Source organism: Arachis ipaensis, chromosome B3 (genome assembly GCF_059453495.1).
Source record: "Arachis ipaensis isolate K30076 ecotype BB chromosome B3, ASM5945349v1, whole genome shotgun sequence".
NCBI lineage: Eukaryota > Viridiplantae > Streptophyta > Magnoliopsida > Fabales > Fabaceae > Arachis > Arachis ipaensis.
In genome coordinates, this window is record NC_142438.1 from 33,239,643 (window position 1) to 33,311,731 (window position 72,089).

The 72,089-nt window shown below is 34.4% G+C and overlaps 3 protein-coding genes and 1 non-coding gene across 5 annotated transcripts; 2 read left to right on the forward strand and 2 right to left on the reverse strand.

Moving 5' to 3' along the window:
- Window positions 1-5,776: 5,776 nt before the first annotated feature.
- LOC107630217 (protein SAWADEE HOMEODOMAIN HOMOLOG 2) lies at window positions 5,777-18,172 on the reverse strand. The gene is made up of 10 exons (XM_021118647.2): window positions 17,924-18,172; window positions 12,998-13,083; window positions 12,853-12,898; window positions 12,623-12,782; window positions 8,609-8,684; window positions 7,950-8,001; window positions 7,064-7,207; window positions 6,809-6,928; window positions 5,975-6,334; window positions 5,777-5,829 (listed from the first exon to the last, which is right to left on the reverse strand). Exons 1-10 carry the CDS (start codon window positions 17,975-17,977, stop codon window positions 5,788-5,790), a joined length of 1,140 nt encoding a protein of 379 aa, XP_020974306.1. The 5' UTR covers window positions 17,978-18,172; the 3' UTR covers window positions 5,777-5,787.
- A 4,096-nt stretch (window positions 18,173-22,268) lies between these two features.
- On the forward strand, window positions 22,269-24,768 carry LOC107634357 (putative E3 ubiquitin-protein ligase ZFP1). 2 transcript variants are annotated; one of them, XM_088510021.1, is made up of 5 exons: window positions 22,269-22,396; window positions 23,995-24,094; window positions 24,210-24,275; window positions 24,376-24,522; window positions 24,631-24,768. In XM_088510021.1, exons 2-5 carry the CDS (start codon window positions 24,029-24,031, stop codon window positions 24,766-24,768), a joined length of 417 nt encoding a protein of 138 aa, XP_088366147.1. In that variant the 5' UTR covers window positions 22,269-22,396; window positions 23,995-24,028. The 2 variants fall into 2 exon arrangements, with proteins under 2 accessions (XP_088366147.1, XP_016193363.2); XM_016337877.3 differs by lacking the exon at window positions 22,269-22,396 and having other exon boundaries at window positions 23,766-24,094.
- Window positions 24,769-38,707: 13,939 nt separating this feature from the next.
- On the reverse strand, window positions 38,708-38,815 carry LOC148570251 (small nucleolar RNA R71). Its single transcript, XR_015909039.1, has one exon. It is a non-coding gene; the product is annotated as a small nucleolar RNA R71 (small nucleolar RNA).
- A 22,030-nt stretch (window positions 38,816-60,845) lies between these two features.
- On the forward strand, window positions 60,846-61,848 carry LOC148570252 (putative E3 ubiquitin-protein ligase ZFP1). Its single transcript, XM_088510156.1, has 4 exons — window positions 60,846-61,174; window positions 61,290-61,355; window positions 61,456-61,602; window positions 61,711-61,848. The coding sequence occupies exons 1-4, from the start codon at window positions 60,983-60,985 to the stop codon at window positions 61,846-61,848; spliced, it is 543 nt and encodes a 180-aa protein (XP_088366282.1). The 5' UTR covers window positions 60,846-60,982.
- Window positions 61,849-72,089: the final 10,241 nt, after the last annotated feature.

Here is a 72,089-nt window from a genome sequence, read left to right on the forward strand (position 1 = left end):
TGCATATTTTTATTTTTATTTTATTATTTTATTCGGAGAAATTCATAAGAATCAGGGATAATTTAGAAAATGTGTTATTAATTAAAAGATGACTATATATACTCTCAAGTATATTGCTCGAAGAAGAAAGGGTTATTCATTTCGATGTTTTGAGAAAAATTGATGTACACACAAAATAGCTGACAAACATGATAAAAGTTTATAAGGATAAAGTATCTTTTATTATATTAAAGTTTTCAAAAATTTTAATATCTTTAACGTTTAGTTTAATTTAATTTAATTTTCACATTTTAAACAAGTTTTAATTTTACTTCTACCATCTAAATTCATTTTTCTTTTCTATTTTTACTCTCAATCTTTTAAAATACAGCATAGTAAAATATAAGATATATTTATTGAATATTAACTCCGCCTATGTTACACTTGCGGTATATAGTCGGTCCCAAACCCGGATAAAGGAGGAGGGTTGTGTTAGGTCCTCGGCAACCAACATAAAAATATAGTCGAACTCCCATGACATGAATCAAAGACATTATTGCGCTAAAGCTAGGTTGTTGCCCGGAAGCAACGCGCCGTATGACTCGAGTACGGTGTCAAAGCAAGAGCCGCTGCATCGGTGCCCGGATGTAGTGTTAAATGAGCAAGGGTTCTCGCGTTTTCGTGAACGGACGAGGGTAAATAAGCTAGTTCACAAAGTAAAAGGTAAAGGTCGAAGTGACAGAAAGTTGAGATTTGGGACATAGAACATAGGCACTCTAACAGGAAAGTCCATGGAGGTAGTGGACACCATGACAAGGAGGAATATTAACATTATGTGCCTACAAGAAACGAAATGGGTTGGTGCAAAGGCTAGGGAGTTGGATACTTCTGGTTTCAAACTTTGGTATACAGGAAAGGTGAAGAATAGGAATGTGGTTGGAATAATTGTGGATAAGCAGTGGAAGAAGGACGTAGTGGATGTCAAGAGGATGGGAGATCGGATCATCTCTATCAAACTTGTGATGGAGGGAGGTGTTTTCCATGTGATTAGCGCCTATGCACCGCAAGTGGGTTCGGACGAACAACACAAGATAAGGTTTTGGAAGGATCTAGAGAGTTTGGTTCAAGGCATACCTTTGGGAGATAAGATTTTCTTAGGAGGAGATTTAAATGGCCATGTTGGGAGAGAAGTGACTGGATATGGGAGTATTCACGGAGGCCATGGTTTCGGGGTGATCAATATCGAGGGTAAAACTATTTTGGACTTTTTTTCAACCTTTGATCTTCTCATCGCAAATACATGTTTTAAAAAGAGAGACAAACATCTTATAACCTATAAGAGTGGCATGACAAGCTCTCAAATCGACTTCTTCTTGTTGAGGAGAGTCGACCGGAAATTTTGCATTAACTGTAAAATTATCCCGGGAGAGAGTTTGACAACACAACATAGGGTGCTCGTCATGGATTTTCGCGTTGAGCAAAAGTTGAGAAAAAGACATCATACGAAGAACCCAAGGACGAGGTGGTGGCGGATGAAAGGTGAGGAACAAAGAAGTTTCCTAAGACGGATAGGAGAAGAGGCAAAGTGGGATGAGAATGGAAGCGCGGAAGAGATGTGGAGGGAGATGGCAGAAGTTATTAGAAGAACAGCAAAAGAAAGTTTTGGTGAATCTAAAGGAATAGGACCAATAGACAAGGAGTCCTGGTGGTGGAATGCGAGTATACAAGAAAAGATAAAGATAAAAAGGGAATGCTTTAAAGAGTGGTCTTTATGCCGCAATGTAGATAATTGGGAAAAATATAAGGCGGCTAAGAAAGAGACAAAAGTGGCTGTAAGTGAAGCAAGAACAAGAGCATATGAGGGTCTCTACCAGTCTTTGGGCACGAAAGAAGGAGAAAAAGGTATATATAGAATCGCAAAGAGTTGGGAAAAAAGAACGAGAGATTTGGATCAGGTTAAGTGTATAAAGGATAAGGATGGAGAGGTATTGGCCCAAGAGGAGAAGATTAATGAAAGGTGGAAGAGCTACTTCTACGAGTTATATAATGAGAGACAGAAGACTCTTCCGAGCCTTGGTCGATTATGCACAAGGGAAGAAGATCAAAACTTTGACTACTATCGAAGGATTCGAGACTTCAAGGTAAAAGAGGTTCTAAAGCAGATGAAAAATGGCAGGGCAGTAGGACCTGATAATATCCCGATTGAGGTTTGGAAGGGTCTTGGAGAAAAAGGCATAAACTGGTTAACCATGCTTTTTAATGAGATTTTAAGGTCAAAGAAGATGCCTGATGAGTGGAGAAAGAGCACCTTGGTACCTATCTACAAGAATAAGGGGGATATACAAAGTTGCGAAAACTATAGAGAGATTAAGCTTATGAGTCATATTATGAAGTTATGGGAAAGAGTGATAGAACGGAGGTTGAGAAAAGAGACACAAGTAGCAGAGAACCAATTTGGATTTATGCCAGGCAGATCTACCACTGAAGCGATATACCTATTAAGAAGGATGATGGAGAGGTACCGTAGTAATAAAAGGGATCTACATATGGTGTTTATTGATTTGGAAAAAAGCGTATGATAGGGTACCAAGAGAGGTCTTATGGAAGGTTTTAGAAAAGAGGAGAGTAAGGATCGCATATATTCGGGCAATTAAAGACATGTATGATGGGGCCACAACTAGTGTGAAGACTCAAGGTGGTGTGACAGAGGAATTTTCTATTGGTATAGGATTACACCAGGGATAATCCTTAAGTCCATACCTTTTCACATTAGTCTTGGAAGTACTCATAGAGCACATCTAAGAGCCTGTGCCATGGTGCATGCTTTTTGCTGATGATATCGTCCTTATGGGAGAGTCAAGGGAAGACCTAAATAAGAAGTTGGAGTTATGGAGAGAAGCTCTAGAAGTGTATGGTCTGCGGATAAGCCGTAGCAAGACGAATATATGGAATGTGAGTTCAGTCTGAGAAGGGAAAACCCAAATATAGAGGTGAAGATTGGAGAAAACATCCTATGAAAAGTTAAAAGTTTTAAGTATCTTGGGTGCATCATACAGGATAATGGAGAGATTGAACAGGATGTAAATCATAGGATCCAAGCAGGTCGGTCAAAATGGCGGAGTGCATCTGGTTTTATATGCGACAAAAAAGTGCCTTTAAAACTTAAAGGTAAATTCTATCGCACCGCTATAAGACCGGCTATGCTGTATGGTACGGAGTGTTGGGCGGCTAAAGGGGAACACGAACATAAGTTGATTGTGGCAGAGATGAAGATGTTGAGATGGATGAGTGGTCATACGCGATTGGATAAAATAAGGAATGAAGATATAAGGGAGAGAGTTGGAGTAGCACCCATTGTGGAAAAGATGGTTGAATCGCGTCTCAGGTGGTTTGGACATGTGAGAAGAAGACCGATAGAACATCCAGTCAGGAGGGTGGATGAGATGGAAGATGAACAAAGGGCAAAAGGCAAAGGAAGACCTAAGAAGACCATCCATGAGGTGGTCAAACGAGATCTACATGTAAACGATCTCTCTGTAGACATGATACATGACAGAGCACAATGACGTTGTTTGATTCATGTAGCCGACCCCACTTAGTGGGACAAGGCTTTGTTGTTGTTGTTTGTATATTTATTGAATATTATTACAATATTTTTTAGCATTTTACTTTTTTAAATATTAACTGTAATATTATCTCATATTTTTAACAACTTATAATATTCATTAGATTACATGCACAATAATTAAATAACAATGATTTTGTTTCATGTTTGTTTACCCAGAGTTACTACATATCCAAGTATTTTTTTCATTCAAGTTCATTTAAGTTGGTCCAACACCAACAAAAATCACTCTCAATAAAAAAGTGTGATTATACGCACATCTTCTTCTTCTTCTCACGCTCATTTACACATGGAGCTTCTTCTTCATCTTCTTCTTTTTCACACTCGTTTACGCACGGAGCGTCTTCTTCTTCTTCTTCGCGTTCCTCTTCCTCCTCTTCATTCTTTTTCGCGTTCCTTCCTCATTCTTTTGTTGTTGTTGCTGATGTATTTTTTTTCTTCTTTTCCTCCTTCTCTCCCTGGTGAAGAAGCAGTAGAAGGTGAGGAGGAAGAATTTTGAATTGTACAGAATAGAAATGAACAGAAATTATATTCATAATGAACCGAAATTATATTCAAAATGAACCGAAAATTAAATTCAAAATGTAAATTCGTTTCAAATCAAGCATAGACTAAATGCACCTTATTTAAATCCAGAATGAATCAAAATTACTTATTGGTTGCGACACACAAACTTAATTCGAAAACAAACACAAACAAAATTGAATCATGAACAAAAACACATCCAAATTCATCAAGTGATTTTGCAGCATTATGTGTTTCTTTTTCTTTATTTTATTAGATGAACAAAACAAGAAAAGAAGAACATGATGAGAAGTTCTGAGAAATTTTTTCTTCTTCTTTTTTCTTTTTTGTTTAATTTTTTTTCTCTTTTTTTTGGTTTTATTCCTCTTAAGATAGTGAAACAAGAAGAATCGTAACAAAATAATTCACTCAGAAATGAACCAAAATTATATTTAGAATGAACCGAAATCATATTCAGAATAAACCTAAAATTAAATTCATAATATAAACTCATTTCAAAACAAGTACAAACCAAATGCACCTTATTTAAATCCAGAATTAACCAAAATTACTTAATGATTGCGACTCACAAACTTAATTCCAAAACAAACACAAACAAAATTGAATTATGAACAAAAACACATCCAAATCCATCAAGTAATTTTGCAACATTATGTATTTCTTCTTCTTTGTTTGATTAGATGAACAAAACAAGAAAAAGAAGAATATGATGAGAAGTTGAGAAATTTTTTCTTCTTATTTCTTTTTTCGTTTGATTTTTCTTCTTTTTTTCTTGGTTTTATTCTTCTCAAGATAGTGAAATAAGAAGAACTATAACAAAATAATTCACTCAAAAATGAACTGAAATTATATTCAGAAATGAACCGAAAATTAATTCACAATGTAAACTCGTTTCAAAATAAGCACAGACCAAGTACACCTTATTTAAATTCAGGATGAACCGAAATTATTTAATGATTGTGATACACAAACTCAATTCAAAAACAAACACACAAACAAAAATTGAATCATGAACAAAAAATGAAAGAAGAAAGTGGAGGAGGAGGAGGTGGTGGTTGTGGGACGATGACGGTAACGAAAGTGAAAAATAATAAAAAAGAAAAAAAAAAGAAGACATAGCATCATAGATGAGTGTACGCGTGAATTTAAAAGAAAACGAAAAAAAAAATGCATAACTTTAAATTACTTGGATGCTAATATTGCTTGAATGTGGAGAATAATTTTTGTTTATTTTCGTATAATATTTAGTGATGTCATATGAAAAAATAAATGAGAAAAACTACAAAATGTAATTAAGCCGATAAGCATTACACATTTAATTAAGAAAGAGTGTTTTAGGAAATGAAAATAGAATTATATAAGAATGGTGTGACGATAACCTATCCTTAAAATATACTTTTGTAACTTTAATCTATAAATACTACTCTGAAACCTCTCCATGCCAGATTGAGATCATCCATCATGAAGCATATCATCCTTTTATTTATTATTTGTATCCCGTGTTACCATTCCCTTCATTATTTCCTTTTTACACAATCCACTCAATTTGTCATATTTACTCTTAATTCATTTTTTTTCCTTTTTTGTTCTCTTTCTGCACAGAAATTTCACAGCTGTGCGCTTGAAAAGGTGTATTCTCATCTCATGTCATCTCATCCTTAATTTCCAGAGATCAGATAAAAGCCAAGGTACAAACAGTCCTGTACAAGCATTGCGTTCATAAGTTAATTGCCGAGCGAATTACAAGTTGTTAATAAAGGTATGTACTACAATCTCATTAACAATTTAGAAAAAATGAAATCACAAAAATAGTTATTTTCCTTCAGAAATGTTTTGACTAGGTACCTCAGGAACACTGCTTATAGCAATGCTGCTAGTAAGCGCAACACTACCTGGGGCAATAATCGAATTTCCTGCCTGAACATTAATAATCGTTTCAGTTTTCTTTGGATCAACAACTAGATTTTGGGGCGCTACCGAAACTGTCATTTGCAAAACATGTGGTGGTGCCATAGAGATGTTTGCATTCTGCTGCCGTGGCACCGTTTCAGAAGAACTAGTAACCCTGATACCATGCGCATTTACTGGTTTTGTGGCAATCTTTTGCTGATCTGTAGCTCCTCCGGCTTCATTTGCAGCATGAAGTTGCTGTAATCTGTAATCGGTTTCAGGTCTGCGACAGACCTTTCTGAGCGGGACAATTTCCTAGAAAGAACAGGCAGGAGAACAAAATGCATCAAATCAAACGCATGAACTCTAAGTTTCAAATAGCGTAGTTGTCATCATTAAAATTCGATACACAATGATTCTGCATCATTTCAAAAGGCATCATCAGCATTAAGACTGAACAAGCATAGTAGACATGTCACTGTTTTGCATCTATTCTGCATTTCTTGATTCTATCAAATAATAGTAACCAGTAACCATTTGAATCAAAGATCCAATGGAAAATAAGGTATGGAAACTTAATTCAGAGAGAGAAAAATGGCACTATTTTATATCTGATCAGGACACCATTACAGCAATGAATATTTAGACACAAGTTAAAATAAAATAGATTGATATCTGCACATTTAAGAACCGGAGCAGAAGTGAGTTTTTTGTAAATGACAAAATAACAAGGCAACCAAAATATAAAAGAAAAGATCATGCAAGACAAAATCAGGTGATTATTATTACCTCTGACTGATCATGATCATATCGAACCAAAAATCTACATCGACAGCCTCTTACATCATGCCTCCGTCTTTGAGCATCAAGCACATGGGCATCAAAGTAAAGGGCTTGCTCTTTACCTTCCTGTAGTGTCCAAAATCATAGCTCATGAATAATAGGAAAAAAAAAGATGTTCCATAAAAGCAAAATACAAAGAGTTAACATGATCAATATAATCAGTCAAACTTTTCAACTGAAACCTTCCATAGATATTCCTACCTGAAAACAAAGAATGAGATCCCCCGGGAGGACTGCAACACATTCTGATGATTCACATGGCAAGGAACGTGGCCTGACATTTCTTTGGATATTAATCCACTCATCTTCCTCGGATCCAAAACCAGAAAACCGTACCAGCACTTCCTAAAACATGGAGAAAGTTGTAACCATTACACCATCGATAAGTATTAAAACCCCGAAACAATAAGTAGAAATGCACAACAAAACTTTATTCCATATTACTCAAAAATATTTGACAATTAAAGATGAGTTTAATATTGATGCACTGATCGTGCAATCATATCCGTTCTTTTGGATGACCATTCACGCAATCAATGTAAAAAACAGTTATTTCTATTGATGTGGCGTTATGTCATTAGGTACACGTATAAAATTACTTTACACTGACAGTGCATCAAAATTAAATTCATAAAAGATTACAGTACAATTAATGGGTTACTTGAAATTGAGACCCAAACTATTTATTGGTAAGATCCTTCATGAACTTTTCAAATATTGCTTTGAAACAAAGCTAGAAGGAAAAATGTACCACTAACACCACATTCTTTAGCTATCTTAAGATAAGCAGTTGGACTGACTTAGTGACAGTGAAATGTTACATACAAATCATTCATTCTCCCTGGAAAACAATTAAATCAGTTTTAATCATTCATAGCAAAAAAACAAGCAGGTCATTATGGTTCAAACACTATGAACATCTTAAAACAAGCATCACAAATAGGCATGTTAGGTAAGCTATGTGATCACAGAACTACGAAGTAACATCACATTTAAAAATAATAAATAAATACATAAAAATATTAAAAAGAAATGCATTAATTTCTTCACAAGATTTAGAATCAAAATCATCTCAGCCTAAAATTACCGGATCACTTGTATCCAGATATCTGTGTGATAGAAAGCTAGCCACATCATACCTAAGGGAAGAGTGGAAAAGGATTATGTCAATTTCTTACACATTATATATATATACACACACACATTAAGTGAGAAATGGAAAATTACACAACACGATTAAATGGTGTGTTTGGAACAAAATATTGATGGAATTGATTTGACATGAATTGAATTGGAAATGAATTGTGTTTGGAATTAATTATGTAAACTATAAATTGATTTGATTTAAAAATTGATATAATAATTTGATTTTACATTTTTATCCTTTATTTACCATATAATTTTTCCACACCACCAATAACCACTGTCGTACAGCTGCCAAACAACCTTCAATCGCTGCCACCAGATCACTGCCAGCTGCCATCAGACCTCTACAGCCTGTTACTTTTTTCCAAACCCTTTTCTTTTATATTAATACCTAAAGGATAAAAATGACATTTTACATTTTTATTATACCAAATCATTTCAATTCCAACAAAATTCTATAAAAAAAATGAAGGAATTTGAACTGCAGTTATAATCAATTCAAGTCCTATTTTTTATCTATTCCAAACAAATAATTTAATTTTGAAATCAAATCAATTCCAATTCCATAGTGGTCCAAACACACCCAAAGAAAACGCTAACCATGCTCCATCTCTTCCAGATTTAGCTTCAAATTCCATAACTGAATTTTCTGGAGTTACCTTTCCTGGTGTTGGAACTGAAAACAAATGAAGCCAAAGTATATTCTATAAGTAAACAAGATGACCAAAGAATAAAAATAAAAATAGCACTCTTTAGTCTATAGTTAAGACACCCTATGCATTTATATTTATTTCAATTGATATCCCTACTTGTTAAAGCATTGGCATAGTGACCAAATAATATAATTAAGATGGCATCACAGGAAATAGCAAATACCACTGTTTTCAAGATTTATACATTTTCAAATATTCATAAATGTCAAATTACCAATATTTATATCTCTACACTCGTCCCAAAATTCAAGGAAAATTCTTGAAATGTGTCATTTTCATCAATAATGGATCCTGCTAGGTTCATGTGAAAATATCATTTTTATCTAAATTTTGTTGACACTATACCAGTTGTGTTTGAAGTATTTTTGAACAAATACGGGAAAAAATGATCAGGTATGGATGTAGATATGGTGTGTATCTTACAGATTACTAAGCTGGACACAAAATTAACTGAGTCCAGTTTGTCTCTATTCAGTTGTGCCTTCATATACTTCCATCTTAATGAGAAACATCATGCCAAGTACATTAAAAGATAAAAGCAACATAATATGCACCCAGAGACATAAAATTTGGAGATTTTATATTTTAAACACGGCTTGAACCTAAAATGTATCTGTAATCAAGTTTTAACAAGCTTGAAATAAACAATGATTGCGATGAAAATAATAGTTACAATTTCCAAAATCAATAGTATATCTGTTAAAACTTAAAACTTAAAACTTAAAAACCAGGAAAATTACTATTATTAAATTTTAAAATGCTCAATTGAAACTGCAGTGTTAAATGAAAATGAGATGCATAACATGATTTGTCATTCTTCAACAACCTAGCAATCTTGAGAGGGAAAACAGGCAAAATCCTCTTAATATTACCCAAAGCTCAAAGTACATGAATAACAATGATATTATGATGCTGAAACTGATCATATGTTTGATTTTGTGTTGCACATTTATAAACAATCAAGTTAAACTAATCAGCACTATGCACTGTCAATTACATAATAATGAATCATTTTCAAAATTGCACAACAATCATCATTTACATATTATGAAAGTTTTGAATCAATTAATGGTTAATATATTAAGGCACCACGCACGTCATTAAACCACTTCGTCAAAAAGCAAAATCATATCTGGAGTTTGAAATGCAGAAGCTACGAACACCCAACAGGAGGGGTTGAGATCATGAGCTTGATGCAGGGAAGGAGGAAGACAGAAAACAAAGAATGAATAATTAGGTAATATACCAGACAATGAGATGTAGTGTACTTGATGGGGGAAAAAGAAATGATCTCATGTAATAATAGAGGGCTCTTTATCCCAATTAAATATGGATAAAATCATGAGAAAAGGAAGTAAGTAAAACAAATCCTATTAAATCATATAGGATACTCTATAATATACTGTAAGATATAATTAGGATCTCATGAGATATTTTCTTTATCTCGAAGACCTACTCCTAAATTAAAGCTTACCATAATATCGTTGATGTGCCTCTACTTGACACTGAAGATAAATGCGTTGTATTATTGAATTGGGAATTCAAGACTATGCGCCAAGAAGCCTAAAAATGATACAAGTGTGTGCTCTCTTTGTGAGTCCTCATTATCACCAACAAATCACATTGAATGACTAGATGCCTTCCCCTTATCCTTTTGTTTATATTAATCGAATTGTAATAACTGTGATTATAAAAAGGTGTCTTAACAATTACAAATCCCCATCCCCACTCCAAACAAAAACCCCTTATGTCTAGACAGTCATGATTAACTTCACGGTCAAAGATCTTCTCTATTGTTTGGACCTATTTCTTTATCTTGTATGTCCATTTAAACCAGCTGCATCCAATGCCCCTTCTTTAGATGATATCCCTCTTCTATTCCTAAATGGAATTCATGATTTAGGTCCACTCCTTGCCACATAAACTGCATTGGACCCAACATGTCTTCCTACCGGATGAATCGGGTTCCCACCAAGAAAGAGAAACAATCCTAGATTTTGGAATCGTGCAAACTTTTCCATCTCTTCCACCTAAGTTGGGCTTGGCCTGCCTATATCCCTTTAGGGAGAAAGATCCCCTTTGTTGAATAAAGAATCAATTTCGCCAAAGCCTCCTTTCCTAAACTGTGGATTAGAAACTGCTGTGCTGTCAGTATAGGAGAGACCCCATTTTGGCTGCTGTATGTAGATCAACCATGATGGCCATCCACCCCTGTGCTAGTCACATTCATTTGGTGATGGTGATGACAGTGATCAAGCAATGCACCATTAGTTTTACCCAAATTTAAGATTGCCCATGATGTTCTCTTCGATTGGCTCAGCTTTCATCCTTATGACCCTTCTTGCTGTTGTATCACCATCTCTCTCACTAAACCATTGATACCTTGCCTCCGTCACTAGCAACCCAATGAGGACTCACCATTAGGGTTCCCCCCCTATTGTTCTCTTGTAATTCCACCAAAGCTTCCCACCATAAATCTTGAATGGCCGATTCTAGTGGTGGTCGCAAGTTATTGTCATCATTCTTTTCTCATGACTCCTATCAACCACCCTCCTTTTGGACACAACTAGAGATGATACCAAAACCATGTTTGATGCCATCTATGACAGTGTGGTTTATGGTTTTGGCACGTTCTTATCACCTTCAAAACCTATGCCTTCCCCCTTTGTTCACCTTCTTTTATATCTTTCCTTTTCAACTTATACAGGGCACAAACCCTAATCAAATTATCATTAACTATATGAAACTAACTATAGAATCTAAACATGTGGCATCAAAGCCTCTATGAGTAAGTGTTCTCGAGTGTAAACCTTATTTGTCCTTATTTTAGCATAAGGTAGGATGAACAGTAAGGCAATAACATTGTCCACACTTCAAGTCCAAATGGCTCTAGCACGACACAATTGTTATCACATGATACCATATATTTGCCTTTGTCCAACAGTTTATGCGGTTGGGAGAGAGTTCATAACATTGACCAAGATTTAACCTTCAGTTTATTTGGTTCATAGCATTGACTGTTAACAATAATAAAATATAAACTGGACTCCTTAAAACACTATGGACAAAGAACTCAGTGAATCTATAGAAGTTGGACTGAAACGATTGCTAAACAAGATGGTCAATATTATCATCAGCCTGAAAAGCTGGTTGGAATGCTTCATGATAAAGGAAGAAGAGAGCTTGTTGGAATGATCATCAATGGAAAAATACTTGCAAGCAATGTTAGGCAATGAAGCAGCACCTTGAAGCATGGAAAAATAACCTGGGTTGCCAAAAACACAATGATATGATTTTACTATCTGTCTTAAGGCTATGATCCCATTACAAGTATAAACTCAGTTTGGTTAAATTAACCTAAGATTGTCAAGCTTGATAGTAGAAAACTTGAAATGATAGCATCGAGCAACTAGTTGAAGTTCTAACACAAACACAATCCCCTTGTGCTGAGTCAGTCACCAGTTTCTGTGGTAAGAAAAACAAAGCCCACCAAGCCAAAACGTCATACTCCCTCCATTCCACAATGTTGATTTTTTTTTTTTTTTTAATTTTAACATAATTCAAATTGATTGTCATTTTAGAACTTCAATATGAAACATAATACCATTTTTACCTTACACTATTCTTGGGATACATCATACATGAAAGTCGTAGGTAATAAATTATGATGGTGGAATAAAAGGAAGGGTATTTTAGCTATTTACTTGGGTTTCTTTGAAACCTCTATAACATTCTATCATTTCCTTAATCGGTGCACAACCTTAAAAGACCAGCATCATGAAACTAAGGGAGTAATTTTTTGCAGTTTCCCCTCCCTCATGCACACTGCTTTTCTGCCCAGTATGGCTATGTAGTCATGCAAAATTTAAAATTTATGTACCATAAAGGAACAACATTCTACCTGAACCTGATGTAGTAGGAATTGGACCAGCTGTCAGTTGAGGTATATTCCTTACTGTGGTTGATTCATCCCGAGGCATAGGAGTGATATTTAACTTTCCAGGTGTCTTGCTTGATTTTGCCCTAATAGCATAGCGCTTATTTTGAAACCAATTCCAGACCTATAATAAAGGAAGAACGTAAGAAAATCAAGCATGAATGATAATCACAGCAAAAATAGAGTTTTCATACCTGTTTCATCTGCACTGTAATCTTGCCTTTCCGTTCTAGTGATTCACTGCACAAAAAGCATTTCATAACTTCCGTCCAGCTTTTAAGGGGTATACTATTCATATTGCATAAAATAATTAAAAATAGAATGGCGAATATGCCATACCTGAACTTCTCTGCAAGAGCTGTAAGTACATCGCGTGCTGGCATTGCATAGTTGTGATTTTGCAGAATAGTTTCCATTTCTGTCACCTGTACAGATAAATAAACTATAATTTATGCCAGTACCTTGATGGGAAAACTTCCATAAAAGAACTCGTCCCTTTTAGCATGATAGCCTTTCCCTGTTCTGTCATAAGTTGAGTGCTAATTTTCTTGTCCATAATAAAGTAGATGGCAGATCATAAATCTATCTGATTAGGACCTAATTACAGATAATTAATCCATATGTTCTCAAAGTAAGAGTCCCACTTAACCTCAAAAGAATCAGGAATAACAGTAAAATGGTCCAAAACATGGAGTGGGTATGGTTTTCTACACCACCAGATTCGAAAGCATGTCTTCCAAATACTTGGGAAATGAGAAACTAAACGTATCCATCCTGGATGTAACAACCTACTGCATCATCGCATACTAGGACATATAACAGTTATTCCTGAACTATATTACCCCAAATAAAAGTATCAACTATGAAGCCCCATTATTCTGTCCATTTTAAAAAAGCAAAGAAGTAAGAATATGTCAGAAAAGCAGTTCAAAATAACTACCTGTGGGATTGGAGAGAAGGTTAGTTCAAAATGTTGTGAAAGCTTACAATATATTAGGCTTGAAAGCTAACAGAGGATATATGGGAGATTACATTAATACACGACTAAGTATCCTGCATCAGTCTCATTAAGCAAAGAGGTGGACAAACCAATTAAGATAATTTACACAAAAATAGGAACGATGATCAATATCAGTTCCATCACACTTGTAATCCTTTTCTTTTCATTCTATCTCATTTATCCAAACAAACAAGTATTTTGCTGGAGTAATGAAGCTTCGTGTTTGTGTTTGCTTAACTTCAATCAGCTATCACACAACACTGGTAGATGACTCTTTGATTATCTATCTTCTTCAGTTCCAATATGGTTCAATTTATAGTTGGCAAGGTGAGCTTGACACAAGAAGTTAAAAAGGAAACTCCTTGATTAGCTTTTGTATCTAACTAAGTGGAACATTTGGAATGGGTCATCTTCTCTAGTGTGAAGATTCCCCAAGTAACAATAAAATATGGCACTTGACCAAAAATAACATGGAAAATGGGTAGCCTTAAACTATCTAAAGTACAAAATTGTTAAATAAACACAAGAAAGTAGATGGTATTCTTTTAATAATAATAATAAAGGCATTTTAGACACCAGTAATTAGGGCCAGTGTATTTCATACACAAACAGGTGAGAGCACAACCAGAAATCTAAAGAGAAGTCATGAAATTTAACTAAGTTTACACTATAGAAAGATGCCTATATAAACAAGATTTGCCTCAATTAGGCTTTTGGCAGCGCAGAGGGTAGTTAGGGGATTCCTCTATAAAGAATTCAGGAGAAGATCTACAACCTAGCACACTGGTCGCCTTCGTACTAGTTCCAAGTCCCCTCAAACTGCCATCTTCCAACCTGGTGGTCTCACTTCTCAGACTAGTACAAGTCCAAACCAAAGTCAAAGCTCCAAAAGTTTAAGGATAAGTTCCTTATCTACGAAAGAAAGAGTGCTATTATTTCAAAAGCTTGAAATTCCTTTTGGTAACTGCAATAAGATAAATATAAAGACTAGTGGCTAGCCAACTACTGCATATTCTGGATAAGTGTTACCATTCTTCTTTGCGCTTACAATTTACGTTTGTAAGCAGCTCATTTTTCAACCCCAGGAAGTGATATGTGATGATCTATTCTATCTTAACTTTTCAGTGCAAATAGTAGATTCACTATGTTCAGAACATTATAGAGACACAGAGCATACACAACCCTAATCACAATAAATTCAAATCCTCACTTTAACAGAGATTGTGTACATACTTAGTGAAAAGAATCACATGCATTTTGGTTCTATCTCTATGACAGAAACAAAAAGACGTAGATACAATTGGATATTTTTTGCCTCCAGTTTTAGGAAGGAAAGAAAATACAAGAATTAAAATTTTTTGCGTCTCTGTCTCTGTCCCTGTCTCCACAACTATGATTTTGTCTCAGAGACATTATCCAAAGGCCGCCTTGAATGCTTGAGAGAACCAGGATTTCCTAGTCAAGTCACTCCATACAGCAAATACTTTGAAATTTTACAAGGCAAGGATTCTAATGCAAAAATATTACCTTTACAAAAATAAACTGGTAATTTTTTCTCCCCTTTTATACTTACGCGGGTAATATTTGTTTAAGGTATATGACAGTAAAGGCACAAAACAGATAATTACCAGACAAGGAAATTCAGTTGTAATAGTTAGAATAGTGATTACCAAAATTAAGTAAGGATTAGATTTGTGATAAGGATAACATAATCAGTTATTGGCTTTCCATATAAATGACACTTATGTACACCTTGCCTAACACACAAGAATATGTTACAAAGAATAAAATTATGTTTCTCTCGTATCCTCTCTTCTCTAATCTCCTTCATCATCATTCTTACTCAATCACTCTGCAATCAATATACCTCAGATAATTGGATATGTGATATCTATGAAAACATGTTTCCATATAATACTAGTTTTACTAGTACTGAGTCTACATTGACAGCATCTACTCTACTTCTAACCATGTCTCTGAGCCGTCTTTCTTCTCTGTACCTGCACCTCAAAGACATCGACCATGATCCCCATCTCCTTCACCTCCCATTGCACTACCAACACCCTCCCCTCCTCCCTCTCCAATAACTACAGATATTCCCCCATCCACATATACACCTCCTCTTAAGACAGAATACATCTCTTACTCTCCTACTTCCTCACCTATGCTACCTATCATTGTCCTAGAAATACAGCTTCCAAGAATTTCTATAACTCCCTCACATACCACCAAAAGACACCATATGATAACTAGATCCATAACTGGTTGTCAAAAACAAGGCATTCACCACCACTACACCACCCATTGATCTCACCTTGCAATTGCCAAAACAGTAGCTCAAGCTCTTGCCACCACACAATGGAAACAAGAAACTGACAATGAATAATAGAGCTCTTACGAAATGTAATTCTTGGGAACAGATTGAACCTCGCCCACTGCAACGATCATTCATTGCAAATGGGTTTTTGCTCTCAAAAAGGATCCACAAGAGAGAATCCTGAGGTACAAAGCAAGATTGGCTGCTAAAGGGTTTCATCAGAGGGAGGGGTTGATTTTGATCAAACCTTCACCCCAGTTTTGAAACCACAAACAATTCGAGTTGTCCTCGCCATAGCTCTCTCCAAAGTATGGAATTTAAGACAAATTTGACTTTGTCAACGCATTTCTCAATGGAGATTTTTATGAAAAAGTCTATATGCAACAACCATTGGGGTTCATACACCATAATACTTCTCTAGTTTGTAAATTAAGGAAGGCAATTTATAACCCTCAAAAGATTTTTGATTCTGTAGTACTAAGTCTGATCCTTCTTTATTCATAAGAAATACAACTGACTCTATTACTTGCCTACTTGCCTATCTCGATGATAACTTAGTAACAGGGTACAATGTAGCTAACATAGAACTTCTAATCAAGCAGCTGAACTCCATATCCTAAAAGACCTGCACAAATTCAATTCTTTTTCTTTTTTGGATTAGAAGCTTTTTATCCAGCCACTGATCAATTGCACCTGACACAACAAAAATATGCTACTGATTCCTCCATACAACAAAAATGCTTGATGTCAATCCTATGCAAACTCCAATGGCCTCCACCAACCAAATTACTTGCTAATGACTCAAAGCCATTTGAGGATCCTAAGCAGTATCGATCATTGTTGGTGCTCTTCAATATCTAACACTAACTATACCTGATCTTACCTATTCGGTCAACAAAGTTTGTCAATTTATGCACTCACCAACTCTAAATCATTGCGAAGCCATTAAGAGGATACTGTGCTATCTTTGATTACTTTAGACCATGGATTGCTATTTACCAAAAGCAACGACTGGCTATTGTCTTTACTTGGGTAATAATCTAGTGGCATGAAAATGCAGTAAACAACAAACAGTCAGCAACTCTAATACAGAGGTAGAATTTTGAGCATTGGCAGCAGCTCAGGCAGAGATTAGTTGGACCAGAAACCTTCTCAGAGAACTTCACATTCCAATTTTTGTCCATCTATTGTGACAACCAAAGTGCTTGTCTCCTTGCTGCCAACCTAATTATACATAGCAGATCCAAGCACTTTAGTTGAATCTCCATTTTGTTAAGGACAAACTAACACGTCACCCACATACCAGCCCAGCACCAGATTGTAGACATCTTCACCAAATCCCTCTCCATAACTCTCTTATGACAGGTTTAAATCCAAATTAAGAGTGACACAAAACCCACTTTTAGTTTGAGGGGACATGTTAAGGTATATGACAGTAAAGGCACAAAAGCAATAGATGAACTTGGTCAAAACAGAAAGTACCAGATAAGAAAATTCAGTTCTGACGGTTAGAGTATTTGATTACCAATGCAGTTTGGCACTCGATTTGTGAAAGGCTAACAGAATCTGTTGTCAGCTTTCCATATTAATGACACTTATGTACACAAGAAAACGTTACAAAGAATAAAATTCAGTTTCTCTTATATCCTCTCCTCTCTAATCTCCTTCATCTTCATCCTTCTTACTCAATCACTGCAATCAATATACCTCAGATAACTAGATTCTTTACAATATTAACCATCCTCCTCCTCTTGTTTTGTTTTAATTTCTTTACATTTATTTATTTCCATAAAGAGACTGACCTAAGATGTAACATTAAAAAAAAATTAAGGGCAATATTATTTGAATATTTGCACATACATTACTTTGACACCAACTCCAATAACAGGCACCTATTATTCGAGGGCGCGAGAAAGAAGAAAATGAATGGGATTGAATAGATGCGTACCTCGGTGGGAGTGAAGCGGAAGGCGGGGACTCCATTACTGGGTGGGCGACCCATCTCCGAAGCGGAAAGGGGAATCCCGGGCAGGGAGAGAGTGTGAGAATGCGAGAAAGTTAGGTGTTTGGATTCCGAGAAAGTTGAGAACTTTCTACGTACTGCGATTTGCGAATAGTGGAAGGCCGGGGTCGTCGTTGATCGATAATCCCCGGCGTTATGAATTACAGAAACCAATTACACGATTTTTTTTGGTGACTAAAGTACTAAACCAATTACACGATTATTAAAGTATAAATTCTTCTTTAAATATTTTCAACGGTTTTTTTAATTATTTAAAGTTTGAATTTAATTTTAATCCACTATTACTTTAGAGTAACTTTATACGTATATCTAATTACTTAATAACACATCAATAAAAGAACATAAAATATTTTATACTATCAATAAATTTTAATATATTAATAGTATAAAACATTTTATACATAGCTATCAAATTTAGATTAGACCAGTCGAACAATATAAAATATTTTATATGTTTATATATAATTATTGAACCAGTCCGTTTAACTAAAAAACCAATAAATCAATTTTCAACCAATTCAAATTAAATGTTTAATTATTTTTGTTATTAACCCATAAAAATCTAATCTAAATTATATTAAACCGGTCAATTTTAGATTGACCCGAATCTATTAGTCCGACCGGGTCAATGTAATTCACGTGCCTCCACACTGCACCAGTGGTGTACGAGATCTATGTAAGAGTCTAGGAGATGGCATTTTTGTATTAATTTAAAGGTGAAAATTTAGGTACAATTGACTTTACGTGAAGTTGATATCTGAAAATTATTAGATAATTTAACTGATTTGACTAAATTTTTATCTAATAATTCTTAGATATCAACTTCAAAAAAAGTCGACTTCACTTAAATTTTCATCTAATCTAAACATTTATTATTTTAAAAGAACTAATAATTATATATATCATATTAAAGCAATTATATATTTTATATTAAAGCAATGAAACTTAAATAGTGTAAAACATTATTTTTATTCTTTAATAATAATATTATATTTATTTATTTTATAATTTAATTTTGATACATTAACATTATAAAATATTTTATATAATTATCTCATTATATCCGTTAAATAACTATTCATACGATTAATATATAAGATAATTATTTTTACTGACGTAGTGTTATTAATATACTTGTGAAGATATACATTTTAAATTTTAACTTTTGATTTTTATTATTTTTATAATTTTATATTTTTATTTAATTATGACCGATCAACCGGGTAAATCAGTGACCCACTGGTTGAACCAATGACCTAATAACCCGGGCATATGATTGAATCAATTATCGATTGAACCAATGACCTAATAACCGATTTTATATAGTCATACAATCACATTCATTCTTTTGGATGACTATTTACACAGTCAATGTAAAAGATACTTATTTTTACTAATATAGCATTACATAATGGAAGCCACTCAGATAAAGACGCTTAAAACGTCTTTTTCTAAAGATGTTTTTTAGTAATTAAAATTTAATACATATAATCGATTAAATTATGTTATTTTTTTCAAAATTAGATCAGATAAATTGATTTGGTCGAAAAATTGGTAAATCAAATTTTGAACTGGTCTAAATTAATATTTTTTTAATAAAAAATTACTACAATAACCTTATTATAAAAAATAATTAAAATATTTCTATTATATATATATATATATATATATATATATATATATATATATATATATATATTAAATTTTGAGAACTCTAAATCCTAACTCTAGGACGACACAGAGAGAAGAGAAGGGTTAGGATTTAGGGTTCTCAATATATATATATATATATATATATATATATATATATATTTTAGTCAATTTTTATAATAGAGATATTATAGTTATTTTTATAAAAAATATTAATTTAGATCAGTTCAAAGAGTAGTTCATTGATTTTTTTGGCCAAATCAATTTATCTGATCTAATTTTAACAAAAATAACACGATTTAATTAATTATATATATTAAATTTTAATTATTAAAAGACATCTTTAAAAAAAGACGTTTTGTGGCTCCCTTACATAATTAGATACGCGTGTAAAATTACTTTATATACTAACAGTGCATTAAAATTAAATTCAATTTTTTAGAATTTAATTTTGATGAGTGTCAGTATAAACAATTTTAAGTTACTATATTATAAACATTAATTTATATAATATTTGTAAAACTTACATATTAGTTATATTTTATCAATTAATACTCAATTCCATTATTTTTTACATTTTTGTGGGCTTTTTTTAGTTAGTTTTATTTTTCCTTAAAAAAAGGTGGTGAATATTCAACAAATTAAAAATAGTGATATTGTTGATTAATGAAAACAATTGAAATAAACCATTACGGTTAAAATACAATAGATATTAGTAAGTGTTTGTTTGCGTGGGTGTCGTTAAATTAATAAATTTTTTTTAATAAGTAAATGTTTTTTAATGTATTTGACAAATTTTTAATAATAAAAATAACATATAAAAAAAAACATTTTTTTGAAAAAGCTACAATTTACGTCTTTTTTAAAAAGATATTTTTATGTAATAAATCAACAAAAAATTATTTTATATTATTATACTCAAACATAATTAATAAATAAAAATATCTTTTTGCATGAGATATCAAAACATAAAATTATTTTTATTTTTGTAAAAGATCTTTTTAAAAAAATAATTTGAAAAAGTTATTTTCTTAGAAACTCACCAAAACAAGTCCTATAACTTATGATGCACGGTCACTAAACTCATGACACAACACGATATGAGACAAGGGATACGACACGGCACAGAACACGTTGACACATGAATTTTAAAATCTTATAAGACACAGGGACACACATATATAAAATATAAAGTATTTTTTAGATAATTTATAATGATATTTTGATATTTTATTAATATTAAACAATAATGCTACACATCTAATTTTTTAATGAACCAAGTTCAACTAAGTTAAACAATAAGACTTGGAATAATGCTAGCCATAACTGATTTTTATCATGTTAGACTAACATAGTTGAATTTGGTTAATGTAAAGATTTGGATGTGTAGCACTATTCATTATTAAAATATAAATTAAATTTTTAATTATTTTTAATATATTATTTTAATTATATAAAGAATTTAAAATTTTTTCTTTTAATAAATAACAACATATACTATTTCTAAATTTATTTCAAAAATACATGTTAAAAATAAGGTTGGACATGTTGACACGTGATGATATGTAGGTGTGTCTAAGCATATTGGAGACGAATTCTTTTATTTTTCTACAGTTGAACACAGTAGATAGGGATGGCAATACCATCCGAACCCGCAGGTACCCACTCCACCCCTACCCGCTACCCTTTTTACTTTAATTTATGTTATGTATGTGATGATGGTTATATAAATTTTGAAATTTAATTTTATTTATTGGATTTTAATAATTATAGGGGCGGGTAGGGGCGGGGTGGGTTAGAATTCAACGTTTTACTATTCGCGGGTAGAAGTGGGGCGGGTTCTATGCGAGTTGTTGTATGGTGGGATGGGTCGGGTAGAACAAAGACCCGTCCTTACCCGAAATACCCGCCCTGTTACCACCCCTAACAGTAAATACGTGTCGAATGAGTGTTAATAAATGTCGTGTCCGAAATATATCTGATATGCGGACTCGAAAATTTAGCAAAGTATTCGTAATTTATAATTTATAACTATTATTTTGAGAGGAGAATGTATTGGATGATTAGTTCAAAAAAAACAATTAGAAATATTTCAGTAAATATGAAAAGAAAGAAAATGCTAATTTAAAAGGAATAATCAAATCATTAGATGAAATTAATAATGTAATTAAATTTTAAATTTTGGATCATAAAAATTATTTAATGGTTGAATTAGTGTTAATTGAATAATATTTTTTATTTATTTTAAGAATAACGAAGAGAAAAATAAAAAATTGTAAAACAATTCATCAAAATCTCTTAACAATCAAATCTTAATAGTCTTAACGGGTAAGAGGATTATATGAATATGAAAATAAAAGTTGACTTTTTGAAATAAATTAAATAAAAAAATAAATAAAAATATTTGAAAATTAAATTTTTTTATCAATGTTATATAACATTTTAAGTTAATATTTTATTTTTAAATTATTAAAACTTATAATATAAAATTTAAAATTAAATAATTAAATCTTTATTAATTAAATATGAAATAAAAATAATAAATTTTGTTAACCATATTATACTTGCTCAATAAATAAAGAGATGCTGTCTTTGCAAACTCACTCTCCCGATTCCCATATAAGAATCCTCGTTGGTTCTTTTGGAACAGTGTTCCTTTTCCTCTCTCTCTATTTTACTTGAACAGCACGCGTAGATCCTTTCTCGTAGCTTTGTCACTTGCTTGTCACCGTTGCCACACGCCGTGAGGTATGAACACGTTGCCATTGATATTTGTATGGTGTTCGTTCTTGTTCGCATTCTTTCTTTCTTTGTGTTGTTCATTTTTCGCGTTTGAGATACGAACACGTTGTCTTCAATTTTTGGATGGTGTTGGTTCTTGTTCGCATTCTTTCTTTCTTCGTGTTCTTAATTCTTAACGGTTCTTGATTTTTGTACAATGTTTAGTGTTAATTCTTTATATTTTATTTTTTTAGTCTAAGTTGTTAAGAATATATTTTTTAAAGGTTTAATAAAATCTTTTTTTTATTAATGTAAATTACTAACAATAGATTTTTTAGAAGTCTAATAAAAAATTTTCTTTTTCTCTTTTTTTTTTAATTTGTTTCTGCTATATCCTTTTATATTATTATACACAAACATAATTAATAAATAAAAATGTCTTTTGCATAATACTCAAATATAAAATTACTTTTATTTTTTTTTTAAATAATTCAAAAAAGGATATTTTCTCAGAAGCTCACCAAAATAAATCCTACAACTTATGATCCACGGACAGATACAGGATACACCAATTCACGAATTTTAAAATTTTATAAGACACATAAATACACATACATATATATATATAATTCTTAGTGTTAGTTCTTTGCATTTTATCATTTTGGTCTAAGTTATCAAAAACAGATTCTTTAAAGGTCTAATAAAAAAAATTCTTTCAATTACCAAAGCTGCTAAGAATAAATTTCTCAAAAATTTAATAATTTCTTTTATTATTTTATTTTTGTGTATTTTTTGTTAGTTGCCTTTTTTTTTTATCAGGTTTATTATGAGTAATTTAATAATTCATTAAAATTTTAGTAATTTATTGATATTTCAAGCTATATATTAATAGGCCATATAATTTTACTAATTAATACTCAATTCCATTATTTTTTACATTCTTGTAATTTTTTTTAGTTAGTTTTTTTTTCTTAAAGAAAAAATGATGAATATTCAACAAATTAAAAATAGTGATATTGTTGATTAATGAAAACAATTGAGAGGAGAATATATTGGATGATTAGTTCAAAAAAAAATAGAAATATTTTAGTAAATATAAAATGAAAGAAAATACTAATTTGAAAGGAATAATCACATCATTAGATGAAATTAATAATGTAATTAAATTTTGAATTCTGGATTGTAAAAACTATTTAATGGTTGAATTAGTGTTAATTGAATAATATTTTTTATTTATTTTAAGAATAAGAAAGAGAGAAATTTATAAATAAAAAATTGTAAAACAACTCATCAAAATCTCTTAATGAGTCAAATCTTAATAGTTTTAATTGATCCTAATTGATTCTGATTGATCCTAACAATTATTATGTGACTATAAAGAGTGGCAAGTTTTATGTATAAAAAACTACAAAAGTTAATTTCATCTATAAAAATTTACGCTTTTAACATCTTCGCAAGTAGTGCTCATTCATTAGCAAAATCCTTGTTTCAATCACCTTGCTTGTAGAGAAATTTCAGAAACTAAAATATTCTATGCGAGCCACGGCAATGGATCGAAGGACACAATGGAATTTTCGCGCGATTGATTCGCATTATGTATTTGATAGTTCTGAAGTGCGTTTCAGGCATGCTGGCCCTGTACCACACACAGGTCGGCAAATGTATCAACCCAATAGAAGAGGACATTCCAGAACAACTCTTCCCATTGAGTTAGTCCAAGTTGATGTAATATTTCTTGTGTCTGTTAAATAACTACTTTTTCTATAGAATCATGCTTCTTTCACATTTTTACTTACCTGTATTTTCATTATCTTGACTTAACCGATGCTTGTTTGTGTAGGGTGTCGCAGTGCTTGTTAATCATTATATAGACACGGAATTGCGCGTTGAAGATATGTCTTATGAGGTAATTAGACAAAATTTGATACCATATTTTCCTATCAATAACTATAGATAGAATTCTAGGATATTCAAAACTTTTTTGACTCTTTGAAATGTAACTACAGGGATTGAATGCATTGGGCCAGCAGATTGGCCATGTAAGCACTGGTTTATCAGAGGAAATAATAACCAATCAAATGAAGACAAAAACATATTTAATGGCTGCTAGTGCTGTTAATTTGGAGGAGGCTGATGTTTGTGTAATATGCCAGGTAATGAACTCTTCTTATGCTTAGCATGTTTCATTCATTCAGCATGAACTCTTCTCTTGATAATTTTTTGCTATTATTAATTCCAATTTGTTGTGTATTATTTGACAGGATGAATATGAGAACCAAGATACTATTGGATTTCTTCCATGTGGGCATGAATATCATGCTGATTGTTTAAGGAAATGGTTGCTTGTGAGAAATGTCTGCCCCTTGTGTAAATCAGAAACATTCATTCTAGGGATGTAAATCGAAAAGAAATGATTGTTAGAAAGATAAACAGAGGAGTGTACTTCTCACTATTTTGTTTTTTTTTATTCATTTAAATACTAGTGTTAAAAAAAATATATATTTTAATTTTTTAAAAATAATCTTAAAAAGGTTATTTTAGTCTTCTTAAGATTAATTAAACTTGTAAACTCGTTATTTTAAAATCAAATCCAAATTTCTATTCTCTAACACATTAAACAATAGTAAGAATTTTTGTCCATTTAAAATTAAATATAAAGGTATTTTAGTCTTTTCCAAAACTAATATTCAAATATTTAATTTCCAATACAAATAAAGCATTAAGCAACCTTAATTTTAAAGGGATATTTCAGTCTTTGTATAAATAATTCTAAATGAGTATTTTAGAGCATAATCAAATTTTAATATCTAATTTCTAACATAATTAAAGAACCTTAATTTTAAAAGAGATATTTTAATCTTTATAAAAATCATAAAGTAGGTAAATTAGTAAACAATATTAATCATAAAAAATTTTGGTTAGTCTTTTAAATAACAGTCCTTAAAATGATATTTTTATGCTTTTTAAAATTAATTTTTAAATGGGTATTTTAGAATTAGAATAGAGTAAAGGTCTATTTTCTCCATTTTAAAATCAAATACCTAATTTATAATATAATTAAAAAAAAATTTAAATTTTGAAATGTTTTTAGTCATTCAGAAATCAAACAAATTTTTTTTTTGTATTTTTACAAGTTGAAAAGGATAGTATTGTTCTGTTTGTAAAATCAATCAAAAGGATACTTAAGTCATTTAATTATTAATAAGAAGCTAAGGATATTTTAATAAAAATTATATAATATATTTTTTAAAATATCAGTAAACAATAAATAATGTTGATGTAGAGAATAGAACCTATATATCAATTTTTTATTTGTCTATATTTTTATTTTTTCGATACATATTAATTTACCATTATACCAAAATAATAACCTAATATTTTTTGTGATGAAATATCTTACTCTTATCTTTCCTGAAGTATGGAATCAGTAGCCTTGTTTTATATATCAAGGTAGCAAAGATGTAACATGACAAGGGAGAAAGGGTTGAACTATACTAGAGCAATTTGTTCTGAAGCAAGTAAATTGTGAAATGTTTATCAAGTTTTTGAACTTGTATGTAGCGAAATATATTAGCATATAGTTAAAGAGTTTCTTTCTACAATCTAATTTAAAATAATTTATGAGATTGAAAATAAGATTTTATGTTCAAAAATAGAGTTACTTTAAATAACAAATTTAAATATTTTTAACAAAATTTTTATAATATTTTAAAGTATGTTGATATCTAAAATTGTCTAGATAATTCATAATACTAATACCTTTTCTATTCGTAATCAACTCTCAAACTCAAACTCTGATATGACAAACCTTTTTCATTTTTTATTTTTGGTATCCAGTCAGCCATTTCATTCTTGTGGAAAAATTGATTAGTGGTGACTCCAAATCTCACAACACAGTTTCGATAAAAAAAACGATGAAAATCATTTTCATCCCTCGGTTGCTTGTAGGTTATACCATTCTGGGTGGAAACGTTGCTACAAGGTTTTTTGTCAAGTGTCTTACATATAATAAAATGGTTTCTAAACACTAGAGAAATAAAATGACAATAAATCTATGAGATAAGGGTTTAGAAGAAGGGCGTTACGATGTATATCCGTTCGACCTAAAATGTCTATGTTAAATCCTTAAACTTAAGAGTTTTACTAATTAAATGAGTATATAAAAGATTATTTGTTCAGAGCCTTTCAAGTTATAACTTTGATTCAGATCGAACTATAGCCCTATCTAAGAACCTTTGGTATTCCACTAACATTCTGAGAAAAGAATCAAATTGGATACTCCACCGAATTAAAAATGTTAAAAATATTATTTCCTCAAACCTTAACAAAACTATAAAATAACTTAGATTGGCTTCCCACCAACATAAAAATCTTAGATATTTCACTATTACATTTTAAACCTTTAGTAACATTTATCTTTTAATATTTATTAAAATGTTAGCAATTATGATAAAATTACATATTAAATAACATTTATGTTAAAATGTTACTAAATATATTTAATTTTTTTAAAAATGTTACCTAATCCTAATCACTTATTCACATTAAAATAAGCAAACCTCAATCCAAATCTAAAATCAAAATAAAAAATCAAAATCTCTCACTCCTCACATCCAAATCTCTATCTAATCACTTATTCCTTCGCATGTTTGCTTTAATCTTGATCTCACTGAATTTCAATCTCAATCTGGCTTTTGTTTGATCTTGCTCTCGATATCTCTCCGGTGAGGCTACAATCTTTGAACTCGTCGCCGATCTGCTCTCCTAAGTTATCGCTGCTCCGCTGTCCTCCTCGTTGTAAGTGTCTCTGCTTACCGCTCGCAATCGTTGTCGCCGTCGTCCTGCAGGTAGGTCATCCTTCGATCCTTAACATTTTAATTTATGCTATGAATTCGTGGCCAACCGCTAGTTCAGTGCTTTTTTATTCCGAAATATGTTAATATATGCATTGATTTTGATTACTGTGTTTTTTTCCTTTTGTAAATTTTGATTACTGCAGTTGATTTTCAAGAAGTTAAATTCCTTATGTTTAGTACTATGGAATTCAGACAATTTTTAGTCTAGGGCTTCTGATCTTTTTGTTTTTCATTCCTCAATTCTTTCAAGGGTTTCGATTCACTTTTTTTGGGAGAGATTTTCTAGAGCTTCTTACTCTGAAAATATTGGAAGATGTGGTTTCAATTCTTTAAATAAAGTTCAAGGAATTGTTTCTGTTGAGCACAATGCGATTGCTTCCATTGAGCTTAAAGTCGCAAAGGGAGCAGAACAGTGACAAGAAGAGCCGTGTCACGGTGTACCTCATTGTGTATGATCTTACTCCCATAAACAATTATCTTTGTCCTTGGGATTTTTCATTATGGTATTGAAGGTTTGTCTAATTCTCTTTTTTTTTATGCTAGTTTTTAATTTTTCAACTCCTTTATGTGATATTTTGTTGTCTACTCTGCTTATTATGGAGCACTTTCTAGCATTAGGTGCTAGATTGAGGATACAATTTTAAACACCATTGAAATGTTGTGATTTAAAATGTCGTATATTGTTGATTTTAATGACTTATGATTCTATTATTTATGTTCTTCATTGATGAATTTATGATACTAATAAAAACAAGTCTCTCTTTTTTCTCCTAACAATATATACATTAACATTTGGGGATCTTTGAATTGTTTCCATAATCATGTCACATGTGAAATGATCATTTGATGCATTAATTTATACTTTAGATAATAAAACTGGTAGAAGAGGCTGGGTCTCTTCTTATTTTTCCAATTTTAACTGTGATGTGATGGCTTCATTTGTTGTTATATACGGTTGATAAGTGTTGGATGAGTTTACCGCTTTCTAATTTTGTATGATTATCCTCAAAATTTGATTTATTTGGGTGGTGAGTATAACACGCTTACTTTTAGCACCTCATGATCTTACTAAAGATTCAGGCGTTACTTACTTCTAATCCGTTAATTTCATATTATAATTTTTTAATATTGATCATTCGCGAATATAAACCAAATCCTTAGTTACAAAATCGAAAAGCCTTTACTTTAATTCACTTAATCACACAATTATATCCACATAATAATAAATACATAGACTTATTCAAAACTCTCAAATACAAGTCCTACCCCTCTAAAATCTCAGAATGACAAATGACGAGGGAAAAAATCTCAATTAAACTAACAACAGAAAATACAACTTTGTAAACCGGTCGCGGCTCCGCGACCAAGGTTTCCTGAACTATCACTGAAAAAGAAATTCTGTAGGAGAGAGAACATCATCCTTTGCAGGGTTCTTAGTAGAAGGTTAAGGAATTACTATAACAAAATACGTAAAAAGAAATTGTTTTCAAATACAATCATCGTTTCTCGTCTTATGTATGTACCTTTTTGAAAACCATTGGTTTAACACTCAAAATCCAAGACTCCTTTTAAAAGAGAGATCAGTTAATTATCCAAAACTTACCAAGAACCTTTTCCTTTGGGATAAGTATGATTTTGGTCCCTAACGTAGAGGCCAAAAATTTATTTCGTCCCCAGCCTTTTTTTCGCTACAAAATGGTCCCCAAGGTTTCAGCTTGTTTTAAAACCGTCCTTCGGACCAAAATGCCCCTATCCCTGCTTCCCCAAAATCATGCAAAGCACCAGCAGAAGTACAAGCAAAAGCACCAGCAGAAGCAACAACAGTTATTAATTAAACAAAGCAGCAGCAGGATAACAACTACAACAACAACAACAACAATGAATCACCAATAAAACAACAATGGAATCAAGTAGAAACAAAAGAAGCAGGAACAGAAACAGAACAACAACAACAACATAATCCAAGCAAAAGAAGTACAAGAAGAAGCGGGCAGTGGCGGTGGTGCGGTGGTGCGTCAGTATAAGAAGAAGAAGAAAAAGAAGTGGGCAGTGGCGGGATCGGCGGTGCGGCAGGACGGCGGTGCGGTGGTGCGGCAGTATAAGAAGACGAAGAAGAAGAAACGAGCAGTGACGGGATCACAGGCAGCAGGGAGGCGGTGCGGTGGTGCGGCGGTGCGGCGGTTCCCTTTCTCTCCCCCTCCTCGCCCCCTCCCCCCTCCCCCCTCCCCCGTTTCTCGCGCCCCCTTTCTTTCTCTCCCCACCCCCGCGCTTTTCTGTATCCCTTTCTTTCTTTTTTTTATTTATTTTATATTTATTTTATGTTATAATTTTTTTAATGAGGGGTAATTTGGTAATAAAAAATAAATTTGGTAGAAAGGACGGTTTTAAAACAAACTGAAACCTTGGGGACTATTTTGTAGCGAAAAAAGGCTGGGGACGAAATAAATTTTCGACCTCTACGTTGGGGACCAAAATCATACTTATCCCTTTTCCTTTCTTATAAGAATCTTAAAAATTTTTCCTAAACAGTATGAATGACCAACCTGTTCCAAGCATAGGTTCATTAAGTCTATGCTGAACCAGTCTGATTTTTCGTACCTTACTAAACCACAAACACAATCCAATCATGGTCTACGACACTTCACAAAATTAATCACGGCCTCCCGTCTATCACATAATCAATCATGTCTTCAGGTCTAAACAACTCAATCAACATCCAATTCATCACAATCCAATCAATTTCAGTCACAAACATAAGTAATGATATTCAAATACAATCAAGAACAATTATAACAAGTATAGCAATTAGCAGTTAAACAGAATTATTCACATAGGCAAACCAATTACAATATGCATACCCAAACAATGTCACATAGATGCATTTGATGAATGCCTGTCCTAACTGGCAGTGAGATCTCACTTGTCGATTATCTTCCCGAACCCGACACATCTCCCAAAGATGACCCTTCCGTTCATGTATGTCATATGCGCTTTGCGGACATAGTGCTCGAATTCACTCTTGTGATATGCGAAGGGATGTAAGTAAGATCCCACATCAACTACTCGCATATGAACGTAGGCGGGATACCACATCAACTTGCCCCCATGCCGATTCCGCTATCTGGACAAGTGGGATCCCACATCAACCTGCCTTGCCAGGCGCATTGCAAATTACAAAGGCAGCCCTAACAGCACCATCGGGATCCTACATCAACCGACTCATCATGTTCGTACTTCTGCAGGGATCCCACATCAACCTGCTTGCCAAGCGCATAGCGGATTACAAAGGGAGCCCTAACAGCACCGTCGGGATCCTACATCAACCGACTCAGCATGTTAGTGCTTCCGCAGGGATCTCACATCAACCTACCTAACCTTAACGCTTAACGACTTATCGACAATCTCAGTAATTTCTCCAATCAATCAGGCTTAAATCATATATCAAAATCATATGAACGTATTTAAATTCACATCTTACCAAGAATCAGTTTTCCTCCAAAATCAACTTTCTTTTGAAACGGAGCCACTTTATGTAATATTTTCTCAAAATTTCCAGACTTCAAAACCATACCAGATTTGAAATCTCATTTAACAGTCTCAAAATCATTCATTCTAAATCATAATTTGGTAATAAAACTCTACAGCAAAGTCTCAAGATTTTTGGAGAAAAATAACCGATCTCATTTTCTTAAATTCATTGAAAATCCTTAAAGTCATAGCTTCTTGGTTGAATCAATCAAAATAGAATTTAAACCAAACCCAAGTCATATAACCAAAGAAATTCCAAATCGATTTCAAAACCAAATTACTTAAACCAAACTAAATCATTTAAACCAAAAACCAATTTCAACTTCAATCTCAAATTCGAAACATTCCCAAGAGCTCGAAAATTATTTAGTTTTGCTAAATCAAAATTTTAAAGAGTACTTTATACTTTTCCCCAAAAGGGCATAAAACGAAACTAATCAATCAAAATTTAGTTTCTCTTAAATCCACTAAAACTCCTCCGAATGTACTTCTTTAATCAAACTCCAAAAACATAAGTTTTTTCATATTTAAATCGACTTAAAAATATAATTCTTTTCTTAATAAATAAAGCTCAATCATAATTCTCATCTCAATAATTCAACTCAAAACATAATTCATTATTTTCTTAACTAATTCAAGTAAAATAATAAAATTCTTGAATTCATAATTTTCTAAATAACATTTCAAACAAAGTCTCAGATTTTATAGAAATTTCAGCAGCTCTCCCCTAAAACTTGGACTTTGCCACCCTTTTTGGGTCCCAACCAAACCATTTCACAAATTTTTCTAACAGGTTCAAAACCAAATCAGTTTAAAATCAAGCTGATTCCAAAAATTCATATCATTTTCATATCTCAAAAAAACCGATTCGACAACTGCCAATCCAACAAAATCAAATCAATAATTCAATTAAATAAACAGGCATATTCATCCAAAGCGAACCAGAAAATTCATAAGACTTACATAATCACCAGAAATTGTATTTATCACATCAATATCTATTTATAACAATTCCGAAATATAAAATAAACCTTTTAGGAAAACCTATCTCGAAAAGTCAAACCCATAAACCAAATGCGTCAAAGGAAACCTTTTTCTCTCGGCCCGACATCAGTGATAGCCGCAACCACAACTCCACTCACTTCTGCAACAGCAGAAAAAACTTTAATCGCAGCATGCGGCCTCGATAACTTAACCCTAAAATATTAATATCGCGAAAACCTTAAAACACATAATGGAAATATTAACGGCAACAATCAAGGTTCACAGCAACGACGAATTATCTGATATATATTGGGATTAACACGAAATAGATATTAAAAGAAATTGGAACACAATTTTTAATAGAGTATTGCGGTAAATAGAAACGGAACGAATTAATCTCACCACGAGAAATGAAGTAGGATGACATCGCATCAGCTTTTATTTTAATCATACAATTTCCGAAACTCAATCCTGGGATATTAACATCACAAAATTCTCAATAATTAATAGCAGAATAATAGTGGTAAGGGTTTCAAGGATAGACTAACAAACCGCAGCTAAAGAGAAATGAGGCAACGGAGCTGCAGCAGCTTCGGCAGCTACCTCAAGTGACGGTGGTGGCCCGAATCTCTAATGACAGCAACTGTAATACCCAGGCAGCAACAATAATATTTCCAGAATTCAAAAGAATGAAAACCGAACTCAAAAACCTTACCGACAGTGGACCTTAGCTACGGCAGCGACGTTTTTCGGCGATAGAGGCTCGGCCACCCACCTCCAGCAGCGGCGACGGAGCACGCTATGGCGGCGCCGGCAGTGGCAGAACCAGCTTCTCCCTTCAGACGCGTGTTGCTCTGGCATCATCCTCTCTTTCTCTCTCTCTCTTCGCGAACTCTCTCTCTCTTCGACTCCACGATGGATGACGGTGACTTTGGCTTGTGGTGAGGACGATGGCGACGCGGACACAGCAGCATCGGCGGCGAGCTTCAGCTGCAACGAGGTACAGCGAAACAATGTCGTTCTTCTCCTCTTGCTCCCTCCTCCGCGTCAGCACCAACGATGAGGCGGCAAGCATCTCAGCAATGACTGTGAAGCCCACTGGCACTGGCTCGTCTCCCCTCCTCTCTTCTCTTCTCTGTCTCCATTTTTCCCTCTCCCTCAACGTTTTCTTTTCTTTCTTCCATTTGGCCGTGTGGAGTTGAAACCCATTTTGACCCTTGAAATTTGGACTCGGCCTCAATTGTAATTCCCAAATTTTTAGTTACCCAATTAACACCCCCAAATATTGGATCGTGCCTCACGTTTGCCCCTATAGTTATCTCCGTTAACAGAGAGCTGATGTGGTAAGTTAAGTTAACAAGGTGTGCATCTACGTGGCACCTAGCTTGCCAGAATAAATGTGTGATGAGTGAATGATGTGGCAAAAGTTATTTTCATTCAATATGAGTCCATGAAAATTAGGATTTTAACATCTACGTAGGAGTCAAATTGAGTGAAAACAACTTTTGCCATATTATTCACTGATCACACATCCATTCTGGCAAGCTGGGTTCCACGTAGATGCACACCGTGTCAACTTAACGTGCCACATCAGCTCTCCGTTAATGGAGATAACTACAGGGGCAAACATGAGGCACGATCCAATATTTGGGGGTATTAATTGGGTAACTAAAAATTTGGGGTCGAAATTAAGGCCGAATCCAAATTTCAGGAGCCAAAATGGGTTTTAACTCGGCCGTGTGTGTGTGTGAGAGAGAGAGATAGGGAGGGGGTTAGTGGCGGCTAGGGTTGGGTATAAGAGGATTAGGGTTTTGTGTCTTATTTTTAGGATTAGGGTAGGATTGGGGACAAATTGTAAAATTAGGAATTTTTGGATAAATTAGGGTTTGAGTAATTTTAAAAAAAATTGGGGATATTATAATTAATTGAAATCTAATGTATTCCCAAAAATTACTTTAAAAATATTATTTAATTATCAATTTGCTAATTAACTCTCAATCAAGTATTCTAATTTAAAATTTAAGATAATATAATTAATTTTTTCTATTTATAAAAATTAAAGTATTAAATTCTAAAATTTTAATTATTTAAATTAAATTATATAATTTTCCTTTTCTTTTACAACTACTAAACCTTATTATTTAAATATAAAAAATTATTCAATATTTAAAATATTAAGTAAAATATCTATTTTAATTACTAAAACTTGATTTAATTACTTTTAACAAAATAATTTCTGAAAATAAAATCTTGAATAAATAAATAAATTTGGAATCGGCTCTTAATAAGATTTTTCAAGAATTCTGGGTCTTACATTCTACCCACCTTATAAAAATTTTCGTCCTAAAAAATTAAACTAATACACAAGATATTACATAGTTTTAATACTTTACTTCTAAATACTTTAGAAAAGCAAGAAGTCTTGGCATATATATAAATTTTCAAATATCGGATAAGCCATAAGATTTAGATATAAGGGAAGAGTGTCGTATAAAGCAGAAGTTACAAGGTAGGCTCAAAACAAAGAGGTCACATGGCATCAACAATTTACCAAAACTTGAAGAAATTCAATAAGGTGTAAATTTTCAAGATAGATGTTTAAAAAAACAATGTGGTCGACAGGCCAACGCTCTTGTTCCCTTTACTAATCAATCACTAGGCGATTTTCAACTCGCTTATAATTCCTCAAGAACATTCTTACTCCATAATCTCATGATTTCATTCTGTTGCTCATATTCGATACAACCGTGGTAATAACTAGTTTTCACATCTAAACTCCAAGATTTTTGATGAGCGGATAATTTATACGCTTTTTGGCATTGTTTTTAGTATATTTTTAGTAGGATCTAGTTACTTTTAGGGATGTTTTTATTAGTTTTTATGTTAAATTCATATTTCTGGACTTTACTATGAGTTTGTGTATTTTTTTGTAATTTCAGGTATTTTTTGGCTGAAATTGAGGGACTTGAGCAAAAATCAGATTCAGAGGTTGAAGAAGGACTGCTGATGCTGTTGGATTCTGACCTCCCTGCACTCAAAGTAAATTTTCTGGAGCTACAGAACTCAAAATGGCGCGCTTCCAATTGCGTTGGAAAGTAGACATCTAGGGCTTTCCAGCAATATATAATAGTTCATACTTTGGCCGAGTTTAAATGACGCAAAAGGGCGTTGAACGCCAGTTCTACGCTGCAGTCTGGAGTTAAACGCCAGAAACACGTCACGAACCAGAGTTGAACGCCAGAAACACGTTACAAACTGGCGTTCAACTCCAAGAATGACCTCTCCACGTGTAAATTTCAAGCTCAGCCCAAGCACATACCAAGTGGGCCCCAGAAGTGGATTTATGCATCAATTACTTACTTCTGTAAACCCTAGTAACTAGTTTAGTATAAATAGGACTTTTTACTATTATATTAGATATCTTATGATCTTTTAAACCATCTTTTGATCATTTTTAGATCTCTAGACCTCCATGGGAGGCTGGCCACTCGGCCATGCTTACCCTATATTCACTTATGTATTTTTCAACGGTAGAGTTTCTGCACTCCATAGATTAAGGTGTGGAGCTCTGCTGTTCCTCATGATTTAATGCAAAGTACTATTGTTTTATATTCAATTCAACTTATTCCGCTTCTAAGATATTCATTCGCACTTCAACATGAATGTAATTAACGTGACAATCATCATCATTCCCTATGAACGCGTGCCTGACAACCACTTCCGTTCTACCTTCGATTGAATGGATATCTCTTGGATATCTAATACAGAGGACCGAGTCCGAGTTATTAAGTGTCTTCGTGGTATAAGTTAGAACCCATGGATGGCCATTCCTGAAATTCGGAAAGTCTAAACCTTGTTTGTGGTATTTCGAGTAGGATCTGGGAAGGGATGACTGTGACGAACTTCAAACTCGCAAATGCTGGGCGTAGTGATAGACGAAAAAGGATAGTAAATCCTATTCCAGTATGATCGAGAACCTCCAGATGATTAGCCACGCAGTGACAGCGTATTGGACCATTTTCACAAGAGAGGATGGGATGTAGCCATTGACAATGGTGATGCCCTTACATAAAGCTTGCCATGGAAAGGAGTAGGACTGATTGGATGAAGACAGCAGGAAAGCAGAAGTTCAAAAGAATGAAGGCATCTCTATACGCTTATCTGAAATTCTCACCAATAAATTACATAAGTATTTCTATCTTTATTTTCTATTTATTTATTATTACTATTCGAAAACTCCATAACCATTTGATATCCGCCTGACTGAGATTTACAAGGTGACCATAGCTTGCTTCAAGCCGACAATCTCCATGGGATCGACCCTTACTCACGTAAGGTTTTATTACTTGGACGACCCAGTGCACTTGCTGGTTAGTTGTGCGAAGTTGTGAAGTTATGCTTGGACCATGGTATTGTGCACCAGTTTGTTGGCGCCATTACCAGGGAGAGAACGAACAACAAATTTTACAACCTCAGAGTAACAATTTCGCATACCAAGTTTTTGGCACCGTTGCCGGGGATTGTTCGAGTTTGGACAACTGACGGTTCATCCTGTTGCTCAGATTAGGTAATTTTCTTCTTATTTTGTTTTCAAAAAGTTTTCAAAAATTTTTCAAAAATATTTCCTTCTTTTTCGTTTTTCCAATTAATTTTCGAAAAAAAATATAAAAAATAAATCTTTTAAAAAAAAAATTTTTACATTTTTCTTCAAAATTTTTAAGAATGAATTCTAGTGTTTCATGAAGCATGTTGAAGCCTGGCTGGCTGTAAAGCCATGTCTAAAATCTTTTGGACTAAGGTTTCCAAACCATCAGCATAGAGGCAAGTTAATTTGATAACTAATGAGCATTACATCTGAGTTACATACTAAAGCTTGACTGGTTATTAAGCTATGTCTAACCCTCAGATTGGAGCTTTAGACTAAGAGTGCAAGATTCCTGGAATTCATATTAAAAATTTTGGAATCTTTATTTTTCTTTTCCACATTAATTTTTGGAAAAAATACAAAAAATTTATAAAATCATAAAAAATCAAAAATATTTTGTGTTTCTTGTTTGAGTCTTGAGTCAATTTCAAGTTTGGTGTCAATTGCATTTTTTCTAAAATTTTTATGCATTTTTCGAAAATTCATGCATTCATAGTATTCTTCATGATCTTCAAGTTGTTCTTGGCCAGTCTTCTTGTTTGATCTTCATATTTTCTTGTTTTGTGTTTTTTCTTGTTTTTCATATGCATTTTTGCATTCATAATGTCTATACATGACAAATTTCTAAGTTTGGTGTCTTGCATGTTTTCTTTTCTTGAAAATTTTTCAAAAATAAGTCTTGATGTTCATCTTGACATTCAAAGTGTTCTTGGTGTTCATCTTGACATTCATGGTGTTCTTGCATGCATCACATGTTTAGATCCAAAATTTTCATGCATTGCATCATTTTTCATGTTTTTCCCTCTCATCATTAAAAATCCAAAAATAATTAAAAAATATCTTTTCCTTTTTCTCTCTTAAAATTTCGAAAATTTGGATTGACTTTTTCAAAGCTTTTTAAAATTTAGTTGTTTCTTATGAGTCAAATCAAATTTTCAATTTAAAAATCTTATCTTTTTCAAAATCTTTTTCAAAAATCAAATCTTTTTCATTTCTCTTACTTATTTTCGAAAATTTTAAAAATATTTTTCAAAAATCTCTTTCTTAATTTTATTTCATAATTTTCGAAAATATCATCAACAATTAATGTTTTGATTCAAAAATTTCAAATTTGTTACTTGCTTGTTAAGAAAGATTCAAACTTTAAGTTCTAGAATCATATCTTGTGATTACTTGTGAGTCAAGTCATTAATTTTGATTTTCAAAAATCAAATCTTTTTTAAAACCAATTTCAATCATATCTTTTCAAAAATATCTTTTTATCTTATCTTTATCAAAATCATATCTTTTTAAAAACATATCTTTTTCAAAAATTTGATTTTAAAATATCTTTTCTAACTTCTTATCTTCTTATCTTTTCAAAATTGATTTTCAAATTTGTTTCAACTAACTAATTAACTTTTTGTTTGTTTATTATCTCTTTCAAAACTACCTAACTAACTACCCCTCTCTAATTTTCGAAAATACCTCCCTCTTTTTCAAAAATTCTTTTTAATTAATTAATTGTTTCAAATTTTAATTCTAACTTTATTTCTTATCTAATTTTCGAAAATAACTAACCCCTTTTCAAAATTTATTTTCTAAAACTTCTTCCTCTCATCTCCTTCTATTTATTTATTCATCTACTAACACTTCATCTCACCCAAATTCGAACCCCCTCTTCCATCTGTGTTCGAATTTTCTCTTCTTCCCTTCTTTACATTACATTCTTTTCTTCTTCTACTCACACAGGGGAACCTCTATACCTGGGTAAAAAGGATCCCTATTATTATTTTTCTGTTCCCTCTTTTTCATATGAGCAAGAGCAAGGACAAGAACATTCTTGTTGAAGCAGACCCTAAACTTGAAAGGACTCTGAAAAGAAAACTAAGAGAAGTTAAAGTACAACAATCCAGAGATAACCTTACAGAAATTTTCGAACAAGAAGAGGAGATGGAAGCCGAAAATAATAATGCAAGGAGGATGCTTGGTGACTTTACTGCACCTAATTCCAATTTACATGGAAGAAGCATCTCCATTCCTGCCATTGGAGCAAACAATTTTGAGCTGAAACCTCAATTAGTTTCTCTGATGTAGCAGAACTGCAAGTTTCATGGACTTCCATCTGAAGATCCTTTTCAGTTCTTAACTGAATTTTTGCAGATCTGTGATACTGTTAAGACCAATGGGGTTGACCCCGAGGTCTACAGGCTCATGCTTTTCCCTTTTGCTGTAAGAGACAGAGCTAGAATATGGTTGGACTCTCAACCTAAAGATAGCCTGAACTCTTGGGATAAGCTGGTCAAGGCTTTCTTAGCCAAGTTCTTTCCTCCTCAAATGCTTAGTAAGCTTAGAGTGGATGTTCAAACCTTCAGACAGAAAGAAGGTGAATCCCTCTATGAAGCTTGGGAGAGATACAAGGAACTGACCAAAAAGTGTCCTTCTGACATGCTTTCAGAATGGACCATCCTGGATATATTCTATGATGGTCTGTCTGAATTAGCTAAGATGTCATTAGATACTTCTGTAGGTGGATCCATTCACCTAAATAAAACACCTGCAGAAGCTCAAGAACTCATTGACATGGTTGCTAATAACCAGTTCATGTACACTTCTGAGAGGAATTCTGTGAGTAATGGGGCGCCTCAGAAGAAGGGAGTTCTTGAAATTGATACTCTGAATGCCATATTGGCTCAGAATAAAATATTGACTCAGCAAGTCAATATGATTTCTCAGAGTCTGAATGGAATGCAAGCTGCATCCAACAGTACTCAAGAGGCATCTTCTGAGGAAGAGGCTTATGATCCTGAGAACCCTACAATAGCAGAGGTAAATTATATGGGTGAACCTTATGGAAACACCTATAACCCCTCATGGAGAAATCACCCAAATTTCTCATGGAAGGATCAACAAAAGCCTCAACAAGGCTTTAATAATGGTGGAAGAAACAGGTTTAGCAATAGCAAGCCTTTTCCATCATCTACTCAGCAACAGACAGAGAACTCTGAACAAAATACCTCTAATTTAGCAAACTTAGTCTCTGATCTATCTAAGGCCACTCTGAGTTTCATGAATGAAACAAGGTCCTCCATTAGAAATTTGGAGGCATAAGTGGGCCAGCTGAGTAACAAGATCACTGAAACCCCTCCTAGTACTCCCCCAAGCAATACAAAAGAAAATCCAAAAGGAGAGTGCAAGGCCATTGATATAACCATCATGGCCGAATCCAAGGAGGAAGGAGAGGACGTGAATCCCAAGGAGGAAGACCTCCTGGGACGTCCAGTGATCAATAAGGAGTTTTCTTTTAAGGAACCAAAGGAATCTGAGGCTCATTTAGAGACCATAGAGATTCCATTGAACCTCCTTATACCCTTCATGAGCTCTGATGAGTATTCTTCTTCTGAAGAGAATGAGGATGTTACTGAAGAGCAAGTTGCCAAGTGCCTTGGTGCAATCATGAAGCTGAATGCCAATTTATTTGGTAATGAGACTTGGGAAGATGAACCTCCCTTGCTCATCAATGAACTGAGTGATCTGGATCCACTGACATTGCCTCAGAAGAAACAGGATCCTGGAAAGTTCTTAATACCTTGTACCATAGGCACCATGACCTTTGAGAAGGCTCTATGTGACCTTGGGTCAGGAATAAACCTCATGCCACTCTCTGTAATGGAGGAACTGGGAATCTTTGAGGTACAAGCTGCTAAAATCTCATTAGAGATGGCAGACAACTCAAGAAAAGAGGCTTATGGACAAGTAGAGGACGTGTTAGTAAAGGTTAAAGGCCTTTACATGCCTGCTGATTTCATAATCCTAGATATTGGGAAGGATGAGGATGAATCCATCATCCTTGGAAGACCCTTCCTAGCCACAGCAAGAGCTGTGATTGATGTAGACAGAGGTGAACTAGTCCTTCAATTGAATGAGGACTCCCTTGTGTTTAAAACTCAAGGTCATCCTTCTGTAAACATGGAAAAGAGGCACAGTAAGCTTCTCTCAAAACAGAGTCAACCAGAGCCCCCACAGTCAAACTCTAAGTTTGGTGTTGGGAGGCCACAACCAAACTCTAAGTTTGGTGTTGAACTCCCATATCCAAACTCTAAGTTTGGTGTTAGGGAGTCTCAACAATGCTCTGAACATCTGTGAGGCTCCATGAGAGCCCACTATCAAGCTATTGACATTGAAGAAGCGCTTGTTGGGAGGCAACCCAATTTTTATTTATCTAATTTTATTTTTATTTTTCTTTCATGTTTTATTAGGTTCATGATCATGTGGAGTCACAAAATAAATAGAAAAATAAAAAACAGAATCAAAAACAGCAGAAGAAAAATCACACCCTGGAGGAAGGACTTACTGGCGTTTAAACGGCAGTAAGGAGCATCTGGCTGGCGTTCAACGCCAAAACAGAGCATGGATCTGGCGCTGAACGCCAGAAACAAGCATAGAACTGGCGTTCAACGCCAGAAACATGCTGCATCTGGGCATTGAACGCCCAGAACAAGCATTAGTTCGGCGTTTAAACGCCAGAATTGCATGCAAAGGCATTTTACATGCCTAATTGGTGCAGGGATGTAAATCCTTGACACCTCAAGATCTGTGGACCTCACATGATCATCTCAGGATCTGTGGATCCCACAGGATCCCCACCTTCCCTTCTCATAATCCTAGATTCTTCCACATATTCTTCTTCTTCTATTCTTTCTTCTTTTGCTCGAGGGCGAGCAACATTCTAAGTTTGGTGTGGTAAAAGCATAGCTTTTTTTTGCTTTTCCATAACCATTGATGGCACCTAAGGCCAGAGAAACCTCTAGAAAGAGGAAAGGGAAGACAAAAGCCTCCACCTCCAAGTCATGGGAGATGGAGAGATTCATGTAAAGGGTCTATAGCTCAGTGGTAGAACATTTGACTGCAAATCAAGAGATCCCTGAGATACCTCAGGGGATACATTTTTCTCCACACAATTATTGGGAGCAACTAAGGGTGGAACATCAAGAGCACTCAATCATCCTCCATGAAATTAGAGAAGATCAAAGAGCTATGAGGGAGGAGCAACAAAGACAAGGAAGAGACATAGAAGAGCTCAAGGACATCATTGGTTCCTCAAGAAGAAAACGTCACCATCACTAAGGTGGACTCATTCCTTGTTCTCAAATTTTCTATTTTTCGTTTTCTTTATGTTAAGTGCTTATCTATGTTAGTGTCTTATTACATGATCATTAGTATTTAGTAACATTGTCTTAAAGTTATGAATGTCCTATGAATCCATCACCTCTCTTAAATGAAAAATGTTTTTAATTACAAAAGAACAAGAAGTACATGAGTTTCGAATTTATCCTTGAACTTAGCTTAATTATATTGATGTGGTGACAATACTTTTTGTTTTCTGAATGAATGCTTGAACAGTGCATATGTCTTTTGAAGTTGTTGTTTATGAATGTTAAATATGTTGGCTCTTGAAAGAATGATGATAAGGAGACATGTTATTTGATAATCTAAAAAATCATAAAATTGATTCTTGAAGCAAGAAAAAGCAGTGAATACAAAAGCTTGCAGAAAAAAAAAGAGAGAAAAGAAAAAAAAGGCGAAAAAAAATAGAAAAAGAAAAAGCAAGCAGAAAAAGCCAAAAGCTCTTAAAACCAAAAGGCAAGAGCAAAAAGCCAATAACCCTTAAAACCAAAAGGCAAGGGTAAATAAAAAGGATCCCAAGGCTTTGAGCATCAGTGGATAGGAGGGCCTAAAGGAATAAAATCCTGGCCTAAGCGGCTAAACCAAGCTGTCCCTAACCATGTGCTTGTGGCGTGAAGGTGTCAAGTGAAAACTTGAGACTGAGCGGTTAAAGTCAAGGTCCAAAGCAAAAGAAGAGTGTGCTTAAGAACCCTGGACACCTCTAATTGGGGACTTTAGCAAAGCTGAGTCACAATCTGAAAAGGTTCACCTAATTATGTGTCTGTGGCATTTATGTATCCGGTGGTAATACTGGAAAACAAAGTGCTTAGGGCCACGGCCAAGACTCATAAAGTAGCTGTGTTCAAGAATCAACATACTGAACTAGGAGAATCAATAACACTATCTGAACTCTGAGTTCCTATAGATGCCAATCATTCTGAACCTCAATGGATAAAGTGAGATGCCAAAACTATTCAAGAGGCAAAAAGCTACAAGTCCCGCTCATCTGATTGGAGCTATGTTTCATTGATAGTTTGGAATTTATAGTATATTCTCTTCTTTTTATCCTATTTGATTTTCAGTTGCTTGGGGACAAGCAACAATTTAAGTTTGGTGTTGTGATGAGCGGATAATTTATACGCTTTTTAGCATTGTTTTTAGTATATTTTTAGTAGGATCTAGTTACTTTTAGGGATGTTTTTATTAGTTTTTACGTTAAATTCACATTTCTGGACTTTACTATGAGTTTGTGTGTTTTTCTGTGATTTCAGGTATTTTCTGGCTGAAATTGAGGGACTTGAGCAAAAATCAGATTCAGAGGTTGAAGAAGGACTGCTGATGCTGTTGGATTCTGACCTCCCTACACTCAAAGTGGATTTTCTGGAGCTACAGAACTCAAAATGGCGCGCTTATAATTGCGTTGAAAAGTAGACATCCAGGGCTTTCCAGCAATATATAATAGTCCATACTTTGGCCGAGTTTAAACGACGCAAAAGGGCGTTGAACGCCAGTTCTACGCTGCAGTCTGGAGTTAAACGCCAGAAACACGTCACGAACCAGAGTTGAACGCCAGAAACACGTTACAAACTGGCGTTCAACTCCAAGAATGACCTCTCCATGTGTAAACTTCAAGCTCAGCCCAAGCACACACCAAGTGGGCCCCGGAAGTGGATTTATGCATCAATTACTTACTTCTGTAAACCCTAGTAACTAGTTTAGTATAAATAGGACTTTTTACTATTGTATTAGATATCTTATGATCTTTTGAACCTTCTTTTGATCATTTTTAGATCTCTAGACCTCCATGGGAGGCTGGCCACTCGGCCATGCTTACCCTATATTCACTTATGTATTTTTCAATGGTAGAGTTTCTGCACTCCATATATTAAGGTGTGGAGCTCTGCTGTTCCTCATGATTTAATGCAAAGTACTACTGTTTTATATTTAATTCAACTTATTCCGCTTCTAAGATATTCATTCGCACTTCAACATGAATGTGATGAACATGACAATCATCATCATTCCCTATGAACGCGTGCCTGACAACCGCTTCCGTTCTACCTTCGATTGAATGGATATCTCTTGGATATCTAATACAGAGGACCGAGTCCGAGTTATTAAGTGTCTTCGTGGTATAAGTTAGAACCCATGGATGGCCATTCCTGAGATCCAGAAAGTCTAAACCTTGTCTGTGGTATTCCGAGTAGGATCTGGGAAGGGATGGCTGTGACGAACTTCAAACTCGCAAATGCTGGGCATAGTGACAGACGAAAAAGGATAGTAAATCCTATTCCAGTATGATCGAGAACCTCCAGATGATTAGCCATGTAGTGACAGCGCATTGGACCATTTTCACAAGAGAGGATGGGATGTAGCCATTGACAACGGTGATGCCCTTACATAAAGCTTGCCATGGAAAGGAGTAGGACTAATTGGATGAAGACAGCAGAAAAGCAGAAGTTCAGAAGAACGAAGGCATCTCTATACGCTTATCTGAAATTCTCACCAATGAATTACATAAGTATTTCTATCTTTATTTTCTATTTATTTATTATTACTATTCGAAAACTCCATAACCATTTGATATCCGCCTGACTGAGATTTACAAGGTGACCATAGCTTGCTTCAAGCCGACAATCTCCGTGGGATCGACCCTTACTCACGTAAGGTTTTATTACTTGGACGACCCAGTGCACTTGCTGGTTAGTTGTGCGAAGTTGTGAAGTTATGCTTGGACCATGGTATTGTGCACCAGTTTGTTGGCGCCATTACCAGGGAGAGAACGAACAACAAATTTTACAACCTCAGAGTAACAATTTCACATACCAATTTTCAACTTCCCACGCTTTAACAAAGATTACCGTCACAACTCCCAGCTGTACTTTATCGAACGACTCATCTGAAAATTCTCAATCTCATCAATCACTTTGTAAACTCACTACCGGTCACAAGCCTATATCAACAAAACTCTTTTGTATAAAACAAGGCTCCACATCATCTTGTGTTATCACACACTTACAGCCTTCACATTCCGCATCCACCAATTTTACCTTAAGAATTAACATATCGCTTGCTATATCTAAAGGTCGCATGTGACACTAAAACAAATCTCGAGTTTATTCAAAAGGATACTTAACATTTTCAAAGATTCAAGGGTCGGTGTCGTACCAAAATAATTTCAATGTATGTCAAAGAGTACAGGACTCATGAAGAGAAGTATAATGACACGAATAGATGTTCTTAAAGATTCAAGCAGCAGTTTACAAATAAGAGGCAGACGTGCGGAGAGTTTAAAGAACTTCAATGGAGACGGTGAGAAGAAAATGGTGCATTCGTTAGAATTGAATTCAAACTGAATTTAAAGTACAAGATTCACAAGAAGAGAGTGACCAAAGTCAAGGACGTCGTTTACAAAATTCAAGAGAATGTTTAGGAACGCAAACGAATGAAATGTCCACAAAGAATAGATCAACTTAAGAGGGAGATCATCTCACTTTGTAAAAAAAAGAATATATGAAATGAACAAAAGTATAGAGGTTTTCGTTACCTCGAAACATATTCATGTTGAAATAAGTTACGTGAGGTTTGTAAAATGCAAGTAACTTAGAATCGAAACGAAATCTTACTTCAAGAATCTCAGAGTATGTCTAGGAATATAACTAGACAAAAATATGCATAAAATTAGAATAGGATTGGAAGAAAAATCAAGTTGTTTTACGTCATAACTATTCCTAAGGTAAAAATAGAATCTATGATATTTGAATGATGGAATTTAATTGGGCTAAAGACCAAAAGTAACTTCTCAAAAATCTCAAAATGCACTTAGATATTTAGTCAATTTGAGGTATGTAGTGAAATTGCGGTAAAGTTGAAAGGAATTCAAATTTTGTTCAAGAAGGAGAATTTGAGGTAAGGTCTCAAAATATATAAGCTTTCAAAAAAATTCATATGAATAAGAACATGCTAAATTCAAAACATCTTCATCAAATTTAAAGAATGGCTATGGATATAATTAAGAAAAGATTGACTTGAAATTTCTTTGAAGAGAATTTCAAATTTCAAATTGGGTTTCAAGAAGTAGTGAAGCAAGTAATTCCAAGATGAAAAAAAGAAAAACAAATGATATGTCAGATAACATGGCACGATTCATAGTACATCCATTGGCACCAACCAGTTAGAAAGGAATACAAAACTCACAAAGGATGGTAAATAAAGTTAATGGTTAATGTTTTCAAAGGCCTGTAAATCATTTGTTGTACTAGAACAAATCCAAGATCAAGTCAAGGAATATAGAATTCATAAAGATGGCTATTAACAGGATAAGGGTAATTGTCTCAAAAATTTTCGAGCAACAACCACATACAGAACCAAGTAAAGATAATGTATGAATGGTAAGATAAGGTTGGCAATCAAATCAATCATATTTCATGAAGGAAATAAAGAAAAAGGAATTCCAAAGCAATCGATAGAGAAAGAGATAATACCAAGCACGAATAAGGATCATACGCCAAAATAGAACTAACTTCAAGAAATAATTTCAAACGCTCCCAAAATCCGTGACCCACATCACTTATCAATTCTATTTTATCTATGATAACCCACTAACTTTTTCGTATACATAAACCACCAAATTAAGTTGGCCAGACTTAACATCAGTAGATATGCAACGGTAAGCTAACAGCGTTAATCAATAGATAGTCATGTGCATAAAGCTCTAATTCGTGTCATTCAGACAAGACTTATAACATGACAGACACTCAGAGTATGCAATGAAGCATAGTCAGTCCATTCCCAAGGCACTATTCAGGATGAACTGCTCCGATACCATAAATGTAACACGCTTACTTTTAGCACCTCATGATCGTACTAAAGGTTCATGCATTACTTACCTCTAATCCGTTAATTTCATATTATGATTGTTTAATATTGAGCCTTCACGAATATAAACCAAATCTTTAGTTACGAAATCGAAAAGTCTTTACTTTAATTCACTTAATCACACAATTATATCCACATAATAATAAATACATAGACTTATTCAAAACTCTCAAATACAAGTTTTGCCCCTCTAAAATCTCAAAATGACAAATGACGAGGGGAATAATCTCAACTAAACTAACACACACACACACACACACACACATAATCAATTACGGCCTTCGGCCCATCACTTAATCAATTACGGCCTTAGATCCAAACAACTCAATCAACATCCAATTCATTACAATCCGACCAATTTTATTCACAAACACAAGTAATGAGATAATTATTTTAAATTGTGTATTGAAATCATTGAATAATTATTTTATTTCAAAAGAATGTAAAATGATAATTACTCACCATTCTCAAATTAAAATTTTAAGTTTGCAGTGATTTTGTAAATTTTTTAGGATAGTAATTGTTGTGTTTTTCTCTTAAAATATTTAAAAATATAAATACTTTTTATATTTTTATGAATTTTTTCATGCAGGACACATATACATATATTAGTATGATTTAAATTATTAAAGTTAATTTTTGAGTTAAGTTTTTTATTTAATTTTAAATTTTTATTGTAAGACCCAGAATCTTTGAAAAGTCTTTTTATGATCAAGTCTCAAATCATATAGTTATTTATAGCCTTAATTTCAGAAATTATTTTATTAAAGATAATTAAGGCAAGTTTTGATTTATTGAACTTGAGATAAGTTACGATTATTATCCAATTTTGTAATTATTGGATTATTTTCTATATTCAGAGTATAAAGTTGGTAGTCGTGAAATAATAAGGATTTCTATATGATTTGAATTAAATAAGTAATATTTTCAATATTAATACTACTACTTTGGAAAATAAGGGATTTAATTATATTACTCCTAATTATTTGATTTGGACATTTTATTGAAAATAATTTATGAAATTGATGAGCAAATAGTATTTTTATACATTATTATTAATGGATTAGAATTTATTTCTAATTATTATAATATCCCTATTTTTATTTGAAATTACTAAAATACCCCTAACCCTAGTTTTCAAAAAAAATGAAACCCTAAACCCTTCATCCCAGCAGCCGAACCCTTACCCTGTTTTCCCTTTCACCCACGGACAGCACACACGATTTCCTTTTCTTTTCCATAGAAGAAGGAAAACAGAAATGGAGAGAGGGGGAAGCTGGGATGCGGACTGCCGAACGAAGAGAAGGGAAGGACGGCGCCGGCGGGCGTCACTGCCGCCGCGCCGCCGTGTTACACCGGGGAGGGTGAGAGAAAGAGGAACAGACAAGAGTGGGAGAGGGTTGCGCCGCCACGATCGTCCAGGGAGAACGCCGGGGAAGGAGAAGCTGCTGCGCTGCCCAGAACCGCATCCAACTCGCCGCCGTCTTCGTGGGGCTTGTGTGGCCGCGGTCGCTCCTCGCCGTGGAACCCGTGTCGTCGGCGTTCACCCCACCGCCGGAGCAGAAACGCGCGAAGGAGAGAATGGATCTGAGGCCGAGCTGAGATCCAACCACCGCGCCGGAGTCCTTCCGTGTCGCCGCCGTACGCGCTGTGACCTCCAGCCGCGCCGTTGCCAATCGAGCTTACTCCGCTGCCGTGAAGCCCAGCTGCTGTTAGGAACCTTGTCGCTGCTCATGGGGTGCGCTGGTAAGCCTCTGCCGCCGGAAAACGTCACTACTGCAGCGTCACTGGAGTTCTGGCCGCCGGAGAAAAACCGCCTTGGCCGCTGAAACCACCGCCGGTAAGGGTCTTTGCAGTTGGTTCTCATTCCTTCCTGTTCCTGGGTCTTATGGTCATGACGTTGTTGTGCAGTCACGGTTATCGTGATCGGAAGTCGTCGCTGCTGCCGCTTGAGGTGGTCGCCGCCGAACCGATTCGGAAGCCGCCACTGTTTCGGTTCAGCCGTTCCTCCTTCGGTTCGGTAAGCATTTCGATCTGAAAGCCCTCTAGTTACTGCTCTATTATACGTTGAGGAGTTGTAGCATTTGTTGTTATGAGAGTTAATCTCGGTTATTATATATTGTGATTAGAGTCGTTGTGGTTGCTGAGAAAACGGTTTGGAGCTGAGGTTTTGGTAGCCTGGATTTTGATTGTTGATTTTGGGTCGAGGCGGAAAGGACTCGGTGACGCGTTTGAGTTATGGAATTGCGTTTTGAGGTAGGGGCGCTTTCCGAAAACTACAGTTTATTATTGGAATTATTACATATGGATACTGATGTGAGATATGGTGTAATTAGTGATTGTATCTGCCTTATGTATTATTTGATTGACTCGAATGATTATGGATGTTGGCTTGGCTGAATTGTTGTGAAATGTAATGTTTGAAGTTGATTCTTTAAATATTTGAAATGAGTTTAATCCGTTGAGGATTGGTTTGAATTGAGTCAATTATTTTGATGATGTGAAAGATAGAATGCTCTTGAAATTCAGCCTGGGTTGCTTTAATTGCTCTAGTTTTGATAAATGATTTATTGCTGAACCGATTCTTTAAAGCTTTATAAATGAGTTAAATCGGTTGATATTGAGTTGATTTTTGAAATGGTTTCCTTGAGGTATGCCATTGAGGCGATTGTTGGATTTAGCTTGCTTTTGAATTGATTTCTGGTTTTGAGCTGTTGAAAAGGAATGAGAAACGGTTTAGTTGGGACCCGAACCGGGTGGCAAAAGTCCAAGTTTTAGGGGAGGTGCTGCCGAAATTTCTATAAAATCCGAGTCTTTATTGAAATGTTGTCTGGAAAATGATGAGTTAAAGACTTGTACTATTTTATTTGAATTATCGAGAAAAGGATGATTCATGCTTTCGAAATGAATTAATAAAGAGGAAATTGTGATTTAGTCTTGCTTCTTAAGAAAGGCATTGTATCTCTTTCAGGAGAAGGTTATTTAGATGAAACTTGTGTTTTAAAGCTGTTTGGATGTGAAAAGGGTTTATGCCTTTGAATTTGACTTGGGAGTTTCAATTAAAGAAGTTTCAATGGCTTTGAAAGAACCTGAATGTCTATTGACAAGTTTCATTTTGAAATGTTTTGAGAAAGGTTTTAAGTACTCTTTGAATTCTGAATTCTTGCAAGACTAAAACAATTTTGAACAGTTGAAACGTTCTAGAATTTATCATGGGGGTTGAAGTTGGTTTTGCCTAAGTAAAGGAAACGGCTTTGAAAGAAGTAAATGATTACATGACTCGGTTTGGCTTAGATCCTATTTGCTTACTCAAATCAGAAAGCCAATGTTTTAATGATTTTAAATGAATTTGGCGAAATGAGTTATGTTATTCTCCCCTAAAGACTTGGGACTCTGCCGAGAAACTTTTGTTATGAAATCCCATTGTTGTATGGGTGATTTTGAATACTTTGAAATAAATCCTTAACTTGCCATGGTTTTGGAAGTTTTGGAAAGAGAATGCCGAGAGTGGCTTTGTTTTAAAAAGGGAACTCACCTTGAGTAAATTTGGCTTATGAGCCTGAGATGATTTGAGAAACGAGATTTCTAAAGCCAAGGCTGAAAAGTTGAAACTTGATTTCAAAGTGAAACGATTTGAGAAAAAGTGCTTTATGGCTTAAACGCCGGTTTCATGAATTTGATGATTTTGAATGTGGAAGTGCTGTTTTATTATGAGCCGGAATGGCTATGTATGATTATGAATATTGACTGGTTCTGGATTGAACCGTGAGCCGGAATGGCTATGTGTGATTATCAATATTGGCTGGTTCTGGACTGAACCGTAAGCCGGATGGCTGAGATGGATGTTGATCCATGGATGAGAATGAATGCATATATATGCTGAATTATTGATAATTGTGATTTTTGCACTTCCACTATTGGAGATGAGGGTTTTCCTGGGTAGTAGCAATGGCTAGCCACCATGTGCTCCAGGTTGAGACTCGAAGCTCTGTTAACCCAATGTCGTAAGTGTGGCCGGGCACTGTGAAAGGCCCGGATGAGCTCGCCCCCATAAATATTCACCAGTGATGGTGATGGATAAATATTCACCAGTGAGGGTGATGGATATGGATCATGATTATGATCAAGTTTATGATGAGTATAACTCGAGTTGGGGATGCACGACAGAGGGACAGTCCAATGGTTAGCTACCAGGACTTGTCGGGTTAGCTCTATAACCGACAGATGATATCATCAGCCACTAGGGACAGGCATGCATCATATGCATTTGTGTGACATTGGTTGGGTGTGCATATTATACTTGGTTTGCCTATGTGATTAATTGCTAACTGTTCTACTTGTAATAACTGTTTGTTTGTGCTTGAACTTCCTATCTGTGTTTGCATCTGGGACTCTGTTGGATTGTGGTGATTGGTTGTTGGTTGGATTGTTTGGGCCTAGGGCCGTGGTTGGAAAGAGATGAACTGACGGTTGATTTCGGTTTTGTGTTTCTGGTTTGGAATAAAATTATGAAAGGCTATTTTGGTTCCGCATAGATAAACCGTTTTGAAACGCTTTTGAGTTTTTGAGAATTGAACGGTTCTTCTTTCCGAAAAGGTTTCCGACTTTACTTTCATTGTAAACCGTTGTTTTTGAAAAGAGGCATAAGACGGTTATGAATCACTGGTGCGGTTATCTTCACGTATCCTATTACAGTAATTCCCAAAAACCCTCTACTGAGAACCCTTTCGAGGATGATGTTCTCACCCGCCTATATTTTTCCCCTTTCAGGATATGGGCGCAGAAGTCACGAAGAGTTTATTTAGTTGTTGTTGAAATGCTCTGTATTGCTTTAGTATATTTTGTACCCTCGCCTTTATCTTGATATGTTCTGTAAGAGGGATAGGAATTGTATTGGATAATGCTTATAATATTATCTATGTATATAAGTGTATATATGTATGTACTCTTTATGAGTTTTTGTAAGTTGTATGGTATCTATGGATGTACGTTATCGAACGAAAGTATCTTTGGGAGCGGTATTGCGGTTTAAAGTTTTAAACAGGCTCATATTTTAGTATTAAATAGTATAAAAGTCGTCGTAATGTCCGAGCTATCAGAGTGGCGCAGCCGGAAGCGTTAACTTTGGTAGTTAGGGTGTTACATTATGGAATCAGAGCAGTCCTTCCTGTAGAGCCTGAGGAATGGATCGACTATGCTTCAATTGCATACTCTGAGCGTTTGTCATGTATTAGGTCTTGTCGAATGACGAGAATTAGAGCTTTATGCACATGACGGTCTATTGATTAACGCTGTTAGTCTTGCGTTGCATAATTCCTGATATTAAGTTTGGCCGGCTTAATACTAGTGAATTATGTATATGAAAGCACTGATGGGTTATCATAGATGATATACGAGTTTTGAGTAAAGCGAATCGCGGGTTTTGGGAATGCTAGAAACTATTCTCGAGGCTATTCAGTTGTGTGTATTGAATTCTGTTCGAGTTGACCTATTCTTTCATAGCCTAACTTGAGGTTCTTGTTTGCTAATCCTTTAGAAAGGTGGTTTAATTTTTCAACTTTATTCCTCTATTCATATGCATTCTTGTTTGATCTTAATTGCATATGCTTGTTTGGAATCCTTGTTGCATCTATATTTCTCTGTTTGAGCTCTTCTTAATTCGTGTGTTCTTTGATATAGCTTTGAACTTGTCTTAATGCGCTGTGCATTTTAACTCCTGGTTCCGAGTTCATTCTTAGAGAACTTGTTGATTCAGTTTTCCTCTTATTTGACAGTGATTACAGCTAATTTTGGGATTTTTATAAAAATTGCTGTTGACTAGATATACACTTATCTATATGTGGAACTTTGAAGACTTCTTATACAGTTTAACAACTATTTATTTCTAATGCCTCGCCTGTACCTTTACTGGTTTATAGAACTGCACCTACTTAAAATACAAATTGACTTTCTAGTAACTTTACTATGGTTTCAATGCACATCTTCATTTGATTATGTATTTGGGTATTTTTTTCAAAATTTTGAAAAGAAAGGATTTACCACTTTTGTCTCGGTTGAGTTTCGTTTGATAAACTTTACTTAATTCATTTTGATTTGAGTTTGATTGAGCATGTTATATGGTTTGTGCCATGGTTGTTCTTTTGAAAGTGTTGGACTCATAGCTTTCTTCCTATGAACAGGCTAAATTCTCTATTTAACCTTTCATCCCTATGAATGTCATACTTTACTTTATTTTTGACTAATCTTTTACATTTTGTGAACATTACCATTGATCTTGGTTTGTCCTCTCTTGTGAATCTCATCCTTATGAGGGTCAGTTTAATTCGTTTCAAGTTAGTGCATTGTTTATTCTCCCATTATCTCTACAAGAGTTTTTAGTCAAAGATTTATCATTGAGAAATCACAAATGATTGAGTTGTCTTTTCCTATGACTTTTTCTTTTGGATCAATTGAAAGCTTGTTTGATGACTCATGCCTAGTGAATCTTGTTTGGACTACTTTGGTTTAAGATCTTTTCTAGTATGGCTTGACTCCTTTTTTTGTACATCTTAAACTTCTTGAATGTTCTTCTGAGATGGTGATTTCAAGAACAGTTTTGGAGTCTTGTTCTAAACTTTTTAAAGAAGTTTTGAATTCTCTTTGAAGAAATATTAAACGGAATTTACTTTCTGTTGCTTGATTGAGATTGAAAACCATTGTTCAATTTTGATGAAGTTAATTTAAAAATCGGCATGCGCTATTTTAAATGAGGCCTTGGAGAGCTTCCTTGTTTAGTGGAAATCGGTTCATTTGTGACACATCACTTATTTCCTTTACCAAATTGTAAGCAAATTTTTACTTCTGAGTTTCTTTTCTAAAAAGAGTTTAACTTCCTCTTTCGTACTTGCTATGAATGTTATACACGCTTGTTTGAATATGAACTTTGAGGATTTTTGAACAAGCATTTGATTACTTTCGAGTTTTTATGAACTGCTTTTGGTTAAGTTATGCATCTAATTATCTTTCTAAAATATTTGAGGAAATATTTTAGCTCTTAGCCAAAGTTGTGTGCATCTTGTTTTTAGAACTCTATATAATATACTTCAACATGAATTTGCATTAAGGCAAAGCCACGGTTATGCTTTTGTTACTCTTTTGAGGAATGGTTGTTGCTTAACTTTTCTTTTAGACTGCGAAGTGATTTTCCGCAAGTTTTCGACTCTTTTAATGAACAGAGTATTTGGAAGTATTTTTAATTATGCTCTTGAGTTCTGTGAGCTTTGTCTTGGGTCTGAGATATTCTTTTCTATAAACCTCATACTTCTTCGACTCAGCTTGAGTTTGTTTCAAACTGATGCGCTGGTTTTCTTCTTATTGATTCAATTGAATTTCTTTGATCTAAGGGTTATTTTTGGAGCCGTTAATCGATTTATTTCTAGCAAACTTCTTTGCTTGAGCACCCTTGTTTATCTGGAATTGGATACATTCTCTCAAATCTATGAGTACTATCTTTGACATTTGACTCTCCTTTCTAGAATCTTGTATCCTTCTGAGTAGACTCGAGAATTGTTTTGATATCACATGCGAACTTGTAGACATAGTAACGCGATGCGTTGGTTCTTTAAGACGTGATATCTATATATGGAAGTCGAAGCGGTAGGTGTACAACGTTATGAGATGTGGATGTTTTGTTCCTTGCGAACGGGCTTGCGGTTGTCAGGCTTGTGATCGGTTATGAGGTTGTAAAGTGCTTGGTGGAGTTGGAAGGTTGAAGCTTGGAGGTTGACATGAGATTAGCGTGCGGATGTTAAGCACGTCGTTTTAACCCCAGCCTGTTTTATAGCCTTCGATGCCTTTCTTTTCTACCACATGTTGAACTATGTCACCTTTTACATTGAGCCTGTCTTGTAACGTTTGCTTTGCAATCACACTCCTATCTTTACATCCTTATGCTTATGACAATCAAAGTATTTGAAAATCGTATATATCATTATATTTTGAGATATTTTTGCTTCTCCCGTAAATGTGTTCAAGGGTGAACTGTTATGGAATTTCTTTCATTTTGTATCAATTTTCGAGGGCGAAAATTTTTATAAGGTGGGTAGAATGTAAGACCCATAATCTTTGAAAAGTCTTTTTATGATCAAGTCTCAAATCATATAGTTATTTATAGCCTTAATTTCAGAAATTATTTTATTAAAGATAATTAAGGCAAGTTTTGATTTATTGAACTTGAGATAAGTTACGATTATTATCCAATTTTGTAATTATTGGATTATTTTCTATATTCAGAGTATAAAGTTGGTAGTCGTGAAATAATAAGGATTTCTATATGATTTGAATTAAATAAGTAATATTTTCAATATTAATACTACTACTTTGGAAAATAAGGGATTTAATTATATTACTCCTAATTATTTGATTTGGACATTTTATTGAAAATAATTTATGAAATTGATGAGCAAATAGTATTTTTATACATTATTATTAATGGATTAGAATTTATTTCTAATTATTATAATATCCCTATTTTTATTTGAAATTACTAAAATACCCCTAACCCTAGTTTTCAAAAAAAAATGAAACCCTAAACCCTTCATCCCAGCAGCCGAACCCTTACCCTGTTTTCCCTTTCACCCACGGACAGCACACACGATTTCCTTTTCTTTTCCATAGAAGAAGGAAAACAGAAATGGAGAGAGGGGGAAGCTGGGATGCGGACTGCCGAACGAAGAGAAGGGAAGGACGGCGCCGGCGGGCGTCACTGCCGCCGCGCCGCCGCGCCGCCGTGTTACACCGGGGAGGGTGAGAGAAAGAGGAACAGACAAGAGTGGGAGAGGGTTGCGCCGCCACGATCGTCCAGGGAGAACGCCGGGGAAGGAGAAGCTGCTGCGCTGCCCAGAACCGCATCCAACTCGCCGCCGTCTTCGTGGGGCTTGTGTGGCCGCGGTCGCTCCTCGCCGTGGAACCCGTGTCGTCGGCGTTCACCCCACCGCCGGAGCAGAAACGCGCGAAGGAGAGAATGGATCTGAGGCCGAGCTGAGATCCAACCACCGCGCCGGAGTCCTTCCGTGTCGCCGCCGTACGCGCTGTGACCTCCAGCCGCGCCGTTGCCAATCGAGCTTACTCCGCTGCCGTGAAGCCCAGCTGCTGTTAGGAACCTTGTCGCTGCTCATGGGGTGCGCTGGTAAGCCTCTGCCGCCGGAAAACGTCACTACTGCAGCGTCACTGGAGTTCTGGCCGCCGGAGAAAAACCGCCTTGGCCGCTGAAACCACCGCCGGTAAGGGTCTTTGCAGTTGGTTCTCATTCCTTCCTGTTCCTGGGTCTTATGGTCATGACGTTGTTGTGCAGTCACGGTTATCGTGATCGGAAGTCGTCGCTGCTGCCGCTTGAGGTGGTCGCCGCCGAACCGATTCGGAAGCCGCCACTGTTTCGGTTCAGCCGTTCCTCCTTCGGTTCGGTAAGCATTTCGATCTGAAAGCCCTCTAGTTACTGCTCTATTATACGTTGAGGAGTTGTAGCATTTGTTGTTATGAGAGTTAATCTCGGTTATTATATATTGTGATTAGAGTCGTTGTGGTTGCTGAGAAAACGGTTTGGAGCTGAGGTTTTGGTAGCCTGAATTTTGATTGTTGATTTTGGGTCGAGGCGGAAAGGACTCGGTGACGCGTTTGAGTTATGGAATTGCGTTTTGAGGTAGGGGCGCTTTCCGAAAACTACAGTTTATTATTGGAATTATTACATATGGATACTGATGTGAGATATGGTGTAATTAGTGATTGTATCTGCCTTATGTATTATTTGATTGACTCGAATGATTATGGATGTTGGCTTGGCTGAATTGTTGTGAAATGTAATGTTTGAAGTTGATTCTTTAAATATTTGAAATGAGTTTAATCCGTTGAGGATTGGTTTGAATTGAGTCAATTATTTTGATGATGTGAAAGATAGAATGCTCTTGAAATTCAGCCTGGGTTGCTTTAATTGCTCTAGTTTTGATAAATGATTTATTGCTGAACCGATTCTTTAAAGCTTTATAAATGAGTTAAATCGGTTGATATTGAGTTGATTTTTGAAATGGTTTCCTTGAGGTATGCCATTGAGGCGATTGTTGGATTTAGCTTGCTTTTGAATTGATTTCTGGTTTTGAGCTGTTGAAAAGGAATGAGAAACGGTTTAGTTGGGACCCGAACCGGGTGGCAAAAGTCCAAGTTTTAGGGGAGGTGCTGCCGAAATTTCTATAAAATCCGAGTCTTTATTGAAATGTTGTCTGGAAAATGATGAGTTAAAGACTTGTACTATTTTATTTGAATTATCGAGAAAAGGATGATTCATGCTTTCGAAATGAATTAATAAAGAGGAAATTGTGATTTAGTCTTGCTTCTTAAGAAAGGCATTGTATCTCTTTCAGGAGAAGGTTATTTAGATGAAACTTGTGTTTTAAAGCTGTTTGGATGTGAAAAGGGTTTATGCCTTTGAATTTGACTTGGGAGTTTCAATTAAAGAAGTTTCAATGGCTTTGAAAGAACCTGAATGTCTATTGACAAGTTTCATTTTGAAATGTTTTGAGAAAGGTTTTAAGTACTCTTTGAATTCTGAATTCTTGCAAGACTAAAACAATTTTGAACAGTTGAAACGTTCTAGAATTTATCATGGGGGTTGAAGTTGGTTTTGCCTAAGTAAAGGAAACGGCTTTGAAAGAAGTAAATGATTACATGACTCGGTTTGGCTTAGATCCTATTTGCTTACTCAAATCAGAAAGCCAATGTTTTAATGATTTTAAATGAATTTGGCGAAATGAGTTATGTTATTCTCCCCTAAAGACTTGGGACTCTGCCGAGAAACTTTTGTTATGAAATCCCATTGTTGTATGGGTGATTTTGAATACTTTGAAATAAATCCTTAACTTGCCATGGTTTTGGAAGTTTTGGAAAGAGAATGCCGAGAGTGGCTTTGTTTTAAAAAGGGAACTCACCTTGAGTAAATTTGGCTTATGAGCCTGAGATGATTTGAGAAACGAGATTTCTAAAGCCAAGGCTGAAAAGTTGAAACTTGATTTCAAAGTGAAACGATTTGAGAAAAAGTGATTTATGGCTTAAACGCCGGTTTCATGAATTTGATGATTTTGAATGTGGAAGTGCTGTTTTATTATGAGCCGGAATGGCTATGTATGATTATGAATATTGACTGGTTCTGGATTAAACCGTGAGCCGGAATGGCTATGTGTGATTATCAATATTGGCTGGTTCTGGACTGAACCGTAAGCCGGATGGCTGAGATGGATGTTGATCCATGGATGAGAATGAATGCATATATATGCTGAATTATTGATAATTGTGATTTTTGCACTTCCACTATTGGAGATGAGGGTTTTCCTGGGTAGTAGCAATGGCTAGCCACCATGTGCTCCAGGTTGAGACTCGAAGCTCTGTTAACCCAATGTCGTAAGTGTGGCCGGGCACTGTGAAAGGCCCGGATGAGCTCGCCCCCATAAATATTCACCAGTGATGGTGATGGATAAATATTCACCAGTGAGGGTGATGGATATGGATCATGATTATGATCAAGTTTATGATGAGTATAACTCGAGTTGGGGATGCACGACAGAGGGACAGTCCAATGGTTAGCTACCAGGACTTGTCGGGTTGGCTCTATAACCGACAGATGATATCATCAGCCACTAGGGACAGGCATGCATCATATGCATTTGTGTGACATTGGTTGGGTGTGCATATTATACTTGGTTTGCCTATGTGATTAATTGCTAACTGTTCTACTTGTAATAACTGTTTGTTTGTGCTTGAACTTCCTATCTGTGTTTGCATCTGGGACTCTGTTGGATTGTGGTGATTGGTTGTTGGTTGGATTGTTTGGGCCTAGGGCCGTGGTTGGAAAGAGATGAACTGACGGTTGATTTCGGTTTTGTGTTTCTGGTTTGGAATAAAATTATGAAAGGCTATTTTGGTTCCGCATAGATAAACCGTTTTGAAACGCTTTTGAGTTTTTGAGAATTGAACGGTTCTTCTTTCCGAAAAGGTTTCCGACTTTACTTTCATTGTAAACCGTTGTTTTTGAAAAGAGGCATAAGACGGTTATGAATCACTGGTGCGGTTATCTTCACGTATCCTATTACAGTAATTCCCAAAAACCCTCTACTGAGAACCCTTTCGAGGATGACGTTCTCACCCGCCTACATTTTTCCCCTTTCAGGATATGGGCGCAGAAGTCACGAAGAGTTTATTTAGTTGTTGTTGAAATGCTCTGTATTGCTTTAGTATATTTTGTACCCTCGCCTTTATCTTGATATGTTCTGTAAGAGGGATAGGAATTGTATTGGATAATGCTTATAATATTATCTATGTATATAAGTGTATATATGTATGTACTCTTTATGAGTTTTTGTAAGTTGTATGGTATCTATGGATGTACGTTATCGAACGAAAGTATCTTTGGGAGCGGTATTGCGGTTTAAAGTTTTAAACAGGCTCATATTTTAGTATTAAATAGTATAAAAGTCGTCGTAATGTCCGAGCTATCAGAGTGGCGCAGCCGAAAGCGTTAACTTTGGTAGTTAGGGTGTTACATTTATCATTTTATTCTACGAAGATTTGACTTTCTTTTATGCTGACTTATTAGGAATTTATTTAAGTATTTTTTGTGAGATAATCTTGAATACTCTTGATGAATAAAATTTATTAATTATTTTATATACATTTTTCTATTGTGTCCAATTGAGGTGAATGATCTATTTTGTTTATTGGATGAAGAAATTAAAAGATCTGGTCTAAGATCATTTTTAGTGTTAATTCTTTACATTTTATCCTTTTGGTCTAAGTTGTTAAGAATATATTTTTTAGAGGTCTAATAAAAAAAAACCTTTCAATGACTTAAATTACTAAAAATAAATTTTTTAGAAGTCTGATAAAAAAAATTTCTTTTTCTATCTTTTTAATTTGTTTCTGCTGTATCTTTTGTTAGTCATTCTTTTTTCTTATCACATTTACTTTGAGTAATTTAATCATTTATAAAAATTTTAGTAATTTATTGATATTTCAAACTATACTTTAATAGGCCAAATAGTTTTACCGATTAATACTCAATTTCATTAATTCTTACATTCTCGTGGGATTTTTTTAAGTAGTTAGTTTTTTACTTCTTGAAAAAAAAAGTTATGAACAACAAATTAGAAATAGTGATATTGTTGATTAATGAAACCAATGAAAATAAACCATTACGGTCAAAATATAATGGAGATCACTAAGTGTTTGTTTGAGTGCCGTTAAATTAATAGAAAAAATATTTTTTTTAATAAGAAAATATTTTTTTTAACGTTTTTGACAAATTTCTAGTAATAAAAGTAAAAATACTAAAAAAAATATTTTTTTTTTGAAAAAATTACAATTTATATTTTTAAAAGATATTTTTTATATAATAAATAAAAAAAGTACTTTTATATTATTATACACAAAAATAATTAATAAATAAAAATGTCTTTTGCATAATACTCAAATATAAAATTACTTTTATTTTTTTTAAAAATAATTCGAAAAAGGATATTTTCTTAGAAGCTCACCAAAATAAATTCTACAACTTATGATCCACGGACACTAATACAGATACAGGATACACCAATTCACGAATTTTAAAATTTTATAAGACACATAGATACACATATATATAAAATATAAAATAATTCTTAGTGTTAGTTCTTTGCATTTTATCCTTTTGGTCTAAGTTATCAAGAGCAAATTCTTTAAAGGTCTAATAGAAAAAAATTCTTTCAATTACCTAAATTGCTAAGAATAAATTTCTCAAAAATTTAATAATTTTTTTATTATTTTATTTTTGTGTATTTTTTGTTAGTTGCCTTTTTTTCTTATCAGGTTTATTATGAGTAATTTAATAATTTATTAAAATTTTAGTAATTTATTGATATCTCAAGCTATATATTAATAGGCCAGATAATTTTACTAATTAATACCCAATTCCATTATTTTTTACATTCTTGTAATTTTTTTTAGTTAGTTTTTTTTTCTTAAAGAAAAAGTGATGAATATTCAACAAATTAAAAATAGTGATATTGTTGATTAATGAAAACAATTGAGAGGAGAATATATTGGATGATTAGTTCAAAAAAAAATAGAAATATTTCAGTAAATATAAAATGAAAGAAAATACTAATTTAAAAGGAATAATCACATTATTAGATGAAATTAATAATGTAATTAAATTTTGAATTCTGGATCGTAAAAACTATTTAATGGTTGAATTAGTGTTAATTGAATAATATTTTTCATTTATTTTAAGAATAAGGAAGAGAGAAATTTATAAATAAAAAATTGTAAAACAACTCATCAAAATCTCTTAATGAGTCAAATCTTAATAGTTTTAATTGATCCTAATTGATTCTGATTGATCCTAACAATTATTATGTGACTATAAAGAGTGGCAAGTTTTATGTATAAAAAACTACAAAAGTTAATTTCATCTATAAAAATTTACGCTTTTAACATCTTCGCAAGTAGTGCTCATTCATTAGCAAAATCCTTGTTTCAATCACCTTGCTTGTAGAGAAATTTCAGAAACTAAAATATTCTATGCGAGCCACGGCAATGGATCGAAGGACACAATGGAATTTTCGCGCGATTGATTCGCATTATGTATTTGATAGTTCTGAAGTGCGTTTCAGGCATGCTGGCCCTGTACCACACACAGGTCGGCAAATGTATCAACCCAATAGAAGAGGACATTCCAGAACAACTCTTCCCATTGAGTTAGTCCAAGTTGATGTAATATTTCTTGTGTCTGTTAAATAACTACTTTTTCTATAGAATCATGCTTCTTTCACATTTTTACTTACCTGTATTTTCATTATCTTGACTTAACCGATGCTTGTTTGTGTAGGGTGTCGCAGTGCTTGTTAATCATTATATAGACACGGAATTGCGCGTTGAAGATATGTCTTATGAGGTAATTAGACAAAATTTGATACCATATTTTCCTATCAATAACTATAGATAGAATTCTAGGATATTCAAAACTTTTTTGACTCTTTGAAATGTAACTACAGGGATTGAATGCATTGGGCCAGCAGATTGGCCATGTAAGCACTGGTTTATCAGAGGAAATAATAACCAATCAAATGAAGACAAAAACATATTTAATGGCTGCTAGTGCTGTTAATTTGGAGGAGGCTGATGTTTGTGTAATATGCCAGGTAATGAACTCTTCTTATGCTTAGCATGTTTCATTCATTCAGCATGAACTCTTCTCTTGATAATTTTTTGCTATTATTAATTCCAATTTGTTGTGTATTATTTGACAGGATGAATATGAGAACCAAGATACCATTGGATTTCTTCCATGTGGGCATGAATATCATGCTGATTGTTTAAGGAAATGGTTGCTTGTGAGAAATGTCTGCCCCTTGTGTAAATCAGAAACATTCATTCTAGGGATGTAAATCGAAAAGAAATGATTGTTAGAAAGATAAACAGAGGAGTGTACTTCTCACTATTTTGTTTTTTTTTTATTCATTTAAATACCAGTGTTAAAAAAATATATATATATTTTAATTTTTTAAAAAGAATCTTAAAAAGATTATTTTAGTCTTCTTAAGATTAATTAAACTTGTAAATTCGTTATTTTAAAATCAAATCCAAATTTCTATTCTCTAACACATTAAACAATAGTAAGAATTTTTGTCCATTTAAAATTAAATATAAAGATATTTTAGTCTTTTCTAAAACTAATATTCAAATATTTAATTTCCAATACAAATAAAGCATTAAGCAACCTTAATTTTAAAGGGATATTACAATCTTTGTATAAATAATTCTAAATGAGTATTTTAGAGCATAATCAAATTTTAATATCTAATTTCTAACATAATTAAAGAACCTTAATTTTAAAAGAGATATTTTAATCTTTATAAAAATCATAAAGCAGGTAAATTAGTAAACAATATTAATCATAAAAAATATTGGTTAGTCTTTTAAATAACAGTCCTTAAAATGATATTTTTAAGCTTTTTAAAATTAATTTTTAAATGGGTATTTTAGAATTAGAATAGAGTAAAGGTGTATTTTCTCCATTTTAAAATCAAATACCTAATTTATAATATAATTAAAAAAAATTTAAATTTTGAAATGTTTTTAGTCATTCAGAAATCAAACAAATTTTTTTTTTGTATTTTTACAAGTTGAAAAGGATAGTATTGTTCTTTTTGTAAAGCTCTGTGTGTTAGGATGTTACATTCCACTAACATTCTCAGAAAAGAATCAAATTGGATACTCCACCAAACTAAGAACGTTAAATATTATTTCCTCAAACCTTATCAAAATATGAAATAACTTAGATTGGCTTCCCACCAACATAAAAATCTTAGATATTTCACTATTACATTTGAAACCTTTAGTAACATTTATCTTTTAACAATTATTAAAATGTTGGTAATTATGATAAAATTACATATTAAATAATATTTATGTTAAAATATTACTAAATATATTTAATTTTTTAAAAAATGTTACCCAATCTTAATCACTTATTCACAGAAATAAGAAAAACTCAATTCAAATCTAAAATCAAAATCAAAAATCAAAATCTCTCACTCCTCACATCCAAATCTCTATCTAATCACTTATTTCTTCACATGTTTGCTTCAATCTCGATCTCACTGGATTTCAATCTCAATCTGGCTTTTGTTTGATCTCGCTCTTGCTCTCTTCTCGATCTCACTCTTGATATCTCTCCAACGAGGCTACAATCTTTAAACTCATCACCGATCTGCTTTCCTAAGTTATTGCTGCTCCGCTGTCCTCCTCATTGTAAGTGTCTTTGCTTGCCGCTCGCAGTCGTTGTCGCCGTCGTCCTGCATGTAGGTCATCCTTCGATCCTTAATATGTTAATTTATGTTATGAATTCGTGGTCAACCCCTAAGTTAGTGCTTTTTAATTTTGGAATATGTTAATATATGCATTGATTTTGATTACTGTATTTGTTCATTTTTGTAAATTTCAATTACTGTAGTCGATTTTCAAGAAGTTAAATTCCTTATATTTAGCACTATGGAAGACAATTTTTAGTCTAGGACTTCTGATCTCTTCGTTTTTCATTTCTCAATTCTTTCAAGGGCTTCGATTCACTTTTTTTGGCAGAGATTTTCTAAGGTTTCTTACTCTGAAACTATTGGAAGATGTGGTTTCGATTCTTCAAATAAAGTTCAAGAAATTGTTTCTGCTGAGCATAATGCGGTTATTTCCATTGAGCATAAGGTCGCAAAGGGAGCAAAACAGTGACCAAAAAAGCCGTGTCACGGTGTACCTCAATGTTTATGATCTTACTCCCGTAAACAATTATCTTTGGCCTTGGGGTCTTTCATTTTGGTATTGAAGGTTTGTCTAATTCTCTTTCTTTTATGCTAGTTTTAATTTTTCAACTCCTTTATGTGATGTTTTGTTGTCTGCTTTGCTTATTATGGAGCACTTTCTAGCATTAGGTGCTAGGTTGAGGATACAATTTTAAACATTATTAAAATGGAGTAATTCAAAATGTCGTATTTTGTTAATTTTAATGGCTTATGATTCTGTTATTTATGTTCTTCATTGATGAATTTATGATACTAATAAAAACAAGTCTCTCTTTTTTCTCCTAACAATATGTGCATTAACATTTGGGGATCTTTGAATTGTCTCCATAATCATGTCACATGTGAAATGAGCTGTTGATGCAATAATTTATACTTTAGACAATAAAACTGGTAGAAGAAGCTGGGTCTCTTCTTATTTTCCCAATCTTAATTGTGATGATTAGCTTCGTTTGTTGTTATATACGGTTGAGTGTTGGATGAATTTATCGCTTTCTAATTTTGTATGATTATCCTCAAAATTTGATTTATTTGGGTGGTGAGTGTAACACGTTTACTTTTAGCATCTCATGATCGTACTAAAGGTTCAGGCGTTACTTACCTCTAATCCGTTAATTTCATATTATAATTGTTTAATATTGAGCATTTGTGACTATAAACCAAATCCTTAGTTACAAAATCAAAAAGCCTTTACTTTAATTCACTTAATCACACAATTATATCTACATAATAATAAATACATAGACTTATTCAAAATGCTCAAATACAAGTTCTGCCCCTCTAAAATCTTAGAATGACAAATGACGAAGGAAAAAATCTCAATTAAACAAACAACAGAAAATACAACACACACACACACACACAATATATATATATATACACAATATATATATATATATATATATATATATATATATATATATATATATATATATATATATATATAACTTTGTAAACCGGTCGCGGCTCCACGTCCAAGGCTTCCTGAACCAGTCACTGAAAAGAAAATTCTATAGGGGAGTGAGAACATCATCCTTTGCAGTGATCATTGCTCGTCCTATGTACCTTTTTGAAAACTAATGGTTTAACACTCAAAATCCAAGAATTCTTTTTAAAAGAGAGATCAGTTAATTATCCAAAACTTACAAAGAACCTTTTCATTTCTTATAAAAATCTTAAAAGTTTTTCCTAGATAGTATGAATGACCAACCTATTCCAAGCATAGGTTCATTAAGTCTATGCTTAATCAGTCTAATTTTTCATACCTTACTAAACCACAAACACAATCCAATCACGGTCTACGGCCCTTCACATAATCAATCACGGCCTCCGGCCCATCACATAATCAATCACGGCCTCAGGTTCAAACAACTCAATCATCATCCGATTCACCACAATCCGACCAATTTCTGTCACAAACATAAGTAATAAGATTCAAACACAATCAAGAACAGTTATAACAAGTATAACAATTAGCAGTTAAATAAAATTATTCACATAGGAAAACCAATTACAATATGCACACCCAAACAATGTCACATAAATGCATATGATGAATTCCTATCCTAACTGGCAGTGAGATCTCACTTGTCAGTTATCTTCCCAAACCCGACACATCTCCCAAAGATGACACCTCTATTCACGTATGTCATATGCGCTTCGTGGATATAGTACCCGAATTCACTCTTGTGATATCCTCAACCACTCGCATTTGAACGTAGGTAGGATACCACATCAACCTGCCCTCACGCTGACGCCACTATCTGGACAAGCGGGATCCCACATCAACCTGCCTTGCCAGGCACATAGCAAATTAGAAAGGCAGCCCTAACAGCACCATCGAAATCCCACATCAACTGACTCATAATGTTAGTACTTTCACAGGGATCCCACATCAACCTGCTTGCCGAGCGCATAGCAAATTACAAAGGGATTCTTAACAGCACTGATAAACCACTATTTTATGGTTTATCTTGTGCTCAATTGAGTGGTTTTTATCAAGTCTTTGCACACTTATTCATACTAATAGCATGGTTTTACATTTTCCTTCCTAATCTTGTGCTATGATTGAGAACATGTTTCCTGGGCCTTTAAATTTCTAATTTTAATCCTCTCTTATTACCATTCGATGTCTTGATATGTGTGTTAAGTGATTTCAGGATTTATAAGGCAGAAATGGCTTAGAGGATGGAAAGGAAGTATGCAAAAGTGGAAGGAATACAAGAAGTTGAAGAAATTGCTAAGCTGTCCAGCCTGACCTATTCGCACTCAATCAATCATAACTTGAGCTACAGAGGTGCAAATGAGGCGGTTTCAGTTGAGTTGGAAAGCTAACATCCGGGGCTTCACAACGATATATAATTTGTCATAGTTGCCATGCTGTTAGGTGACGCGCACGCATGGATCACGCGCACGCGTCACATTTGCGAAAATTCAATCCACGCGTACGCGTGGACGACGCGTACGCGTGACTTTGCCGCATGCTGGACGTATCAGAAACTGCTGGGGGCGATTTCTGGGCTGTTTTTGACCCAGTTTTTGGCCCAGAAAACACAAATTAGAAGCTATAAAGTGTGGAAATCCATCCATTCATTCGTACAACATTCATAATTCATAATTTTAGGTTTTTAGATGTAGTTTTTAGAGAGAGAGGCGCCTCTCCTCTCTCTAGGTTTTAGGAATTAGGATTTTTCTTAGTTTATGATTCATCCCTTCTTCATTCCAGGTTCAATGTTCCTTTAATTTAGTTTCTCTTCTACTTTTATTTGTTCTATTACTTTAGTTTGTTTATTTTCCCAATTTGATTTATGAACTCTCCATGTTAGATTTGATTTCTTTAATGCAATTTGAGGTATTTCAGATTTATGATTTCTTTCTTCTATTTATGATATAAATAATTTGGATTTTTCCCCTCTTGGCTTGGGTTGAGTAATTGGTGACACTTGAGTTATCAAACTCCTTTGTTGATTAATATTTGAAGTTTGCTGGTTGATTTGGATCCCTCTAAAGCTAGTCTTTCCTTAGGAGTTGACTAGGATTTGAGGAATCAAATTGATTAGTCCACTTGACTTTCCTTTATTTAGTAAGGGTTAACTAAGTGGGAGCAACGGACAATTCTCATCCTAATTGATAAGGATAACTAGGATAGGATTTCCAGTTCTCATACCTTGCCAAGAGCTTTTCTAGTTATTAGTTTACTTTCTTGCCATTTACTATTCTTGCTTCTTATCTTAAAAAAATCCCAAAATATACCTTTCCATAACCAATTATAAGCATACTTCCCTGCAATTCCTTGAGAGACGACCCGAGGTTTAAATACTTCGGTTATTACTTTTAGGGGTTTTGTAACTTGTGACAATCAAACTTTTGTACGAAAGGATTCTTTGCTGGTTTAGAAACTATACTTACAACGAGAATTTATTTGTGAATTTCTTTACTAGCAGAAAATTCGATCGTTCAAAATGGCGCCGTTGCCGGGAAATTGCAAACGTGTGCCTTATTATTGGTTATTGTAAATATTTTCTTTTTCGTTTCTTTGTTAGTGTTTCTAGTTTTAGGAGTTTATTTTTATTAATTTTTATTTGTTTTTATTTTCTTTAGCTACTATAAATTCTCACCCCTCTGTTTTCAAGTTTGGTTCCAATGTTGTTGTAAGGAATGGAAGCTATAATGAGAATAGGCATCAAGGTTGAAAGAATCAAAGATAGGAGGAGCCACAAGGATTTGATCAACCCTCTTGGCAATAACCCCCTCCAATGCGCTATAACCAACAACCAAATTATGATGCATACCAGGACAATAGCTATGGTGGACCTTTTCGTGACAACCAACCTCCACCAAATTACTATGGTCAAGAGCCATTCTATGGAGCGTACCAAGATAATGAATATGGTGGACCCCCTTGTAGTTACCAACAAGCCCCACCATATGCTTATGAACTACCTCCCCAACATACCTTTGAACCACCATACTCACAAGCCCCTTTCCACCATACACCTCCATATGACCTAACTCTTATCCACCCCAATTCCAATCCAATTATTCCCAAGAACCACCACTTTCATATGCACCATGTCCATATCCACCGACCCAAGGGCCATATGATCCTAATCATGCAATCCGAGCGACCCAAGAATCATAGGATCGTCTCAAGGAAACAGTGGATAAATTTCATGCAACCCTTCATCAACAAGAGCAAGCGATAAATCAATTAGCTTCCCGACGTTTGGACACTCAAAGAACCCCCATGGCTTCATGTGGAGAATCTAATGAAGAACGCAACATGAAGGAGACACTAGAAACTCTGGTGGACAGTGAGCAGCATGACTTTGTATTGGAACAATTAGAGGAAGCCGTAATCGTTGAAGAGAAAGAAGTGGTCGAAGACTTAGGAGATGCGGAACGTCCATGGGAAAGCCCAGTCATAGAGCCCCCTTCTAAGGAGTTTGAATTTGATGTTGAGGAGGGTGTACAACCTCCAAGGCATATCATGGTTGAAGACTTTAAAGGGAATGATCAAGAGATGGATTCAATCATTGATGAATTCTTATCTACATTTGAATCCTCTCCCATTGGACTTGACATGGAGATTAAAGAAGAAGAAGCACAACCTCCCATACCCTTGGTGAACAATGAAGAAGAGATCGAATTGAAAAAAAGCTACCAAGAGGAAGAGGTTGATATTGAAGAAGCTTGCAAAGAGGTGGAAGTTGTCAAAGAAGAGCCCAAGGGAATGAAGCTGGAGATCACCTTGCCAAGGTTGTTGGAGACCTCTCCCCCAAAGCCATCACCATTCATCCCTTCATTCAAGTGGGTAAATCTCTCATCTCTAAGCTTAATTAGCCCACTTGAATATGCTTTACTTGAAACGGATGGGCAACTTAGAGCTCTTTATGGCTATAAGAGTAAGAGGGAGATGGTTAGTGGTAAGAGTTGTCATGCAAGGTTCAATATGGTTGCACGCTCCAAGTTGAAGTGCAAGGATTGGTGTAGAGCTCGATTGAATGGGTCTAGGATGTTGTTTGGAAGCTTTAGTGAGAATTCAGATTGCTTGCCACCCGGTTGGAATACTAATGATCAACAAGAAGACGGGTGCAAAAGCAAGGTTTGGGACCCCGGAATTCATTCCAACAATCAACACTTTTGGGGCCTTGTCACTTACTTTAGATTGCTTGACGGCTGTATGCGCCTAGTTTGGGATCCCGGAGGCCATTGTAATTACAAATATTGGTGGGGATTCAAGGATCAGTACAAACACAACCCACCATGACAAGGAGCTCACCAAATGTCCAACTTAAGGACTTTAACTAAAAGTGCTAGGTGGGAGACAACCCACCATGGTATAATCGTTCCTTTTTATTCTAAATCTTATTTTATTTTATTTTTACTAATGTTCATTCATAATTTCTACATATAGTCTGCATTTGCATCTGCATACTGCATATAAAAAAATATAAAAAAATTGAACAGAAAGTTGCGTGAAAACTGTGCAGAAAGTATGCCAATCGCACAAGCATCACCACGCGTACGCGTCCCTCACGCGTATGCGTCATTTGAGATTTTGGCACCTCACGCGAACGCGTCAATGACGCGTACACGTAACCCTGCGAATTCGACATAAAAGGGTATATTGGTCGAAAGTTGGGCTGGCTTGGTGCTGGCACTGTGCCCGAGGCACAAATTGCATCACGCGTACGCGTCCCTGACATGTGCGCGTCATTTTCCAATTCTGCACATTCACGTGTCCGCGTCAATGACGCGCACGCGTCATATGCTATTTTGGCACACACCCCAATGCAAACAGAGAGTTATGCGCGCAAGGCTGCCTTCGCGCAGGTAGCACAAGCTCGGTCACGCGTACGCGTGACCGACGCCGACGCGTCGTCTCCCCATTTGTGCAACGCACGCATACGTGTGGAGTACGCGTGCGCGTCACTTACGCAACACCACCAGATCCCTGCGCCGCCACTTATCTTAACTTTTCTTTTCCAATCCTAATTTTTTTTCTATCTTTTCTTCTTTCTTCTTTCTTTCTTACTTCATCTCTTTAACTTCTCATCCTTCTTCGCTTTCATCCTATTTTACTTAATTTATTTGCATACTTTCATTCATTACATTTTAATTTTGTGCATATTTTTATTTTCTTTTCTAAATTTATTATTTTTCCATTGGTGTTAAATTTTTTTATTCAACTGTTGCATCTTTTCTTGCATTATTTCGGTGCTTCATGACTTGTTTTATTCTGATTGAGCAGTATTATTTAAATCAATGCTAATCTTTTATGATACTTGTACTCCTCTTGCATTGATATGAACTTATACTGTCATTCATTACCCACACTTCTCCCCTTTGTTGCAAATTTTGCACCACTGGTATGCCATGTGCTTCTATTGTTTTCTCACTTGCATGTTGTAGCTACCATGTAATTGAGACCCCATTATTTGGCATTAACCCACCCATACTTTATTTATTTTTTTCTCTTTATTTCTGGGTTAATTTTCTTCTTTTTCCTCTTCTTTCAGGATGGCCACCGAGGAAGGGAAACGGAAAACCTTTACATGGGCAACAAACAAGTTCCATCTGCACAATCTTTGGAGAAAAGCATCAGTATAGCAACCCATCCACTTGCACATCTCAGCATGCACCGAGGACGGTGCAATCTTTAAGTGTGGGGAGGTCGATACCGATCTCCATGGGTTAGTTATTTTCTTCCCAATACCAATGTCTTATTTTCTTTATTAGTTCATTGTTGCATTTATATGTTTGATTGCATATTTTCTTGATTTTGTGCATATTTTACCACTGCTTGGTTAAAGTAATGAGTTTCTTTTCAAGACTTTATAGTATTTCACTAATTTAAATTAAAGTTTTTGTGTTAAAACTTGTTTGAAGATTGTAAATTAGAACATGGTTTAAAGCTAAGAACACACAACTTGTGAGACTTGAGCTTAATTACATGGTTTCATTATTTAACCATAAGATTCCATTCTTGTGTGTTTTCTTCTCTATGATTGCAGATTTTACTTTGTCCCATTCTATATGTCAATTGTTTAGTGTATTTACATGCTTGCATATGATTGAGGTCATTACTTGTTTTTGCTCACTTATCCCAAATAGCATACCCTTTCAATCATCTTTGTTAGCCACTTTGAGCCTTTTTAATCCACATTTGTTCTGTATTTTACCAGATCACTAGCCTTAAGCAGAAAAATAGTTACTCCAAATTGAATCTTTAGTTAGCTTAAGATAGAGATTGTGTATCAACTAAGTGTGGGAAAACTGTGGGAACATGGGTTAATAAGGGAATGTGTTATGTTTCTATTTTGATAAAATATTAGGAATTTGGGTACCTACTCATGTGAAACCAAAAAAAATTAAAAATCCATGTGCATTGATATGTCATGTTTACCTTTATATAAAAAAAAAAGAGAGAAAAAGAATAAAAAAAGAGAAAAAGAATAAAAAAAAAGAAAGGAAAAATAAATAAATAAATATTACAAAATAAATAAATAAATAAGGAGACAAAATTACCCCAATGTCAAGTTTAATAAAAGATCAATGCATATGGGGTGAAATTAAAAAAAATTTGGTACATGAGTATGTGATACAAAAGTGGAAATTTTGGGTAGTTAGGGATGATTTGAGAGTTATATAGAGTGTGTATGTGTGTTAGGTGAGAGTTTAGGTTAGTCAAAGATTCATATTTTAGCTCATTTGGCCATACGTATATCCTCACCCTTACCTTAGCCCATTACAACCTTGAAAAGACCTCATGATATTTGCATTGGTATACTAAATATTTGTTGATTGGTTAGATGAAGAACAAAGTTTAGAAAGCATGATTAGAGAAGAGTAGAGTGATTAACCCTAGACACTTGAGAGATTAGAGTGATATACACTACCAGTAAGGGTTCAACGCTTGATTCTATGTTCCCTGCTTTCATGAGCTATCTTCTTACCAGTTTACTTGTCTTTTACTATATGATTTGAATTAGTGGAATCTGATTTATGTTTGTCTTGAAGAGCTTATTTACTTTTAACCAAGTAGACAGAAACATTTTTGCATATAGTTGCATTCATATATAGGTTGCATTTCATAAGTTTTACCATTCCTCTTCACTCCTTTATAGCTTCTCTTGAGCTTAGCATGAGGACATGCTAATGTTTAAGTATGGGGATATTGATAAACCACTATTTTATGGTTTATCTTGTGCTCAATCGAGTGGTTTTTATCAAGTCTTTGTACACTTATTCATACTAATTGCATGGTTTTACATTTTCCTTCCTAATCTTGTGCTATGATTGAGAACATGTTTCCTGGGCTTTTAAATTGCTAA

Excerpts from the sequence above, each read along its gene's own strand:
- LOC107630217 (XM_021118647.2), bottom strand. The coding sequence starts at position 17,977 with ATGGGTCGCCCACCCAGTAATGGAGTCCCCGCCTTCCGCTTCACTCCC. Across the intron at positions 8,002-8,608 it reads TCTGGAAGAGATGGAGCATG|GTATGATGTGGCTAGCTTTC; the intron begins GTTAGCGTTTTC and ends CTCTTCCCTTAG. Across the intron at positions 5,830-5,974 it reads CTATAAGCAGTGTTCCTGAG|GACTGTTTGTACCTTGGCTT; the intron begins GTACCTAGTCAA and ends ATGCTTGTACAG.
- LOC107634357 (XM_016337877.3), top strand. The coding sequence starts at position 23,903 with ATGCGAGCCACGGCAATGGATCGAAGGACACAATGGAATTTTCGCGCG. Across the intron at positions 24,095-24,209 it reads TTGAGTTAGTCCAAGTTGAT|GGTGTCGCAGTGCTTGTTAA; the intron begins GTAATATTTCTT and ends TTGTTTGTGTAG. Across the intron at positions 24,276-24,375 it reads TTGAAGATATGTCTTATGAG|GGATTGAATGCATTGGGCCA; the intron begins GTAATTAGACAA and ends ATGTAACTACAG.
- LOC148570252 (XM_088510156.1), top strand. The coding sequence starts at position 60,983 with ATGCGAGCCACGGCAATGGATCGAAGGACACAATGGAATTTTCGCGCG. Across the intron at positions 61,175-61,289 it reads TTGAGTTAGTCCAAGTTGAT|GGTGTCGCAGTGCTTGTTAA; the intron begins GTAATATTTCTT and ends TTGTTTGTGTAG. Across the intron at positions 61,356-61,455 it reads TTGAAGATATGTCTTATGAG|GGATTGAATGCATTGGGCCA; the intron begins GTAATTAGACAA and ends ATGTAACTACAG.